The sequence below is a fragment of the Monodelphis domestica genome, chromosome 1 (genome assembly GCF_027887165.1).
Source record: "Monodelphis domestica isolate mMonDom1 chromosome 1, mMonDom1.pri, whole genome shotgun sequence".
Lineage (NCBI taxonomy): Eukaryota > Metazoa > Chordata > Mammalia > Didelphimorphia > Didelphidae > Monodelphis > Monodelphis domestica.
Genome location: NC_077227.1, coordinates 329,785,470 through 329,857,558, shown reverse-complemented (window position 1 = coordinate 329,857,558; position 72,089 = coordinate 329,785,470). Strand labels below are relative to the sequence as shown.

The 72,089-nt window shown below is 33.6% G+C and overlaps 1 long non-coding RNA gene across 1 annotated transcript; it reads right to left on the bottom strand.

The window, feature by feature from the left end:
- Positions 1 to 13,645: 13,645 nt before the first annotated feature.
- On the bottom strand, positions 13,646 to 53,895 carry LOC130456358 (uncharacterized). Its single transcript, XR_008915102.1, has 3 exons — positions 53,545 to 53,895; positions 47,197 to 47,267; positions 13,646 to 13,919 (listed from the first exon to the last, which is right to left on the bottom strand). It is a non-coding gene; the product is annotated as an uncharacterized LOC130456358 (long non-coding RNA).
- Positions 53,896 to 72,089: the final 18,194 nt, after the last annotated feature.

Below are 72,089 nucleotides of genomic sequence, written 5' to 3'. Positions count from 1 at the left end.
CCAAACTAGAAATCCTAAAAATTAAGGGAGAAATTAATAAAATCAAAAGTGATAGAACTATTGATTTAATAAACAATACAAGAAGCTGGTACTTTGAAAAAAAAACAAAATAGACAAAGTACTGGACAATCTAATTAAAAAAAGGGAAGAAGAAAAGCAAATTAACAGCATCAAAGATGAAAAGGGGGACATCACCTCCAATGAAGAGGAAATTAAGGCAATCATTAAAAATTACTTTGCCCAATTATATGGCAATAAATACACCACTTTAGTTGATATGGATGAATATATACAAAAATATAAACTGCCTAGACTAACAGAAGAAGAAATAGAATTCTTAAGGAATCACATATAAGAAAATGAAATCCAACAGGCCATCATAGAACTCCCTAAGAAAAAATCCCCGAGGCCCGATGGATTCACCAGTGAATTCTATCAAACATTCAGAGAACAGTTAATCCCAATGCTATACAAACTATTTGACATAATAAGCAAAGAGGGAGTTCTACCAAACTCCTTTTATGACACAAACATGCTACTGATTCCAAAACCAGGCAGGTCAAAAACAGAGAAAGAAAACTATAGACCAATCTCCCTAATGAATATAGATGAAAAAATCATAAATAGGATACTAGCAAAAAGACTACAGCAAGTGATCAGAAGGGTCATCCACCATGATCAAGTAGGATTTATACCAGGGATGCAGGGCTGGTTCAATATTAGGAAAACCATCCATATAATTGACCACATCAACAAACAAACAAACAAAAATCACATGATCATCTCAATAGACGCAGAGAAAGACTTTGATAAAATATAACATCTCTTCCTATTAAAAAAACTAGAAAGCATAGGAATAGAAGGATTGTTCCTAAAAATAATAAACAGTATATATCTAAAACCATCAGCTAATATGATCTGCAATGGGGATAAACTAGATGCATTCCCAATAAGATCAGGAGTGAAACAAGGATGCCCATTATCACCTCTACTATTTGACATTGTACTAGAAACACTAGGAATAGCAATTAGAGAAGAAAAAGAAATTGAAGGCATCAAAATAGGCAAGCAGGAGACCAAGTTATTGCTCTTTGCAGATGACATGATGGTCTACTTAAAGAATCCTAGAGATTCAACCAAAAAGCTAATTGAAATAATCAACAACTTTAGCAAAGTTGCAGGATACAAAATAAACCCGCATAAGTCATCAACATTTTTATATGTCCCCAACCCAGCTCAGCAGCAAAAACTAGAAAGAGAAATCCCATTCAAAATCACCTTAGACAAAATAAAATACCTAGGAACCTACCTCCCAAGACAAACACAGGAACTATATGAACACAACTACAAAACACTCGCCACACAACTAAAACTAGACTTGAGCAAATGGAAAAATATTAACTGCTCATGGATAGGACGAGTCAATATAATAAAAATGACCATCCTACCCAAACTTATTTATCTATTTAGTGCCATACCCACTGAACTACCAAAATACTTCTTCACTGATTTAGAAAAAACCATAACAAAGTTCATTTGGAAGAACAAAAGATCAAGGATATCCAGGGAAATAATGAAAAAAAAAAAAACACTTTGATGGGGGCCTTGCAGTCCCTGACCTAAAACTATATTACAAAGCAGCAGTCATCCAAACAATTTGGTACTGGCTAAGAAACAGAAGGAAGATCAGTGGAATAGACTGGGGGAAAGCGACCTCAGCAAGACAGTATACAATAAACCCAAAGATCCCAGCTTTTGGGACAAAAATCCACTATTCGATAAAAACTGCTGGGAAAATTGGAAGACAGTGTGGGAGAGACTAGGAATAGATCAACACCTCACACCCTACACCAAGATAAATTCAAAATGTGTGAGTGACTTAAACATAAAGAAGGAAACCATAAGTAAATTGGGTAAACACAGAATAGTATACATGTCAGACCTTTGGGAGGGGAAAGACTTTAAAACCAAGCAAGATATAGAAAGAATCACAAAATGTAAAATAAATAATTTTGACTACATCAAACTAAAAAGCTTTTATACAAACAAAACCAATGTAACTAAAATCAGAAGGGAAACAACAAATTGGGAAAAAAATCTTCATAGAAACCTCTGACAAAGGTTTAATTACTCATATTTATAAAGAGCTAAATCAATTGTACAAAAAATCAAGCCATTCTCCAATTGATAAATGGGCAAGGGAAATGGATAGGCAGTTCTCAGATAAAGAAATCAAAACTATTAACAAGCACATGAAGAAGTGTTCTAAATCTCTTATAATCAGAGAGATGCAAATCAAAACAACTCTGAGGTATCACCTCACACCTAGCAGATTGGCTAACATAACAGCAAAGGAAAGTAATGAATGCTGGATGGGATGTGGCGAAGTAGGGACATTAATTCATTGCTGGTGGAGTTGTGAACTGATCCAACTATTCTGGAGGGCAATTTGGAACTATGCCCAAAGGGCGACAAAAGAATATCTACCCTTTGACCCAGCCATAGCACTGCTGGGTCTGTACCCCAAAGAGATAATGGACAAAAAGACTTGTACAAAAATATTCATAGCTGCGCTCTTTGTGGTGGCCAAAAACTGGAAAACGACGGGATGCCCATCAATTGGGGAATGGCTGAGCAAATTGTGGTATATGTTGGTGATGGAATACTATTGTGCTAAAAGGAATAATAAAGTGGAGGAGTTCCATGGAGACTGGAACAACCTCCAGGAAGTGATGCAGAGCGAGAGGAGCAGAACCAGGAAAACATTGTACACAGGGACTAATACACTGTGGTATAATCGAACGTAATGGACTTCTCCATTAGTGGCGGTGTAATGTCCCTGAACAACTTGCAGGGATCCAGGAGAAAAAAACACCATTCATAAGCAAAGGATAAACTATGGGAGTGGAAACACCGAGGAAAAGCAACTGCCTGAATACAGAGGTTGAGGGGACATGACAGAGGAGAGACTCTAAATGAACACTCTAATGCAAATACTATCAACAAAGCAATGGGTTCAAATCAAGAAAACTTCTAATGCCCAGTGGACTTACGTGTCAGCTATGGGGGGTGGGGGAGGAAAAGAAAATGATCTATGTCTTTAACGAATAATGCTTGGAAATGATCAAATAAAATATATTTTTTTAAAAAAATCACCTTAGACAAAATAAAATACCTAGGAATCTATCTCCCGAGACAAACACAGGAACTATATGAACACAACTAAAAAACAAGCTCCACACAACTAAAACTAGACTTGAGCAATTGGAAAAACATTAACTGCTCATGAATGGGATGAGCCAATATAATAAAAATGAACATCCTACCCAAACTTATTTATCTATTTAGTGCCATACCCATTGAACTCCCAAAAAAGTTCTTTACTGATTTGGAAAAAACCATAACAAAGTTCATTTGGAATAACAAAGGATCAAAGATATACAGGGAAATAATGAAAAAAAAAACACAAATGATGGGGGCCTTGGAGTTCCAGACTATATATATATCAAACTATATTATAAAGCAGCAGTCATCAAAACAATTTGGTACTGGATAAGAAACAGAAAGGAGAATCAGTGGAATAGACTGGGGGAAAGCGACCTCAGCAAGATAGTATACGATAAACCCAAAGATCCCAGCTTTTGGGACAAAAATCCACTATTCGATAAAAACTGCTGGGAAAATTGGAAGACAGTGTGGGAGAGATTAGGAATTCATCAACACCTCACACCCTACACCAAGATAAATTCAAAATGGGTGAATGACTTAAACATAAAGAAGGAAACCATAAGTAAATTGGGTAAACACAGAATAGTATACATGTCAGACCTTTGGGAGGGGAAAGACTTTAAAACCAAGCAAAACATAGAAAGAATCACAAAATGTAAAATAAATAATTTCTACTACATCCAATTAAAAAGCTTTTGTACAAACCAAACAAATGTAACTAAAATCAGAAGGGAAGCAACAAATTGGGAAAAAATCTTCATAGAAACCACTGAAAATGGTTTAATTACTCAAATTTATAAAGAGCTAAATCAATTGTACAAAAATTCAAGCTATTCTCCAATTGATAAATTGGCAAGGGACATGGATAGGCAGTTCTCAGATAAAGAAATCAAAACTATTAATAAGCACATGAAGAAGTGTTTTAAATCTCTTATAATCAGAGAGATGCAAATCAAAACAACTCTGAGGTATCACCTCACACCTAGCAGATTGGCTAACATGATAGCAAAGGAAAGTAATGAATGCTGGAGGGGATGTGGCAAAGTAGGGACATTAATTCATTGCTGGTGGATGTCTACCCTTTGATCCAGCCATAGCACTGCTGGGTTTGTACCCCAAAGAGATAATGGGGAAAAAGACATGTACAAGAATATTCATAGCTGCGCTCTTTGTGGTAGCCAAAAATCGGAAAAAGAGGGGATGCTCATCAATTGGGGAATGGCTGAACAAAGTGTGGTATATGTTGGTGATGGAATACTATTGTGCTAAAAGGAATAATAAAGTGGAGGAATTCCATGGAGACTGGAATGACCTCCAGGAAGTGATGCAGAGCGAGAGGAGCAGAACGAGGAGAACATTGTACACAGAGACTAATACACTGTGGTATAATTGAACGTAATGGACTTCTCCATTGGTGGTGGTGTAATGTCCCTGAACAATCTGCAGGGATCTAGGAGAAAAAACACTATCCATAAGCAGAGGATAAACTGTGGAAGTAGAAACACAGAGGAAAAGCAACTGCCTGAATACAGAGGTTGAGGGGACATGACATAGGAGAGACTCTAAAGGAACACTCTAATGAAAATACTAACAACATGGCAAAGGGTTTGAGTCAAGAACACATGATACCCAGTGGAATCACGCGTCGGCTATGGGGGATGGGGGGGGGAAAGAAAATGATCTTTGCCTTTAATGAATAATGCTTGGAAATGATCAAATAAAATATTATTTTAAAAATTTTATTATGTAACCAATGAAAACATTCTTATACTACTTTATGAATTAGAAAACTAAGATTCAAAGAACTATGATGAATTACCCTGTGTCAGAAAGCAACTTCTATCAAGACTTAAGGCTTCCAGGCTAAATATCTTCTCTAGTATACTGGCCTGCAAAATAAACAATCTATAAGATGAGGATAAAAGCCTTTACATCCTATAGTCAGTGTGAGAAAAATCTTTTTAAATTACTTATCTTTTGATGGAATACTATTGTGCTGAAAGGAATAATGAACTGGAGAATAATGAACTTTCTATGTGAACTGGAACAACCAAGAATTGATGCAGAGTGAAAGGAGCAGAACAAGGAGAACATTACATATAGAGACTGATACATTTTGGCACAATTGAATGTAATAGACTTTTTTTACTAGCAACAATCCAATTATCCAGTACAATCCAGAGGAACTTATGAGAAAGAACACTCTCTGGATCCAGAGAAAGAACAAAAGAAAAACATAGAATTGATTACATGGTTCAATGTGGATATAATTAGAGTTTTAATGTTAAAAGATCACTCTATTTCAAACATGAATAACATGGAAATATGTTTTGAACCTGTATATATGTGTGCATACATGTATACACACACACACACACACACACACATATATATCTCCTACTGGAATTGTTTGTTGGCTCTGAGTATGGGTAAGGAAGAGGGATGGGAAAAATCAGGAATCATGTAACCATAGAAAAAATATTATAACTAATATTATTTTATTATTATATAATATATACTATTTATTATATATGCTGTATATTAAGTATATAGTATATTGTAATATAAATTTAAATTTTTTTAAAAATAATATCCTTACCTTTTGTGTGATAATCAACACTAAGTATTGGTTCCAAGGTAAAAGAACAGAAATGGAGAGACAAATTGGGTTACGTGATTTTCCCAGGATTAGACAGCTAGGAAGTTTCTAAGGTCAAATTTAAATGCAAGACCTCCTATCTCCAGGTCTGGTGCTCTATCTATTTTGTCACATAACTGCCCCAATTATTTTGAAAAAATGTAAATCACTTTGTGAAACTCAAAACAATACATTATAGTAATCTGTGTTATGTTTACTACTATCATTAATTATTAGTGGAATTTTTTGTGACATTCAAATGAGAGAAAAAATGTTTCACAGACTTTAGTGTAGAATACTCATTTTAGCTCTTATTATGTTATAATTATTTATGTATGTGCTTATATGCATGTGTGTATATTTTAATTAGGCCTGAAAAGCTGGAGTGAAGTTGCTCACCTACTTTGGTAAAAGGAAGTTCCTTCCTCATAGTCCCCTATTTTGATAAAATCATGAACCCAGTTCCCTCAGACTTCCTGAAAGTTCCTTGTCATTAGGAGCAGTGCTTATAGAATAATAGAATATCAGATCTAGAAGGGTCTCTCAAGATTATTTAATCAAAACCCCAATTTTATAGATAAGGAAAATCAGATATACATAAGGAAAGGAACTTTTCCAATATTGTATAGTCAATGACAGAGCCAAAACCTCTAGAACTGTGCTTTAAACATACTTGATGCTTAAATATTCTTTTCAAGATGCTAAATGATTATTCACTATTACTTGGAGTCGCTATTGACTAATAAGAGCAACAAAAATACTCATTATAATACTTTATTTAAGTTTACAAAGTCATTTAAAAAAAACCAACTCTATTAAGTAAAAAAAATGCAGATTTTAGCTCATTTCACTGGATTAGGACACTGAGACTGAAGGATTGGAAATCAATTATCCTGGATCATGTGCTTGATAAGCATAAAACCCAGCAAAATTACAACAAAAAGAATCTCAAATCCTATTAAATATCCTTAGTTTCGCCATGTGTCATGTTATGGCGAGATGTTTTTAAACAGAAATAGTTACTGAACTTCCTAACTTTGTGTTTTGCTTTAGATGTATAATTGCCACTTCACCTCCTACTTTTTGTTGGAAATTGGCTTCTAGTAAATTGAATATTAAAAAAATATTACAAGGAAAACACAGCACCTGACTGATTATTCTTTCCAAAATGTATTTGATTATAAGAAAACTCTCATTTACATAAACAATCAGCAGAAAGTCTCTACAGAATGTGAGCATTTATATTTGATGACTTAAGCATAAATAAAAATATTTTTTATGTTTGGGTAGTACAAATCATCACATGATTTGTCTTTGGTGAGTGGAGAGTTAGTATAAGATATTTTTCTGACATTACTTGATTTGATCTTCATAACAACCTAGTGAGTTTGTAAATTGAAAATATTATCCCTATTTTAAAGATGACTAATTTAAGATTCAGTGATGAATTGTGGCAGAATTTTCAATCTTGGAGGCACTTCAAAGTCATAATGATAAGAATGAGGAATAAGATAAGGAGGAGGCAGGAAAAAAGGAAAAGAGAATAATTATTATGGTAGGATGGATAAATTGCTGGTCATAGAGCCAGGAAGACCTTTGTTCTATTACTGATAAATCCAGGTACACTGATACATTTACTTGGTAACCCTGGCTAAGTCTCTTCTAACTGCTCAAGACAATTTACCAAGTCCATAATTTGAAGTTATCGTTCTTGAATTTATTGTATTCAATTCACTATACCAATGAAGCCACTGCCTCCCTACTAATAATAATATTAATAACAATCATAATTAAAGCACAATTTAATACCCTCTTCATGGTGGGGATATGGAAGAATCAAGTAATGTCACATTATAGGATTCTATTTGGGTAATATAAAGGGGAGATTATGATTGCGTTGAAATAACTTCAGTGTTTATGAAGAACTGTTTTTTGTCCAACTGAATTACATGATTGGGTTAGCATCCCAGAAGGTATAATAAAACTACTCCTGTGAAACTAAGAAATGTTTGGAGTAACATACAGTTAGAGGCTGTCCCTATTTTAAACCATCATGGTGATCAACTTGACCCAAAGGTCAGAAAAGTGAGTGGTGGTTTTCATGCTATTGTATGACAGGATGGTAAGATGCAACTGAACAAATTGAAAATGAAAATACTCCACTCACTGAAAATGCTTGAAAGCAAATTACATTGACCATTAAATCAGGCAAATCAAAAATGCAGATAAGATAGATTGAAGATATGAATATTTTCACTTTGCATAGTTATCAAATCATAACAAAACTGAAATCTGATTCAGCATTTATATGAAAGGGATCATATTCCTTTTTGTCAATGGTACCTTTTGTAGCAAGTCACAGAGTAATATACCAATGGCCAGTACAAAACAATCCTTAAAAAACAAAGTACCCACTTTTCCTAAGTAAAGATTAGGTAAACAAATTCTGAAGAGAAAGGCTCAAGACCCTGAATTGACTACAAATCTTCACTTAATGCAAATGGCAGAAATTCTACCTAATAAGAAAATAGATGACAAAAAAGACTCAATATCTCAAATTATTTTTAAAAGGAGTTGAACATACTTTGACTGGAAATTCAAAATGCTTCTTTTAAAAACAATTGAAAAAATCTAACCATCAAATCAAATATTGAGAAAAAATTTACTTAAAAATATCATTTACTAAAGTTATCACAAATGAACATACTTTACAATAGTATTTCACAATATCTTTCTGGAAAAAAATAAGAATATGCCAATAGCAGAATAAAAAATGACTATTGTCATGGTAAGACAGAAGAGATAGACCTATCACTAATACCATCTAAGGACTGACATCAAAAGGCAATGTGTCAGAAAGAATTTGAGATAGCTATTGGAAATCTATAGAAAATACTACAATGTTACATCAATACACTGTTACACCCAACGTGAACATCATATTTCATAAAGTTAAAAAAGAAAAATGTAAAAAGTTTCCAATAAAAGCATATGAGGATTTCCAGTTTTTTCCTAATGAACAATTAATTAAAAGCAAAAATGAATAGCTGAGACAATATAAAGAGTTAAAATGAAGTAAAGAAACAAGTAAGTCATGAATACTTGAGATATAAAAAATAAATTCAAAGATGAGGGAAATTTAATGAAGGAAATGTACTTTGAAAATTTCTGGCTAGCTCTATGGTTGTGAATAATCCAATGCAACAAAATGTCATTTAAGTGAAAAAAAAAAGTTTGCAAACCCTGAATATAGTAAGAACAGTTATATAAATGAAGGTAAATGAAACTTTAGCATCTATGCATAACTGGGAAGAAATGAGTGCAAATTAAATCAACAATAATTGACTAAAATACTTTATGGGAACCCCCACACTATTATCTACTTATTTTTATTAACTTTCCTCAGATTTAACCCACTTTTCTTAATCTATGAAAAGATGATGTTTAGGAAAAGATTAAGCTATGGGCTCACTGACCTACAGAATTCAGAGTTGGAAGATAACTTTTGGCTGAATCCTCACTCAATTCAGTAAGCTTCTCTATAATATTAATAGCTGATCATCCAGTCTATTTGGCAAGTTCTATTGACAGAAATGAATAATCTTCTGAGGAAATTGTTTCCCTTGTGAGACAGTTCGGGAGGATTGTTTTTTTTTCTCTTATATGAAGTCAGACTACTATTCTAGCAATATCCACATAATGATCTGTATCTGCAAAAAAATAACATGTCTTCTCCTTCTTCTGAGAAGCAACCTGTTAAATATTTGAGGACAAGGGTAATGGCTCCCCTTCTACCTGATTTCATAGTTTTTTTTTTGATAGTGGTACTGATGAGATTTGTTATCTCATGCAATGACATTATATCATAGCATCTCTTTTCCAAGAAAATAGAAGGATGGATAATATTTTGAGGGAAGAGAGAAAAAGAGAGAAAGATATAGATAGCTAGAAACAGATTGAGGATAGAGACACAGACGCAGAGAAAGAAACAGAGTGAGACATTGGGAAAAAATTATATGCTGCAATATGCTCAAATAATAGGTTGCATAAAATTTTGATTTCATAATTTACTGATTGGCAACTTTATCAGGTATGACAAATTTATTTCTCCCACATATATGTACATTTTCTCAAAAATAAGCAGTCATTTCAGCCTTTGGTGATTTTAATAACCCAAACTGACTGTCTTAAGAAGAGGACAAGAAGAGAGAGAAAGTTTGGGAGAGAATGAGATGAAATTGAATCAGAAGTATTGATGAAAATGGAATTCACTCAAGTCAGACTCCAGAGGAGAGATAATATAAATGATAGTCACCATGAATCTACATTGGAGAGTTGGAAGTATGCACCAAAAAGGCTGAAGAATAATACAAATGTACTTTTGAGCTATAAACAAATCCAGAGACTTTATGTGTAAATTGTTAAAAAAAATGATTCTCTGGAAAAGTTAAAAGTTATTTGCTGGAGGATGAGTAGGGTAGAAGAATTATCAAAGATAATGAAACAGAACTAGAAATGAAACAACCACTTGCAAGAACCTATAAAGTATTTCTGAAATAAGAGCTGAAGAAAACATCTGAAATATAAAACAGAGATGTTAGGTGCCAGGTGTTTGTAGATAAATGTAAGGAAACGATAGAGAACTGTCACAGGATGCAGCAACTATAAGAGATTGGTGATAATTATTGGAAAATGGGCAATTAAATAAACTAAAAAAAGAAATTTTAAAAAATGGTCAGAGGCATGCTCAAAGTGGACAGATGGGGGCAACAGAGGGGAACACTTATTTGGGAAAGCAAATCCTGAATGACTCTGCCTGGATGATTACCAATATAGTATTGTAAGTCATAAAAACTGCAAAAGTCTCTAAAGCGAGGGATCCTCTCCATAGGAAGCACATAAGGAAGAATTCAGATAAAGATCTTTTACTTTTATTTTAAACTGTAAAATTAAAATGCTATGTGTGTGTGTGTGTGTGTGTGTGTGTGTATGTGTGTGTAATAAGAATTCTCCTTGAAAAGTATCAGATGCTGCTATTCCCAGATGATGTCAATTGGGGAAATAATACAGAAAATCATTAGGTTTCTAAATTGTTCCAAAGACAGTTACTATTAGGAGGGAATTGCTAACATATAGGTTTACATTTGAATTGTGAGCAGGTCAAGTTTTTTTTTAATAAAGTGAGATTAGAGTGGCTGTTTTGACAATTTATTTCACCTGCCTGGATTACTCTTTTCTTATTTGTAAAATGAGGGAACTAGAATAGATTATCTTTACAGTCCCTACTAGATTTATTCTTTTCCAAACCCAGTTCTAAGGAACTATGATTCTAAAATTCTTCCCAGCACCATTAATTTATGGTTCTATTAGTCTGTCTCCTGGCCTCCATTTTATCTGTAGTGTTCAATGTTTTGTCTTGCTGTATTCAAATAATTCTGTCATCTCTAAATTCTGTATTTCTGTGTTATAATTTTAAGGTTCATTTCAGCTCTAATGTTTTATGGCTTATGATATAACACTTCATGTTCTAAGATCTCTTACACTTCCAACACTTCTTGGTTGTATCTAAGTGGTAGCATGTATTTTAAATAAGAAGAATTTGCCTGATGAAACAACAAAAAGGACACAGTATCAACTAATTTTATGAGATTGTGAAACTATTTTTAATTTCCCTAAAAATCTCTAAACAATTAAAGGAATCAGTAAGGAAAATTTAAGGAAATTAGATTACACATGGTAATGATGAAATACCATAAAATGGCTACAGAATGCAGGCAGATCAGGCACCTTTTATAGTAATAAAGAAAAAATTTTATAGAAAGAACTCAGAGTAGTAATCATAAAAGATAAAATAGGGAATTCCAACTGCATGAAATTGAAAGACTTAGATTACTAATATGAACAAAAGTAGGTTATGAAGAGAAGCAGTAAATATGGGAATATATCTTTCTGTCAAATATCTTTAAAAAGAATGAGAAATTCAGCATATGTAGAGAATTGAAGGAAATAATTAATATGTTTATTTTTAAATTTTTAATTTTAATAACAAATTTCCACATAAAATTTCCAAGGTTATATGACCTATATTGCCTCCTCTCTTCCTTCCCTTTTCCTGGATCTGACAAGCAATTCAATCTGGGTTATACATGTATTATCATGCATGTTTCTATATTATTTATTTTTGTAAGCAAATAATCTTATAGAACTAAAACCCCCAAACATATGTCCAAATAAACAAGTGATAAATCATATTTTCTCATCTCCATTTATACTTCTAGTAGTTCTTTCTCTGGAGGTGGATTTTTTTTCCCGTAAGTCCTCAGAATTGTCCAGGATCATTGTATTACTATTAGTAGCAAAGTCTATCTCATGGGGTGTATGGGGTGTTCAGGGAGGGGTAGTATCTCTGGTATGGAGGGCTTGTCGTGCCCTCCTAGGGCAGCTTTCCAGCCTCTGACCCTCACCTGACACCCAGCTCTCACCTGTGGCTCCCAGTAACTGCTAGCATGCGGCAGCAGCCACACCCCAGGCAACGGCTTTGACAGGCCAGCCAAACCTTGTGAGGGTAGCCATCGGGTCGTCGACCCCTGATGAACCAGGGCTTTGCTCACCCAGCATGTGAAGACTGCTTCCACAGAACAGGCAGAAGAAACCAATAAGAAGGTTCAACGGCTGAGAGGGCGATGCAGCAAAGCACTGTGGAGTGCTTGGGGCATGTTGGAGCAAAAAAGACAACACAGCCATCCAATGCAGCTGAGGAAGTCTCTGTGCATCGGCTTTTCCACTTAAATCTTCATTCACAGGTGTCTTTGTGCACAAAAATGCACAAAGACAATTGTCATCCTCGGTTACTGAGAGACTGCTACTATACTATGACTACTACTATCTCATTTTATCATTCCACAATATTGTAGTTACTGTGTATAATGTCCTAGTTCTGCTTATTTTACTCTACACCAGTTAATGCAGGTCTTTCCAGCTCTTTCTGAAATTATTCAGTTCATCATTCCTTATACCACAGTAGTATTCCTTCAACTTTCTATACCACAATTTGTTCCACAATTCCTCAATTGAGGGGCATCCATTTAGTTTCCAATTCTTTCCCACAACAAAAAGAGAAGCTATAAATATTTTTGTACAAGTAGGTCCTTTCCCTCTTTTTTAATCTCTTTGGGATACAGACTCAATGGTATTTCTGGATCAAAAGGTATGCATTCTCTTATGACCCCTTGGGCATAAATTCAAATTGCCCTCCAGAAAGGTTGGATCAGTTCACAACTCCACCAGCAATGCATTAGTGTTCCAATTTTAGCATATTCCCTCCAACATTTATCATTTTCCTTTACTGTCATATTGGTCAAAATGAAAGGTGCGAGGTGATACCTCAGAGCTATTTTAATTTCAATTTCTCTAATCAAGAGGGATTTAGAACATTTTTTCATATGATTATTAACCACTTTGATTTTTTCATCTGAAAACTGCCTATTCATATCCTTTGACCATTTATCAATTGGAAAATTACTTGAATTTTTAGAAATTTATCTTAGTTCTTTATATATTTAAGAAATAAGACCATTATCAGAGAAATTTGTTATTAAAAACAATGCAACCAAGAGTAGAAGGAAAATAACAATCTGGGGAAAATGTTATTTATATAAAGTCTATTTAATTTATTATAATCAAACATTTGAAGCAAATAAGTTAACTCAAAAATCATTCCCTTATCAATAAATCGTCATATCACATAAGTAGATTTCAAAAGAAAAATAAATCATTGTCATATGAAAAACTTAAACATATCACTAATTAATTGACTGATTGATTAATGTAAATTAAAATGATCCTAAGGGCTTATCTCATACCCTGAAGATTGCTAAGAAACAAATGTCAAAAATTAGAGCATAGTTGATTTTTGAAAGGTTGTGGAAAGGTAGGAAAACTTACCTACTCTTGGCTAGACATTGATCCAATCATTCTGGAAAGTAGCTGAAATTGTCCATAAAAATGTCCAAACCAAATGTTCATTTGACCCAGAGATTTAATCGACCCAGCTCTACAACCCAAATAGAAGAATTATAGAAATAAAGTCCAATATATGTCAAAATATTTATAACAGCACTTTTATAATAGCAAAGAAATATAAACAAAATAGAAACTTATTTATTGGGGAATAGATAAGCAAGTTGTGGATCATGAATGCAATATAATATAAATATGCTATAGGAAATGATGAATTTGAAAACTATAGGGAGGCACAAATCAACACTATACCTTGGGGAAAAAAAAGTAATGAAAATTGAACCTGAAAATTGTATAATTTTCATGCCCAATCTTGTTAGTGAGGAAGGAGATACAAGAATACATCTTTCTCCTTTTTTAAAGAGGTATAAGACTGTAGAGATGGGAAAGGTATATTTTGCAATTTAATTGATGTGTTGGTTATTTTTGATGAACTTATTTTATGTATTTCTTTTTTTTTATTCTTTGTTTCAAAACATAACCCTGACCAGGACTCTTTTCTTTTTCTTCTGTAAGTACACTACTCCATCTCATCTTCTCTAGCACATTGATTCCTCAATTATACCCATTCTTACCTCAATCTTTAATTCCTTCTTATTTACAGATTGCTTTAATGATACCCACAAACATAGTCATGCCTCCCCATCTTTAAAAAAAACTTTCACTTCATCCAATTACTTCTATTCCACTCCATGTGTCCAGACTTCTTGAGAAAGCTACCAAAACTAGGAGCCTTCATTTCTACTCCTCCCATTCAATTTTATACTTTCTGTAGTCTGACTTCTGAACCCATCAAGGAAGTGGAACCATTCTCTGCATAGTTATCCAGTAACCTTTTAAATGACCAAAAAATGGCTTTTTCCCTTGACTTTCATTTTTTTAAACTCTCTACATCTTTTCTTATCATTGATTTCTCTCTCTCTCTTGACTTAGTATTTCCTCTTTAAATTGCTTTCTAAGTATTTCTTTTCAGGTTTCTTTGCTGTATCTTCATTTAGGTAATATCCACTAAACTTGGGTTTCTTTCAGTGGTTTTTGTCCTTGGCTCTCTTCTCTGTCTGAATTCACTCACTTAGTAATTGCATAAGTTTTTATTATTTTAAGGATCATCTCTATGCAGATGATTTCAAGATTGATTTATACACCCCTAACTTGCTGCCTGATTTCCAGCCTCAAATCACCAATTGATTTTTGGACATATAAGACTGGATGGCACCTAGACATCTTAAATTGAACATATCCTTATTATCTTTTCTCTAAGCTGTCTGTCTTTTTAACTTCCCTATTATTATATACAGCACCATCATTCTCTCATCTTGGTTTACAACCTTGATGTCTTCTTTGACTCTACTTACTATGCATATTCAATCTGTTAGCAAGTACTAAGACATGTTATTTCTATTTCTACCTTCACGAAATTATATATACTCTATGTATACAAACACATATACACACATATATACCTATATATATATCCATATATATTTATATATTCACATATTTCTGAGGGTTTGCCTCACATTACTATGTAATACTTATATCATTATATATTACTAGAACACTTTGTTTATTCATTTTGCTAAAAGTGAAGAGTGTGTACACATAGTCACATATCCCACAAAGAGAGAGTTTTTATATCCATAGCTGTCACCCTGGTGTTAGCCCTCACCGCCTCATTATAGGATTATATTAAGAACTTTTTAAAATTAGTTTCTTTAATTGAAGACTTTCCTGACTCTTATCCATGCTCCATTAAGCTACTAAAATTATTTTCATTAAGCAAAAGCAGACTTTTGCTGAGAGACAGAGAGAGAGAGAGAGAGAGAGAGAGAGAGAGAGAGAGAGAGAGAAGAAGAAGCAAGAGCACAGACAAGATTGGGATAAACTGATACAAATTAAAGCAAGTAATGCCAGGAGGAGACTAAATAAAGCTACAATATTGTTCATAAAATATTAAAATATAGTCAAATTATCTATGCACAATGATCAATTTGAGGCCTAGAAAACAAATAAGGAAGGAGGGAGGAAGAGAGGGGGAGAAAGAATTTCAGTGGCTCCCTATTACCTTGGGAATAAGAAATAAAAACCTCTGGTATGGTCACTTTTACAACCAGAACATTTCCTACCTTCTCAGTCTCATATTGTACTCCCCTTCAGTTTCCCTATAAGTCAGTGATAATAGTTTTGTCTTTTCCCCTTAATATCTCTCATATCTTGGCATTTTTATTGACTCTCCACTATGTCTAAAATACTTTCCTTTTTGTTTACCTCTAGCTCCTGGATTTCCAAACTTCCCACATGTTGTTGCCTTCCCTCTAGAATTACTTTCTGTTTAGACTATAATTATCTTGTATGTCATATTGTTTGAATGTTCATTCCCTCACTAGAATATGAGCTCCCAAAAGCTCCAGGAATTGATGCAGAGTGAAATGAACAGAACCAGGAGAACATTGTACATAGAAACTGATACACTGTGGCACAATCGATTGTAATGCACTTTTCTACTAGTAGCAATGCAATGACCCAGAACAATGCAGAGGAACTTATGAGAAAGAATGTTATCCACATCCAGAGAAAGAACTTTGGGAGTAGAAACACAGAAGGAAAACACATGATCAATTACGTGATTCAATGGGGATATAATTGGGATTTGGGCATTAAAAGTTCACTCTATTGCAAAAATGAATAATAATGAAATAGGTTTGGAACCATGATCCATGTATAAACTAGTGGAATTTCTTGTCACCTCTGGGAGGGGAAAGGGAAGAGGAGTGGGAAAAATCATGAATCATGTAACCATGGAAAAAAATTCTAAATAAATAAATAAATTAGAATGTGAGCTCCCTGAAAATAAGGATTATGTTTTTGCTTTTCTTTTCACCCACCAAGTATAGTACCTAGAAGATATTAAACACTTTAACAAATTCTTGCTGATTCCCTGACATGCCAGAGTAGAGAGAGATATATTGAAAAATAAAAGTAATATAAAAGTTAAAAAAATAAATATTGTTTAAGATTGTATGATATAAAGATATTTCCAGAACAAAATAGTATTTCAAATAATGCTTGAGAAAAGACTAGAACCTTAAAAAAAGTTCATTACAGAATTACAAATACTTTGCTGTGTTCATGTAAAGAAATTTCAGAATATTCTAATGCTGAAATAAACACTTAGAGACTATTTTGCATTTTTATGTTATGTATTCATTTTTATAGTTCACCAAGCTATTATTTGGTTATGTCTGTTTTTCAGAAAGATGTGTTGATTTTGGATTATCTGCCCACCTTATTAGGGTCCTTAGTAGAAGCCTAATAGCTAGGGGATTGCATCTTGGCTGGGGGCATAGGGTGGTCTTAGTGTCACAATGGAACAACAAACTACAAAAGCAAAATGCTATTATCTGCTCCAGAAATGATGACAAAGACCTAATGGCCCAGAATGCATTGCAACTTAGAGTCACCACAGGAAGAATAAAGTGATTTGCTTCCCTAGAAACATATTTTATACAATTCTTTTCTTCAACAATGAAAAGTAATTCTGTACAATGTGATTATTTGGGAAATATCTCTCTTTTATTTTCTGCTTTGAGCCTCTTTTACCTGATTTTCCAGGACTCAAGCTATAAAAGTGAGTAAAATGCATGACAGAGAGTATGGTAATGATATAGCAGACTTTTCTGTAACATTGGAATTTCAATAAGGATAAAATTTGTCTACAAAAGCGGACAGTGATCTTTTCACAAATACTGTCCTTTGTCCTGAGGCACACAAAGTCCCTAATTCCCTAAAATATTTCATTTCAAGATAAGATAATTTTCCTCCTGCCTGGGCAGCAAAAGGGAACCATCTATCAGATATAGCTGGGAAAGTCCTGTTGCTCAGGGAGAAGATAAATTAAAGGTTTCTATCTTATCTGTATTTCAATTAAAATTTTATTTTTTCGGTCCCCAGCAGTGCAGACAGTTGAAGTCTTGCAAAGTGAAAACACCCTTACAGTAGGTATATAGAAAAGAAATCTTTAATAGTGATGGTGCATGTGATACGTTTGATGTACATTTCTTTTCATTTGGGGTTTATAAGACATTGCTAGGTTTTTTCCTTTAAATGACAGTGGACACAGCAGTGAGCACCACCATCTCAGCGAACTCTCTTTCATAGGGTCTTTTTCTTTTGACCTTATTTTAATCTTTGCGAATCTGACTGAAGGGATTCCATAATGAGATCAAAGAAAATATTGAAGTTAATAGGTAATTAACCAAGTAAACATTATTTTCTATATAAGAAAAGTGACTAGACTGTTTATACCCATTGACACAACAATCCAACTGAAACATATCTTAAGGAGGTTACTATAGCAGAAATAAAAGCAGCAACTATATTCCTTAAAGTAATTTTGTTGTAGCAAAACACTGGGAATAGAGTAGGTGACCAAATAGTAGGAAATGACAAAATTAATTTGACAAATTATAATCGCACTGTAAGAAAAGATGAATTTGAGGAATCTGGAGAAACATGGGAAGATTGGGATAAACTGATACAAATTAAAGCAAGTAATGCCAGGAGGAGACTAAATAAAGCTACAATATTGTTCATAAAATATTAAATGTAGTCAAATTATCTATGTACAATGATCAATTTGAGGCCTAGAAAACAAATAATGAAAGATGCTTTTGTCCTGTTCAAAAAGGATAGGGCACTGTGAGTGTAGTATATTGCAGAAGTCATCAGTTGATTTTGTATCACTATTTGACTTTGTGATAAGAGAAGCTTTACTGGCAGAATATACTGTGATATGACTAGAGTGAAAGAACAAATGTCATTGATGAACTTAAACAAATTTATAAAATGGTTAATAGGGAAAAGTTAGAAGAAGAATCTATTTCTTAAATTATTTATTTTGTGAAACACTATAGTCTTATGGAGAGTGTCGTAGTTTTGAAGTGAGAGATAACTGACTGAGTTACGCAAATGATTAATTGTATAATATAAATTGGACAAGCTACCTCAGCTCTTTGAAATTCATTAGTTTCATCTTTAAAATATGGTAGCAACATCTGGGCATATTTTCACTCATGGGATTGTTCTGAGGAACAAATGAAATGCTTATCAAGGAATGTATAAGTATCAGTCTTTACTGGGTATTAATATACATATGTACATATGTATGTGTAATCAAGAAGATCTATTTAATTAATAGCAAAATGAAATTAAAATGAAAAGCTTTCAAAACACAAAAACCTAGTAGAAGAATTAAAAATTATATAAGAACAGGATGTTGCAAATATTTTCCTAATCACCCACTGTATAATTGGGGCTATATTAGAAATGTTTCCAGTGAGCCTACAGAAGATGAATTTTCATCTTAGTACTTTTATTTGATCACAAAGAAAAATAGCTATTTTATCCAGATATAAGGACTGGCCTGCAGTCCCTATATATTTTTACCTGTGGGTAATAACCTGAGAAGGAGAAAGGAGACTGAAGGAAATAGGTGAATAATAAAGACTCAGAGACAAAATGTTAAACACATGGAGAGAGGCGCGATCTTGGTTAATATTTCCCATGGATAATTAACTAATAGGAAATATGAGGAATAAGAAAACACGTGGGGATTAAGAACTCCTTAATGCCTCCTATAGAATAGGAAGCATAGGAAAAAAAAAAAGAATAGGAAGCATGGGGGCAACAATGTCGCAAGGAAAGAGAGATCAGAAGGAAAAGATAGGACAGAACAATCAGACAATCCAGGGAAGTAAGAGAGAGATTTGAGCTTGTTCCCCAGTATTTATTGGAGGTTTTAGGAATGTGGATTGGGGGGTGATCAATAAATACGTAACATGGCTTAGGTTTTAACATTGGTTGAATTGACAATGATGAGATCAAAGAGGTGGAGATTAACCTGACATGCGCCTTGCAAAGGAATGTGGTCTGATAAGGTGTGAGCTAGGCCCCTGTGGCTGCTCAGGAATTCTCTTGCCCTTTGGACCGTAACTTCTATACAATGATCATTAACTGATCTGAACATGTATCTGGTAAATGAATATATATGATACAATATCAATACATCAACCATACTTCCTAGATGCTAAGATGCCTGGAATGCTACACCTATGTAAAAACTCCCAAGAATATTACTCATATAAGTATAATAGCAGGATAACCATTTGTCCCAGGAATATAGAAGTTAGCTCAGGTACTGGAAAATGAAAATAAAAGCATTGTTTGCCTCATTTCCTCATATGTAAAATTAATTGGAGAAGGAAATGCAAAAAAAAATCCCTATTATGATTGCCAAGAAAATCCCAAGTGGTGTAACAAAGTTACAGAACTGAAATGGTTCAACAACATAAATAGTCCTCTCAGAAAGATGACTTCAATTCTCAAACTCAAAATGAGCTTAGTTTGGTGAGGGATGTTAAGGAAAACCAAACGTACCATTTTTTACCTTTGGTAAGAAAAATTAGGAATACAGGAGGGATATGGTCATTGTTTAAAGTAATAGGGGGAAATGATAACTGAAATCAGAGAAAGCAGAACAACAATAGTAATTTTACTTCTCTTTTCTCTGTTAAGGAGAATATATTGCAACAAAAATGTCAGAACATCCCTTAGAAAAAAGCCCCATGGCCAGATTGATTCAAAAGTGAATTCTACTAAACATTTAAAGAACAATTAGTTCCAATACTACATAAACTTTTCAGAAAAATAGCTGAGGAAAGAACTATACCAAAGTCCTTTAACAACACAAATATGGTGCTGATCCTTTAATTAGGAAGAACAGAGAAATAAAACTATAGACAAATATTCCTAATGAAAATTGATGTAAAGGTTTTCAACAAAATACTATCAAGATGATTTGAGCAACAATATATCATAAAGATCATACATTGTGGCCAGTTAGTTTTACACCAGGAATGCAAGGATGGTTCAATATTAGGAAAACTATGAATGCAATCAACCATATCAATAACAAAATCAACAAAACTATATAATTATTTCAGTAGATACAGAAAAAGATTTTGAAAAAAATACAAAGACCATTTCTGTTAAAAAACACTGGAGAACACTGAAATAAATGGAACATTCTTCAAAATGATAAATAGTATCTGTCCAAAATCATCAATAAACATTATGTACAATGGGGAAAAAGTAGAAGTCTTCCTAATAAGATCAGGAATGAAACAAGGATGGTCATTATCACCACTTCAATATCATATTAGAAATAATAGCTTCAGAACTGAAAGAAGGAAAAAATGGAAGTAGAAAAGGCAATCAGGAAATAAAAGTTATCATTCTTTGTGGATGATATAATGATATACCTAAAAAATTATAGAGATTGGAACAAAAAAATTAGCTGAAACAATTAACAACATTAGCAAAGTTGCAGGATATAAAATAAGCCCACAATAATCATCAACATTTTTCTATACTATCAATAAATCCCAACAGCATGATAACGAAATCCCATTTCAAATAACTGTAGGCAATATAAAATACTTGCTAATAGATTCTATCTGCCCAAATTCTGGAACTATATGATGACAACTAGACAACACATTTCACAAAAATAGTCAGATTTAAACAATTGAAAAATCATTATTTGCTCATGGGAAGACCAAGCCAATATAATAAAACTGACAACTCTATCTAAATTAATTAATTATTCAGTGCTATGCCACTCAAACTACTCAAAAATTATCTCATAGAGCAGGAAAAAAAAACAAAATTCATCTGGAAGAACAAAAGACCTAGAATATCAAGAGAATTAATGAAAAAATTGAAGGAAGTTGGCTTAGCTATACAGGATCTCAAACATTATTGTAAAATGGCAACCATCAAAACAATCTGCTATTGGCTGAAGAAATAGAGTGGAGGACCAAAGGAACAGACTTGGCAGTCAACATGCAATTGTAATGACCATAATAATCAAGTGTTTGACAAATCCAGAAATCCATGCTTCTGGAAGAAAAGCTCACTATTTATCAAAAACTGCTGGGAAAACTGGAAAACAGTATGGCAGAAATTAGGCATAGACCAATACTTCATTCTATATGCAAAGGTAAACTCAAACTGGATACTTAATTTAGAAATAAAGGGTGATATATAAACAAATGAGGAGAGCACTGAATAATTTACTTGCCAGATCTATGGATAAGGAACACATTTAGGTCAAAACAAGACATCAAGAATATTATGAGATGTTATTGACTACATTAATTTTTTTTAAATTCTCATAAACTAAAGCAATGTAACCAAGGTGAAAAGAAACAAACTGTGGAGGAAATCTTTATAATAAGTATCTCTGACAGGGCTTCATTTCTGAAATACATAGAAAATGAGTCAAATTTATGAGAGTATGAAGCATTTCTTAATTGATAAATGGTCAAAGGATGTAAACAGGCAGTCCTTAGGTGAAGACATTTTAAAAGTATTTAGTAATTTGAAAAAATGCTCCAAATCACTATTGATTTGAGAAATGCAAATTAAAACAACTTTGAGATACTGTCTCACATCTATCAGTCTGGCTAACATGACAAGAAAGGAAAATTATAAATGTTGGAGGGGTTGTGGAAAATCTGAACACTAATACCCTACTGGTAGAGTTGCAAACTGATATAACCATTCTGTAGAGCAATCTGGAACCATGCCCAAAGGACCATTAAATTGTGCATACCATTTGACACAGAAATATCACTACTAGGTCTGTATGCCAAAGAGATTAAGGATGAGGGAAAAGAACTTACATCTACAAAAGCCTTTATAACAGTTCTTATTGTGGTGGCAAAGAACTAGAAAATTAAGGAATGTCCATCAATTGGAGAATGGCTGAACAAGTTGTGATATATGCTTGTAATAGAATGCTCTTCTGCATTAAACTATGTGTGCCACAAACAAGATGATGTAGTAGAGGCATGGAGAGAAACTGAGAGACTTATAAACCAAGATGCAAGAAAATGGAGACCTAGCTCTAGCTGTCAATCAAGAGAAGATTCCAACAGAATGTTCCCAGGACTGGCAGTTGGGGGGTTTCTGGCCACACTGAGGGGAAGAGGCAAAAAAAAAAAAAGGCTTTGGACTTTGTCTCTGATTTGGAGTTACTCTCTCTCTGAAGGTTGTAGAAGCTGGCTGTAAGACCCTGGTAGACTGATTTGTTTTGTTTTTTTTTGGGGGGGGTGGGGTTCTCTGGCTTTGGACAGTTGAAGTTGACAAGGAAAAACTTGGCATTTGAGTTGGTGGTCTATTTAAGAGTTGAGCTGATCAGGAGAAACTGAGAGACTGTGAACTTTGTTTCTCTCTGGTGTTGAAGCTGAGAAAGGAAAAAAGCCAGGCTGATTTTGTGAAGAAGAAGAAAGAAGATTTTGAACTGCTGTTGTCCTCCATCTCCCTAACTATCTAAGAGTCACACTTGTGACTCCCCAAACCCTCAATTTTACCTCATTTAGATTAGGGAAGTCCTCATCCCTCTTACCTCAGTTTCCCAAGGATGTGATGTGGAACTGTTAGACCTTTGGTAGACATTGAAGATATCATGGACTTCCATGATTCTTGAAGAGAGAGTGAAGCTGATGATTTTATGCACCTCTATTTCACTTAAATACATTTTTGATTCAAAAGACATGATCCGGTGATGTTACTTTAGTTCTCTTAGACTATGAAGAATAGCAACCAACAAATCACATTGATAGGTCAAGTCAGTTGACAACACTATTGTGGATGGAAAGAACTAGCAGAAGGGATTGGACTGTTGAGTGATTTTTCAATGACATTTGAAAGAGCATTAAAAATGGGAAAGATATAACAAAATTTAGGAAGAAATAATTTTATCTTACTGTCTTATTTTTTTTCAAAGACAAGAGAACAAACTCTGCAATTATGGATTGAAAAGTTTAACAAAGATTCCTCTAGAGTCTAGATAGCCCATATTTCATCATTATAAAGAAGGCTAATAATCATCTGGAAAGAAAAGCATGAACCCAATAAACTAGCATGACTTCATTAAACACTTGTCTTGTTGGACCCTTTTATTACAGAATTACTAAACTGGGAAATGTGAAAAAATCTTGTGATTTTATTAATTAGATAACACTTAGGTAATTCAGAACTGGATGCATGGCCAGATTCAACGAATAGTCATTAGTGCATTAAGATTAAAGTGGCAAGAGATCTGCAGCAGAAAACCCTATAAATCTATTCTTGGTGATGTTTAACATATTAGCAATGGCTTGGATGAAGGCGTAAGTAGCCTGCTCATAAAATTTGAAGATGGTACAGAACTAGAAGAAATAATAAAGCTTGAATGACTAGGTGAGAATACAAAAGAATCTAGACTGATTGAAATAAAATTATATCTATTAAAGATAAATGTAAAGTCTAACATTTGAATAGAAAACATCAACTTCACAAATATAGCATAGAAGAGAAATTATTAGACACACTTTTTGGAGAAAAAGAAAAATCAGGAATTTTTAATATACTGTAATATGAATTTGAGTCTTGGATTTCAGTAAGAGGGAGATAATCTCAATGAACAGGGAACTGATGAGACAAATGTAGTCTGAATTCATTAGACTTAATCTGGAGTTCTTTGCCTAGTTCTAGATGTTATGCTTAATAAAGACAATTAAACATTAATAAGCTGATGAATGACCATTGGAGGACAACTAGGCTTATACAGGGTTTGGAATACATGGACTGCAGTGTTCTGTTTTTATCTTTCAAATTCTCTTATTATGTGACTATTTCTATCCATATTCCATTAAATAAGATAAAAATATGACATTTATCATGAATATGAGAAGTAGGTGACAAAGTTGAGAATTAATTTTAAAATTATATTAACATACTCAGGTTACTTTTCATAGTGGGAAATGGACAGTCATATATGCCAAACAGGATGATGTATAGCAGACCTGTGACCTGAAACAATTACCATAGTTATGAAGGCCAGACAGTAACTTTGAAATGCTTACCAATTTTGTTTTCACAATACTAATTTTTCTTAATGATCCACTATTCTTTTTGTTGATTTTCTAGAGTTCTTTAAGTATACCATCATATCATCTGAAAAAAGTGAAAGTTTAGTTTCACCATTGCCTACTTAAATACCTTAAATTTCTTTTTCTTCTCTAATTGCTATAGCTAGCATTTCTAGAATAATATTTAATAATAGTGGTGATAATGGGCATCCTTGCTTCACTCCTGATCTTATGGGGATGGTTTCTAACTTGTCCCCATTGCAGACAATATTTACTGATGGTTTTAAGTATATACTGCTAATTATTTTGAGGAATGATTCTTCTATTCAAATACTTTCTAGTTTTTCAATAGGTATGGGTGTTGTGTTTTGTCAAAGGCTTTTTCTGCATCTTTGTGATAAGCATGTGATTTTTGTTGATTTGATTATTGATATGGACAATTATGTGGATGTTTTTCCTAATATTAAGCTATCCTTGCATTCCTGGTATAAATCCCATTTGGTCATTGTGAATAATCCTCATGTTAACTTGCTGTAGTCTTTTTGTTAGTATTCTATTTAAGATTTTTACATCTATGTTCACTAAGGAGATTGGTCTGTAGTTTTCTTTCTCTGTTTTTGATCTTCCTGGCTTTAGAATCAATACCATATTAGTGTCATAAAAAGAATTTTATAAGACTTCTTGAATAGAATTTTTGAGAGGTCTTGACTATTATTCTGAAGGAGCTGAATGATTAGTTGATTTTTCAGTTGTTTGTTTATATTTGGTTTTTGTTATGTTTCTAAACCAGAGTTAAAGAGAAGATAGTCATGATTTTCACTGTGATACAGTGTTCTGTATTTTATTACATTATTAACAAATTGCATTTTCAGTAATACTAATGATCTTTACCTAAGATTATAAGTCTGGTGAGGTTGATATGGAGAGGAAGAAAATTGAAGGAAAGTTTTTTAGAAACTTTTCTCCAGTATATCAAGAAATTAAGGTGGTAACTCAAAGCAAATAGAAAATTCAATAAAAGAGCTTGTGAATTTTTTAATTCATGAGAAAATGTTAAAAAATAATTTTTATTGTCTTAGAATTTGTGATAAAAATTAAAGAATTTAAAGTACTAGTAATGGGGAGAGAAAGTATATTTTCTGTTAAATATTGAATATCAGAGATTGTTAGTATTTTTTCTTTCCCAAGGACATTTTTTTGTATATAATATCTCAGCAATTGACTATCATAAATACAAATTTCTTGGCAGTTTAGTTAATGGTGAATTACTTTTAATTATATATATATATATTACATATTTAATTTTTATATTTTTAATTTCAAGGAAATCTTACCCCATATTAATGTGTACACAATCTGAAGATTAGTAGGGACTTTTCAAATTTCCTAAATAAATTTTTATACACCAATTGAAAGGGACTAAGGCTAACATGTTTAACATATTCTTATAAGTTAAAAGAAAAAAAAAGACATTTTTCTCTTAAGAATAAATCATGACTAAAAGAATAAATATATTACGTGTGTAAGGTCACGTGGTAATCAATTCAATTAATAACCCCAATCCTAACTTTCCTCTGATACTTATCTTATGAAAACACACCTTATTTGAATTACTGAGAGGTATAAATTTTGTATGAACAAAATCTGGATTTTTAGATTCATTCAAGGCATTTCAAATGGAAGTTTTTTTATTCATAGAATTGGTCAAGAACTTCTTCAACATGTAAACCCCCCCCAAAAAAAATCAGCTTAGAAACTAAGATTAAAGAGATTAAAAAGTGATGTAAACCTCTAGTCAAGCCTTTAAAAAGGATTTACTTGGGAGGAAAGGAGAAAGGAAGAAGAACCTCAAACTGGACTCAGTCAATATCACCCACCACCTTAACTTAAGGAATTGGTTTGTCAGTGTTAAGATTATTGAATATTTTAAGCTTCCTGTCAGTAAAATTGAAACATTCTAGGAATGACTGATTACAATGTCTATATTAAGTGGAAAGTACAGTTGGGACAAAATAAGGAAAGGAAATTCAATGCTCCACAATAATCTATACAATAACTAAGGATAGCATCTAGAGAACTCCAGAAAAATTACTTAATTCATTAAAATCCTTTCCCTTATGTGGTTTAAATTTGAGCCTACTTTTCACCAACCTTTAAAAATGGATTTCTAAGAGAACATGCTGAGTTATTGGTTTTTTCTGTTGATTTTTTTTTGTTGTTGTTTTTACTCAACTATAATGTTATTGTAAATGTAACTTTTCTAAAATTTAATTAAATATGAGAAACTAATCAATATCAACTAATAATCATGAGGGAAATCATTGTGGTAGAAAGCTTATGAGCTATAACATTAGAAATTCATCCCCACAGGCATACTACTATAGCCATAACAGCTAACCTAGGGAACCTAATTGGCTAATGCGAATGAAAGTTGAGTGCAGCCCCACAACCTCTGCATAATATTGATTTGTTGTTGTCATTTTAGAGGGGGAATAAAGGATAAATATGAAATGATGACTAGAAGAATAATACCAGAGGAATTATTGTCTGTTTTTTTCTCCTTTTGAATTGCCAGTGGGCACTCAAAATTTCTTAATTCTATGACAATAAAGTATTCTATCTGGAAACTGATCTATACTACTATTTTATTTTATTTTTTCCATTTTATTGTCATGCAAAACACACTTTCTCTTTGGTCATTTTTGTAAAAGCACACTGATACAAAACCAAAATCCCAACATAAAACCAGAGAAACAATGATGTAAAAGATGACATCAACCGTTCTTTCTCTGTTAGTGGACAGCATTCCCCATCCTAATTCTTTCAGGATTGTTTCAGATCATTACACTGCTGAGAGTAGCCAAGTTATCACAGATATTCATTATTCATTATTGCTTTTATTGTGTACAAAGTTCTCCCAGATCTACTTATTTCACTCTGCATCAGTTCCCAATCTTTCCAACACTTCTAAAAATAATTTTGCTTATCATTTATTATAGCACAATAGTATTCCATTACCCAATGTGTACCACAATTTGTTCAACCATTCCTCAATTGATGGACATCCCCTCAATTTCCAATTCTTTGCCACCCCCAAAGAGCAGTTATACATATTTTTATATGAGTAGATCCATTCCTCTTTTTTTATATTCTCTTTAGGATACAGATCTAGTAGTGGCATTACTGGGTAAAAGGGTAGGCACCTTTTTATAGCCCTTTGAATAGCCCTCTAGAATATTTGGATCAGTTTTCAACTTCAACAATAATGCATTAGTGACTCAATTTTGCCACATCTCCTCCAATATTTACCATTTTCTTTTATTGCCATATTAGCAAATCTGATAGGTTTGAGGTGGTACCTCAGCATAGTATTAATTAGCATATCTCTAATGAAGACTGGTCTATAACATTTTTTCATATGATTATTGATGGCTTTAATTTCTTCATCTGAAAATTGCTTGTTTATATCCTTTGACCATTTGTCAAATGGGGAATGACTTTTATTCTTATTACTTTGATTTAGTTTAGAATGTTCTAAATTGACTAAATAAATTAATTCAAATAAAGTCTTCTCCTCTCCAAATATCTGCCAGGTTAACTATTCTGTATTTCTGTATGTTATCACTCTTTATATCTGAATCAAATATCCATTTTGACTTAATCTTAGCATAGGGTGTGAGATATTGGTCTATACCTCACTTCTGCCATATTGTTTTCCTATTTTCTCAGCAGTTTTTGTTAGAGTGAGTTCTTATTCCAAAAGCTGGGATCTTTGGGTTTATTGAACACTAGTTTACTAAGCTCATTTACTTTTATAGACTATATATCTAATCTGCTCCATTGACCTACCATTCTATTCCTTGGCCAGTAACAGATTGTTCTGATGATTGTTGCTTTTTATTACAGTTTGAGATCTGGAACTGCTAGGCCTCATTCCTTCACTTTTTTTTTTCAATTAGTTCCCTTGATATTTCCTTAATATTAGCAATGAAAATCAAAAGGAATAAATATAATACTTTTAAAAATTAATAAAAAATAAATGGGTTTTGGAGGGAATCATTAATTAGGGAAATTAGGGTGAAAGTGAACAATTAAATTCTTCCAGGTGAATTCTATTATTTTTTCTGTACGTATAGAATAATTATTTGGTAGTTCGATTGGTCTGGCACTGAATAAATAAATTAATTTAAGTAGAATTTCATTTTTATTATATTAGCACAGCCTACCTTAGAGTAATTAATATTTTTTTAAATTGTTTAGATCAAAATATTATTTTTAAAAATTAACTTAATTAAAGGTGCCATAACAATGTCATAACAATCAGTTTGTTTAATTAATTTAACTGTTAAAACTGAAAAATAAACTTATATTCAGAAAAAGTTAATCAATGGAGAGAAAAAAAAGAAACAAAAGAGAGAAGAAAAACTCATTTAACATGTATATATCTATATATTTTGATCCTACATTACAAAATTATCGTAGGCCCACATTGGGAATTCATTAGAGCATCTGCATTCTCCTGGAAATGAATAAATGGAGGTTTGAGTTGGCCATGCTCTACAAGTATTTTGAGGCTGCAGGCATATGAATATGCAAAGTATTTTATTTACTGGAAAATATTCAGGGATAACTTTTGAATTTTTATAGTTTTTGAGAGAAAAAAACTAAAATTATCTATCATCAGTACTTATAAACTCTTCTTAAATTTTTTAAGTTGCAATCCCAATTCATTGATCTCTTCCCTCTTGATTTTGTTGCTATAGGCACTCAGAGATATTAATTTTCCCATGTGTACTGCTTTGGTTATATCCTATAGGTTTTGATATAATGTCTCCTCGTTGACATTCTCTTTAATGAAGTCCATAATTGTTTTTATCATTTCTTTTTTGACACTCAAGTTTTGAAGAATTAAATTTGCTTTTCCATTGACCCCTTTTTTTGCAGAGAATTTAAAGTTTTTAATAATGAAAAAATAGACCTATATTGATTATTTGACAATTTTTATATTAAATGTTATGATAATTTTGATATATCTTCTGTAGTTTCAATAACTGGGGTTTGTTTACTGTGTGAATTGTCCATGTGTGGCATGTAGAAAACATCTGTGATTCAGTGAAATAAAACACTACCCCTGTCTTCAAGAAGCATGTAATGAAGTAGAGATTAACAAATTAATTTCTAGTGAGAGCTTTACAATTTCCAATATATTCTTTCCTGCTTCAATTCCAAGTGAGCCAGTCCTTAGAATAAAAACATAAAATAGAGGTAGAGACAGTTTAGCAGAAATAAATAACCCTCTGATAAAATCTGACATTCATATCCATATGGTTCTACCTCTGCAAAACAAGAAAGTTCTTTGGAGCAGGGGAACACAGGGATTAATGCAATAGTTATTATTAATGATACCACACTTAAACATAAACCAACAAAAGGAAATGTATTTAAAGTGAAAGGAGAGCTGAGTTTTCTAGTAGAAATAGTTGGCCTTGATCTAGGTGACCAAGGTAGATTTTGACTTTAGGAGAGTTGTCTTGAATGAAAATATCAGAGAACCATATAACAGTTGTATCAATATGCAATCTTGAAAAAAATAATTTAACAAACCATAAAAAATGATACTTATCTTTTTTTAAAATTAATTTATTTAGTCAACTTAGAATATTATTCCTTGGTTACAAGAATCATATTATTTCCCTTCCTCCCCTACCCCCCCACAATTCCCATAGCCAATGCACAATTTAATTTAGAATTACATGTGTCCTTGATCAGAACCTATTTCCCTATTGTTGGTGTTTGCATTAGGACATTCATTTAGAGTCTACATCCCCAGGCATATACCCTCTACCAATGTATTCAAGCAGTTGTTTTTTCTTCTGTGTTTCTACTTCCACAGTTTTTCCTCTGAATGTGGATATTTTTTCTCCCAGATTCCTCCAAGTTGTTCTCCGTTGATCACTGCATTGCCACTAATGAAGAAGTTCATTACATTCGATTGTACCACATTGTATGAGTCTCTGTGTACAATGTTCTCCTGGTTCTGACTCTCTCACTCTGCATCAATTCCTGTAGGTTGTTCCAGTTCCCATGGAATTACTGCCCTTTATTATTCCTTTGAGCACAACAGCATTCCATCACCAACATATACCACAAATTGTTCAGCTATTCCCCAATTGAAGGGCATCCTCTAATTTCCCAATTTTTTTCCACCACAAAGAGCGCAGCTATGATTTTTTTTTTTTAGTTTTTAAACATTATTTTATTTGGTCATTTTCATACATTATTCATTGGAAACAGAGATCATTTTCTTTTCCTACCCCCTCCTGCCACTCCTCCCCTAGCAGACTTGCAATTCCACTGCATATCACATGTGACCTTGCTCCGAACTCATTTCCTTGTTGCTGGTATTTGCATTAGGGTGCTCATTTAGTGTCTCTCCTCAATCATTTCCTCTCAGACCTTATAGTCAAGCAGTTGCCTTTCTTCGGTGTTTTTACTCCCACATTTTGTCCCCTGCTTAAGGATAGTGTTTTTTCTCATAGATTCCTGCAGATTGAAAAGGGACATTGCATTGCCATTAATGGAGAAGTCCATTACATTTGATTATACCACAGGGTCTCAGTCTCTGTGTACAATGTTCTCCTGGTTCTGCTCCTTTCACTCTGCATCACTTCCTGGAGGTTGTTCCAGTCTCCATGGAATTCCTCTACTTTATTATTCCTTTTAGCACAATAGTATCATATCACCAAAATATAACTTCATTTGTTCAGCCATTCCCCAATTGAAGGGCATCCCCTCATTTTCCAATTTTTGGCCACCACAAAGAGCGCAGCTATAAATGTTCTTGTACATGTCTTTTTCTTTATTATCTGTTTGGGGTACAATCCCAGCAGTGCTATGGCTGGATCAAAGGGCAGACAGACTTTTATCTCCCTTTCGGAATAGTTCCAAATTGCCCTCCATAATGGTTGATCAATTCACAACTCCACCAGCAATGAATTAGTGTCCCCACTTTGCCACATTCTCTCCAGCATTCATTACTTTCCTTTACTGTCATGTTGGCCAACCTGCTAGGTGTGAGATGATACCTCAGAGTTGTTTTGATTTGCATCTCTCTGATTATAAGAGATTGAGAACACTTTTTCATGGGCTTATTAATAGTTTTGATTTCTTTAACTGAAAATTGCCTATTCATGTCCCTTGCCCATTTTTCAAATGGAAAATGACTTGATTTTTTGTAGAATTGGTTTAGCTCTTTATAAATTTGAGTAATTAGACCTTTGTCAGAGGTTTTTGTTATAAAGATTGTTTCCTAATTTGTTGCTTCCCTTCTAATTTTAGTTACACTGGTTTTCTTTCTACAAAAACTTTTTAATTTGATGTAGTCAAAATTATTTATTTTACATTTTGTGACTTTCTATGTCTTGCTTGGTTTTAAAGTCTTTCCCTTCCCAAAGTTCTGACATGTATAATATTCTGTGTTCACCTAATTTACTTATAGTTTCCTTCTTTATATTCAAGTCATTCACCCATTCTGAGTTTATCTTGGTGTAGGGTGTGAGATGTTGCTCCAAACCTAATCTCTCTCACACTGTCATCCAATTTTCCCAGCAGTTTTTATCAAATACTGGATTTTTGTCCCCAAAGCTGGGTTCTTTGGGTTTGTTATACACAGTCTTGCTGAGGTCATTTAACCCAAGTCTATTCCACTAATCCTCTTTTCTGTCACTTAGCCAGTACCAAATTGTTTTGATAACAACTGCTTTGTAATATAGTTTGAGATCTGGGACTGCAAGGTCACCTTCCTTTCTAATTTTTTTTCACTATTTCCCTGGATATCCTTGATCCTTTCTCCTTCCAAATGAACTTTGTTATGGTTTTCTCTAATTCAGTAAAACTTTTTTTGGAAGTTCAATGGGTATGGCTCTAAATAGATAGATAAGTTTGGGTAGGATGGTCATTTTTATTATGTTAGCTCGTCCCACCGATGAGCAATCAATTTTTTTCCAATTGTTTAGATCTAGTTTTAATTGTGTGGAAAGTGTTTTGTAGTTGTGTTCATATAGTTCCTGTGTTTGTCTCAGCAGATAAATTCCTAAGTATTTTATATTGTCTAGGGTGACTTTAAATGGAATTTCTCTAATTCTTGCTGCTGAACTAGGTTGGGGATATATAGAAATGCTGATGACTTATGTGGGTTTATTTTGTATCCTGCAACTTTGCTAAAGTTGTTGATTATTTTGACTAGCTTTTTGGTTGATTCTCTAGGATTCTTTAAGTAAATAATCATATCATCTGCAAAGAGTGACAGCTTGGTCTCCTCATTGCCAATTTTAATAACTTCAATTTCTTTTTCTTCTCTAATTGCTACTGCTAGTGTTTCTAATACAATGTCAAATAATAGAGGTGATAATGAGCATCCCTGTTTTATTCCTTATCTCATTGGGAAGTCTTCTAGTTTATGCCCATTACAGATGATGTTAGTTGATGGTTTTAGATATATATTGTATATTATTTCTAAGAAAGGCCTTTCTATTAGTATACTTTCTACTGTTTTCAATAGGAATGGGTGTTGTATTTTATCAAAGGCTTTTTCTGCATCTATTGAGATAATCATGTGATTTTTGTCAGTTTGCTTGTTTATATGGTCAATTATGTGGATGGTTTTCCTAATATTGAACCAACCTTGCATTCCCGGCATAAACCCGACCTGATCATAATCAATAACCATTGGGATCACTTGCTGTATTTCTTTGCTAGTACAATATTTAAGATTTTTGCATCTATATTTATTAGGGCAATTGGACTATAGTTTCCTTTCTCTGTTTTTGACCTGCCTGGCTTTGGGATCAGTAACATGTTTGTGTCGTAAAAAGAATTTGGTAGAACCCCTTCTTGACTTATTCTGTCAAATAGTTTGTATAATATTGGGACTAGTTGTTCTTTGAATGTTTGATAGAATTCATTTGTGAATCCATCTGGACCTGGGGATTTTTTCTTAGGGAGTTCTTTGATGGCTTGTTTAATTTCTGTTTCTGATATGGAGTTGTTTCGATAATTTATTTCTTCCTCTTTTAGTCTAGGCAATTTATATTTTTGTAAGTATTCATCCATATCACCTAGATTTCCATATTTGTTGCCATATAATTGGGCATAGTAGTTTTAAATGATTGCCTTAATTTCCTCTTCATTAGAGGTGAGGCCTCACATTTCATCGTGGATACTGTGAATTTGTTTTTTTCTTTCCTTTTTTGTAAATAGACTGACTAATACTTTGTCTATTTTATTTGTTTTTTTTTTCAAAGTACCAGCTTCTAGTCTTATTTATTAAATCAATAGTTCTTTGACTTTCACTTTTATTGATTTCTCCTTTGATTTTTAAGACCTCTAATTTATTCTCCATTTGAGGATTTTTAATTTGTTCACTTTCTAGTTTTTTAATTTGCATGCCCAATTCATTGACCTCTGCTCTTATTAACTTGTTAATATATGAACTCAAGGATATAAATTTCCCCCTGAGTACTGCTTTGGCTGCATCCCATAAGTTTTGAAAGAATGTTTCACCATTGTCATTTTCTTCAATGAAGTTATTAATTGTTTCTACGATTTGTTCTTTAACTAGCCGGTTTTGGAGAATGATATTATTTAATTTCCAATTAATTTTTAATTTATCTCTCCATGTACACTTACTACTTATTATTTTCATTACATTGTGATCCAAATGGTTACATTTATTATTTCTGCCTTTTTGCACTTGTTTGCAATATTTTTGTGCTCTAATACATGGACAATTTTTGTGAATGTGCCATGTGCTGCTGAAAAGAAGGTATATTTCTTTTTGTCCCTCTTTATTTTTCTCCACATGTCTACTAACTCTAATTTTTCTAAGATTTCATTCACTTCTCTCACTTCTTTCTTTTTTATTTTTCGGTTTGATTTATCTAGTTCAGATAGAGGAAGGTTCAGATCTCCAACTAGATTAGTTATTCTATCTATTTCATCCTTGAGCTCCTCTAGTTTCTCCTTTAGAAATTTGGATGCTATTCCATTTGGTGCATACATACTGAGTACAGATATTTCCTCGTTGTCTATACTGCCTTTTATAAGGATGTAATTACCTTCCCTATTTCTTTTAACTAGATTTATTTTTGCTTTGGCTTTGTCAGATATCATGATTGCAACTCCTGCCCTCTTTTTATCAGTTGATGACCGATAGATTTGGCTCTATCCTCTTACTTTCACCTATGCGTATCTACCTTCCTCATGTGTGTTTCTTGCAGACAGGATATGGTAGGGTTTTGGATTCTAATCCACTCTGCTATTCACTTGAGTTTTATGGGTGAGTTCATTCCATTCACATTCAGAGTTATAATTACTAGCTGTGTATTTCCCACCATTTTGATTTCTACTCCTGGTCCTGCCTTTTCTTCTTTCACTATTTCCTTCTATACCAGTGTTTATTTTGAGTCAGTCCTCCTAGTTCCCACCCTTATTTTACTTCCTTTTCTACCCCCCTCCATTCTGATTACCCCCCCTTATTTTCCCTGTAGTCTTCCTAAAATTACCACCCTACCCTCTACCTCCATTGTACTGCTTCCCTCCCCATCAGTCCATTTGTTACCCTTCTACTACCCTATAGGGCGCAAGTCTGTTCTCTGCCACAATGGATTGGATTGTTCTTCCCTCTTTGGGTAAAGTTCAAAGCTGGTAAAAGTTGAATATTTCGTATCTCCGACCTCTTTATCCTTCCAGTGTATTGATGTCCTTCCCCCTCCCGCCATTAGCTTCTTTGTGATGTATAAATTTACTCCCATTTCTTTTCCCATTTCTTTTAGTATTAACCTCTTTTTTTTCTCTTGTGTGTGTGTATATATATATATATATATATATATATATATATATATATACCTATTTGTGCCTTGTCCTTTCATCCTATACAGTTTGTCACTCTTCCCTCTAATGTAATTCTTCTAGCTAAACAGGTGATAATGACAGTTTTTTAGAGTTACCAATAACTTTTCTTAGAGGGATACATATCATTTTAACTGATTGAATCTCTTAAAATTTTTTTTTGTATTGCTTCCTTTTGATTTTCTTTTTTCCCTCTTTTTAAACTACCTTTTGATGATTCTCTTGAGTGCTGTGCTTGGACATCAAATTTTCTGTTCATGTCTGGTCTTTTCTTTACAAATTCTTGGAATTCTTCTATTGTGTTGAATGACCATACTTTCCCCTGTAAGAATAGAATCACTTGCACTTCCCAGTTAACATGGCTCCAATCTAGATGCGAATCGCTTCCTCTCCCCAGCACCGAATGAAATAGACTACCTCAAAAGAGCATAAAAATCACCTTTAGAAGAATAGAGGGACTCTCCAGTCCCCCACAGAAATGAAGGTACGTGGGGCTTGAACATTTACACACTATAAGCAGGAGGAAAATCTTCCACAAAAACTTGAACTGAGCTGCCCCTCCCCCACCCACCCCACCAAACCAGAGTAAGGTATCAGAGCGCTAACTCGGACAGCGAGTGAGTGAGGAGCATCTCTGTCTGGGGGGGCACACAAGGGTCCTTGGGATCTAAAAACTGCAAGGAAACAACCTCTCAGGGTGGTTTCAAGGGAAAATCCTGTGCTAAGCAAAGGGGCAGCCACCCTGAGAGGCTGCACTGAGCAAAGGGGCCTGCACTCTAAGAAACTTCGGAGGCTGGGAAGAACTAGTCTGAGGCAACCTACATCCACAGAAAACCAGCCCATATCACCCAGACCCTAGACCAAAAAGGAAAGGGGAATAAAACCACCAAAGGGATGGCTCACATGGCCCAAAATCAAGCCTCCAGGAATAAAGGGAAAAAGGTGACTACTAAAAACTTTTATGGAGGGAGTACCCAAGGAAAAGAAGAGAAAGAGGATGAAACCCAAACAAAATCAAAACATGCCTCATAAAATGGAAATTATCCACAAGCTCTGGAAGAACTCAAATTGGAGCTTACCCAAAAGATGGGAACCTTCTGGAAAGAAAAATAGGACAAAGAAATCAGCAGTCTGATAGACAAGACTTCACAATTGGAGAAAGAGCTAGAAACATCTAATAGAAGGGTAGACAAAGCTGAAAGCGAAACCAGTCCCTAATGACCAGAATTAAGCAACTGGAAGACAGTGAGCATGCAAAACAGAAAGAATTAATAAAGCAAAGCCAAAAAAATAATGAATTAGAAGAAAACACAAAATAACTCACTGAAAAGGTCACAGACCTGGAAAAAGGAGGAAGAAGAGATGTGAGAATTATTGGTCTGCCCGAAAAACAAGAGATAAACAAAAAATGTTGATGCTATACTACAGGAGATTATAGAAGAAAATTGCCCACATGTTCTGGAGCAAGGGGACAAAATAAAAATAGAAACGGTTCATAGAATACCCTCTATACTAAATCATCAAAAGACAACCCCCAGGAATGTAATCGCCAAATTCAAGAGCTTCCAAAAAAAGGGGAAAATCCTACAAGAAGCCAAGAAGAGGAGCTTCAGATATAGGGGGCCTCCCATAAGGATCACACATGACTTAGCGGCTAACACACTAAGAGACCACAAAGCATGGAACACGATATTTAGAAAGGCAAGAGAGCTGGGTCTCCAACCAAGAATCAACTACCCAACAAAACTGACTATATACTTCCAGGGGAAAGTATGGGCATACAACAAAATAGAAGATTTCCAAGCATTTGCTAAGAAAAGACCAGAACTTAGTGGAAAATGTGATATCCAATCACAGAAAGCAAGAGAAACATGAAAAGGTAAATATGAAAGAAAGGGAAAAGGAGATAAATCTCATCTTTTTCTTTAAGTCAAACTCTCTTCTATAAGGACTACATTTACATCAAATTATATATACTAATATGTGCGGAAAATGTATTGTGTAAAGCTCAAAAATTGTATGCACCATAAGAGTAGTTAGAAGAATCATGCATAGAGAAAGATTGGGGCATCAAGACGATTTGGTGAAAGGGGGAGAAAAGAAAGGATAAGGGAGGGGGGGGAAGCATCGACAATAGTAAGGCTTACTTCAAGAAATTGGGTGGGGGACTAAATAGAATAATCTTTCCCATACAAAGATACACATGGGAAGGGGAAGGGAAGATCTTTCATATGAGAAGGAGAGGAAGAGAGCGTGAAGTGGTATTACTTAAACCTTACTCTCAGTGAAATCAACTCTGAGAGGGAAGAACATATAGATCCAGTGGGATCCTGAATTCTATCTGATACAACAGGGTAAGAAAGAAAGGGAAATTAAGGAGGGGGAAGAGGGAGGCAGTATAACAAGGGAGGGAAGAAGAGGGATGAGGGGAAGGGAGCATAAAAAGGGAGGGGCTAGAAAGGGAAGCATACCAATGGAGGGGACTAATCACTGATTCAAAAGGATATAGCTAGGGAAGAAAGGTTAGAACTAGGGGAAGATATCAAAATGCCAGGGAATCCACAAATGACAATCATAACTTTGAATGTGAATGGGATGAACTCATCCATAAAAGGTAGACAAATAGCAAATTGGATTAGAACCCCAAACCCTACCACATGTTGTCTTCAAGAAACACATATGAGACGGGTTGATATTCACAAGGCTAGAATTAAAGGATGGAGTAAGACCGTTTGGGCCTCAACTGATAGAAAGAAGGCAGGAGTTTCAATCATGATACCTGACAAAGCCCAAGCACAAATAGACCTGATCAAAAGGGATAGGGCAGGTAAATATATTCTGTTAAAAGGGAATATAGACAATGAGGAAATATCACTAATCAACATGTATGCAGCAAATGGAATAGCATCCAAATTTCTAATGGAGAAACTAGGAGAATTGAAGGAGGAGATAGACAGTAAAACAATATTAGTGGGAGACTTGAACCAACCACTATCAAATTTAGATGAATTAAACCAAAAAATAAATAAGAAAGAGGTAAAAGAAGTGAATTAAATCTTAGAAAAATTAGAGTTAATAGACATATGGAGAAAAATAAATAGGGACAAAAAGAAATACACCTTTTTCTCAGCACCACATGGCACAATGCCACATTCACAAAAATAGATCATACACTAGGTCACAGAAACATGGCACTCAAATGCAGAGAAGCAGAAATAATAAATGCAACCTTTTCAGATCATAAAGCAATAAAAATATTGATCAGTATGGGTCCATGGAGAGCCAAATCAAAAATTAATTGGAAATTAAATAATATGATACTCCAAAAGGGGTCCTTGCAGTCCCAGATCCTAGACTATATTATAAAGCAGTGGTCATCAAAACAATTTGGTACTGGCTAAGAGACAGAAAGGAGGATCTGTGGAATAGACTCAGGGTAAGTGACCTCAGCAGGACAGTATACAAAAAACCCAGAGAACCCAGCTTTTGGGATAAAAATACACTATTTCATAAAAACTGCTGGGAAAGTCGGAGGACAGTGTGGGAAAGATTAGGTTTAGATCAACACCTCACACCCTACACCAAGATAAATTCAAAATGGGTGAATGACTTGAACATAAAGAAGGAAACTATAAGAAAATTAGGAGAACACAGAATAGTATACATGTCAGACCTTTGGGAAGGGAAAGACTTCAAAACCAAGCAAGAATTAGAAAGAGTTACAAAATGCAAAATAAATAATCTGGAATACATCAAATTAAAAAGTTTTTGTACAAATAAAACCAATGTAACCAAAATCAGAAGGGTAGCAACAAATTGGGAAACAATCTTCATAAAAACCTCTGACAAAGGTTTAATTACTCAAATTTACAAAGAACTAAATCAATTGTACAAAAAATCAAGCCATTCTCCAATTGACAAACGGGCAAAGGACATGAACAGGCAGTTCTCAGCCAAAGAAATCAAAACTATTAATAAGCACATGAAAAAGTGCTCTACATCTCTTATAATCAGAGAGATGCAAATCAAAACAACTCTGAGGTATCACCTCACACCTAGCAGATTGGCTAACATGACAGCTATGGAAAGGAATGAATGCTGGAGGGGATGTAGCAAAGTGGGGACACTAATTCATTACTGGTGGAGTTGTGAATTGATCCAGCCATTCTGGAGGGCAATTTGGAACTATGCCCAAAGAGTGATAAAAGACTGTCTGCCCTTTGATCCAGCTATAGCACTGCTGGGTTTGTACCCCAAAGAGATAATAAGGAAAAAGACTTGTACAAGAATATTCATAGCTGCGCTCTTTGTGGTGGCCAAAAATTGGAAAATGAGGGGATGCCCTTCAATTGGGGAATGGCTGAACAAATTGTGGTATATGTTGGTGATGGAATACTATTATGCTTAAAGGAATAATAAAGTGGAGGAATTCCATGGAGTCTGGAATAACCTCCAGGAAGTGATGCAGAGCGAAAGGAGCAAAACCTGGAAATCATTATACACAGCAACTGATACACTGTGGTTCAATCGAAGGTAATGGACTTCTCCATTAGGTACAATGCAATGTCCCTGAACAATGTGCAGGGATCTAAAAAACACTATCCACAAGCAGAGGATATACTGTGAGAGTAAAAACACCAAAGAAAAGCAACTGCATGACTACAGGGGTGGAGGGGATATGACTGAGTAGAGACTCTAAATGAACACTCTAGAGCATATATCAACAACATGGAAATGTGTTCGAGTCAAGAACACATATGATACCCAGTGGAATCATGCACCGACTATGGGAGAGGTGGGGGGGAGGAAGAAAATGATTTTTGTTTCCAATGAATAATGTTTGAAAATGACCAAATAAAATAATGTTTTAAAAAAAAAGAATAGAGTCAATTTTGCTGGGTAGTCAACTAGTTCCCTTGATTTCCAGAATATCATATTCCATGCCTTTCTGTCCTTCAGTATGGATGCAGCCAGATCCTGTGTTATCCTCACAGTGGTTCCATGGTATCTGAATGACTTCTTCTTGGCATCTTGTAATATCTTTTCTTTGGTCTGATAATTCTTGAATTTGGCTATAACATTCCTGGGTATTGTCAGTTGGGGATTAAGTACAGGAGGTGATCTGTGGATTCTTTCAATCTCCACTTTTCCTTCCTGTTCTAGGATATTAGGGCCCTTTTCTTGAATAATTTCCTGTAGTATTATGTCCAGACTTTTTTCTTTTTTCATGGTCTTCCGTTAGAACAATGATTCTTAAATTGTCTCTCCTCAAACGATTTTCTAAATCCTCTGCTTTGTGGATGAGATGCTTCACATTTTCCTCAATTTTTTCATTCTTTTGGTATTGTTTTATTGTGCCCTGCTGCCTTGTGAGGTCACTTAATTCCACTTATTGTATTCTGGTTCTTAAAGACTGGATTTCATCCCTGGCTTTTTGGTCATCCTTTTCCTTCTGGTCTGATTTTCTTTGGAGGTCATCTTTCATCCTCTTTACCTCATCTTTAAACTCTTTTTTCTCATGTTGCATCTTCTTTTCTTCATCTTTCAACTCTTTTGCCTCATTTTCCATCTGGTTGATTTTGACTTTCAAGACCCTATTTTCTCATTTTAGTTCAAGTGCGTCTGTTTCCAGGTGACTTATATTAGTTTTTAAGTTCTTTTCCCAATTGTCTTCCGCCTCTCTTAATTGCGTTTTGAGTTCTTCCAAAGCCTGTATCCAATTTGCTGGGGTTTGCTGATCTCTCCCCCTCTGTTCTGTTGGCTGTGTAGAAGGTGTCTATTGTAATTTCTTTCTTCTTTTTCTGCTGCTTGCTCATATTTGCCCCTTCTTTTCTCCTCATATTTGTCTGTGCTCTTGTTCCTCTCATTTTTTTTTTGGTTTTGGGGCTTTATGCCAGTCTCCCCACTTGGAGCTTTGTCAGACCTCTCAGTGCAGTCTCTGAGGGAGGAGTTTGAACTTCCCTGTCCTCTGGAGGCTTTTGATGGGATTAAGTTCAGCTGTGTTGGACCCTAAGTGCTCTGGGTTAAAAACTTCTGGAATGCTGGAGCCAAATGAAAGGTCTCAGCCACCCAGGCTCTCTCTCCATTTCTCTCCAGCCACTTCCCCACAGCCTGTGTTCGATGCTCTGAGCCTTGCACAGCTCTGCCTGCACAGTACACTCTCTAGTCCAGTTCCTTTGACTAACCAGAGGTTCCTGTCGTTGCTGGAGTCTGAGCACTCTGGGGGGGTGGGGGGGAGAGTGGTCCTGGCCTCCCTGAGCTCTGAGAACTCCTTACCATATTAAGTTCAACTGGTTTGGGCTATATGTGTCCTGAGGCAAAAACCTCCAGTATGGGTGGAGCCAAATGGAAGGACCCAGCCGCCCAGGCTCCCAGGTCTTGAATCTCTCTCTGGCTGCCTCCCTGTTGCCTGTGTTGGATGCTCTGAGCTTGGCACAGCCCTGCCCACAAGGCACACCCTCTAGACCAGCACCTTTGCCTGCTCAGAGGTTCCTGCTGGTGCTGAGGGCTCAGCACTCTGGGTGTGGGTGGAGGGGTCCTGTGACCTTCCCTCTGCCTTTCTCTTAAACCTGAGTATTCTCAGATTCCAGCTTTTGGGGGGAATCATACCTTTTGGATTGAGTCCACAGGAGGGTTCTTTGCATCTGTTTTGTTGTTGGGTTTGATTTTCAGGCCCTTAGGAGTGTTCAGTTTGTGATCGGTAAGGAAGGATATTCAAAGGTCTGAACTATTGCTGCTCCTAAGCTGCCATCTTGACTCTGCCTCCTCATCAGATCAATTTCTACTTTAGCTTTGTCTGGCATTGTTATTGCTACTCCTGCTTTTTTAAATTTAGATGATGCATAATAATTTCTGCTCCAGCCTTTTATTTTGAATTTGTCAGTGTCACCTTGCCTCAAATGTGTTTATTGTAAACAAGATGGAGTAGAATTCTCTTTTTAAATCCACTATGTTATCAGCTTCCTTTTAATGGGTAATTTCATCCCATTCACATTCAGCATTATGGTTACTGTGCATTTCCCTCCATCATATTATCCCCTTTAAATCCTGCTCTATTCTCTTTATGTTTCTCATCAGTATTTTGCTTTTTGTCTTATTCTCCTCTACTTCTTTGTGGGGTAAGATATACCTAACTGAGTAGAGTAAGAAAGAATTCTATGCCCTACTGAGTATACTCATTTTAACCTCTGAGTCCTTTACAATAATAGTAAACTTTAAGCATTGCCTTTCACCACTCATCCCCTCTCTATAATAATTTTCATGTCTCTTTATGTTATATAATTTACTACATTCTTTCTCTTCCTTCCCTTTTCTCTCAGTGCAGCCCTTTCAGTTCTTCATTAAAATTTTACATATCATTCATATGTAGACATCATATCATTCATATATATTATTCCATGTCATATTTACATATATCTAATATCTTCATAATTAGCTTACTTCTCTACCCTCTTTCTGAACACATTCCTTCTATCTTCCCTACTACTGAAATTAGTTTTTGAGAATTACAGAAATCCTCTTTCCATGTAGGCTTATAAATATTTTGACCTTAATGAGTCCCTTAAATTTTCTCTTTCTTATTTACCTTTTTGTGCTTCTTTTGGACTTTATTTTTTTGTTTGTTTAGGTCTGACTTATTCTTCAGGAATGCTTGGTAATCTTCTATCTTATTGAATATTGATTTTTGCCCCGAAAGAATATACTTAGTTTTGCTGGATAGGTGACTCCGAGTTGTAAACCCAAATCTTTTGCCTTCTTGAATATCATATTCCATACCTTTCAATCCTTTAATATAGAAGCCACTAGGTACTCAGTGATCCTGACTGAAGTTCCATGGTATTTGAATGGTTTCTTCTGTCTGTTGGAAGTATTTTTACCTTGGCTTGGTGGCTCTTGAATTTAGCTATTACATTCCTGGAAGTTGTCATTTGAGGATTTCTTTCTGAAGTTGAACTGTGAATTTTTTTTTCAACTTCAATTTTATTTTCTTGTTTGAGGTTCTCTGAGCAATTATCTTTGATAATTTCTTTAATATAAGGTTCAATGTTTCTTTCTTGATTATGGCTTTTGTTGTTTCTTGAATTCTGATGAAATCATTAGTTTATAGATGATTAATTCTGGTTTTTATGACCCAATTTTTCTGTCAATTTTTTATCTCCTCCTTTTTCAATTGACCCATTTCTTCTTGCATTACTTTCATTTCTCTTTCCCACTTTTCCTCTGCCTCTCTTAATTGGTTTTTGAAGTCATTTTTTGAGTTCATCCAGAATCTGTGTCCAATCCATATTTTTCTTTTGGACTTTAGGGATGTTTCCTTTGCTTTCACTGTCCCCTTTTGTGTCTGTACCTTGCTCTTTTTCTTAATAAAAATGTTGTAGAGCTAGGTGCTTTTGATGTTGTTTGCTCATTTTTCCTATGTAATTATAGATAGGCTTAGGGTGTGGGGATGACTGCTGATTAAGTTGACTCTTGAGATGCTGGTGGCTTAAAGACTTGCCTCAGGGTCAAGTTTAAGCTTTTGATATGAATGATCTAGATCAGGTCAGGGTTTGGTCAAATTCGAGCCTCAAGCTCAGGCTCAAGTTTTTGGTTTCACTGTGTTCTTGATCCAATCAGGCACATCCTTCATTGTCCTGTCTTGGAGCTCTGCCCTGAGCTTTAGGCAAAAAGATCAGTACTTAGTATTAAGTATTAGTACTACCATCCACCCCAAAGTGTGAATTAAGTCCTTGTCCCAAGCCCAAACTTGAATCCTCTGGGATGGGGCTCCAGACTTCTGCACAAGTTTAAAATTTCAAGGGGTTTGAGTTGGCTTGTACTTCTATTTGCTCAGGCAGGGTCTCAGTATCTGGATGTTGGCTTGGGCATAGGTTACTGAACCTTGGATGGGAGATATAGGGTGTTGGGTGTGGCTTGCTCTTAACTTGCTCTTCCTTCCTTGCTATAAATTCTTGGTGGGTCTACCCTCCTATCACCCCAGAGCCTCAGATGTTTGTTGCCTACCTTTGGGGTTTTTCCTTTCTTAAAAGTTCTTTCATCTTGTCTACTTGTTGGTTCTTTCACTCCTGTATTCATTTTGTGGTGATATTTTCATCTTGGTCAGACAAAATTCTCATGGTGGCACAGAGCTGCTGAGGATTACTCCTCTATCTTGGCTCCACCCCCAGAACTCTCAGTGGTTATAAACTCTAATGTGGCCCTATCAACTAGGCCTGGACACTTTGATTATAATTTCAGTATTCAGTAATGGCTTTTGGCAAAATAAAAGAAAGAATTGTTATCCAAATCTATGATTCAAGTGGATGAGATCTACTGCCATTCATGTCTAGTAAAAAAAAATGAAAAAAATAATATCACTAAGAGGATAACATAATTAAAATGACCAATTTGGTATGGTCAGGGTAGAAAAAAAATTTAACAAATGCTGTTTTTAACGTTCTTTGAGGAAAAATAGTCACTATATACAAAAACTTAATAAATTTACCTAGGACTTAGGTAGGTCCATGTTCAGATGGATGGACATGGGGGTTGAGGTTGAGGTAATATTTCTTCTGAAAAATAAAATCCCAATTGTAGAACTCCCTATGATAAAATAATAATAATAACTTATGGGGTTTAGATACACTTGTAGTTATCCTATATCATTAACCAAATTTTTAAAGATGCAGAAATATTAATGCATCAAAAAATAATAGCCCAAAGTATAAGTAGAAAAAAATTAAAGGAATAAATAGTTGCTATGCAAAAGAATATTTCTTCATTGAATTATATAGCTTTCTTTGTATTTGAAGTGTACACACAATGTTTTACATATATTACTAGTACACATATACAGGACTTTTACATATCATAAACAAATATATTCTATACATTTGTACACAGTATATACAATTATACATAATATGTACGTTATATATATGTGTGTATATATATGTATATTATATATATATTTATATATTTACAAAAAACACCATTCCAAATGTTTGTGTATTTTTATGAGAAGGAATTTAATACCAGTGCAAGTAGCCTCTTCCAGAGTGACTCTGATACTATTCTTGTATTTTTATGATGGGGGTATGATTTCAGGACCCAAATTTTAACATCACAATGAGAAATTTTTGAGATGACAGAGTTTGGTGCTTAATCTGGAGAATAGTTAACTGTTGGTCAGAGAAAGAGGTTTTGAGGAAAGAGATAAATAACAAAAAGAACTTAATTTCTGAAAGGCATAATTTAACATCTTATGGAGAAAACATATTATGTAGAAAATATCTTGAAAAGAACACTAAAGAGATTTTTGCCAATGTGAAAGAGTTAACTAGTTTTTCAAATTTTAAAAGTTAACAATTACAGATTAGGGTAGAGGTTATTCTAGCCATGATATGTTAAACTGAAATATATTGATATACTTTAATATTGTTTGCTTTCTTTACTAAATATCAAAACATCTTTCTAAATTTTTGGAGTAAACTATTAAATATTTTTAAAAGACTTTAGATTATTAAATCATTATCTACCTTGTATGCATGGGCAATAGTAAAACTATAGCTTATGTCCAAAAGATTAGAACCATGATGTCCTCTGTAATTATAGGCCAATATATATTTATATACATATATATATCCATTATATAAAGCATTCAAAGTTTATAATCCTGTAAAAACCCATATTTTCCAATTAATCCTTTGTTTCCACCAATATCTTGGCAGAGGCAGGAAATAGGTGTAATAAGAAGTCCCAGAAGTATGAAGAATAATTTATTATCCAGATAGTGTCTGATGAATAAGCTATCCAAACCTCCATAATATTTAAAAGTCATTTACTTTTAGATTTTAGTTTAGTTTCAGTTCTGATTTAGGTTTAGATTTAGATTTAGAATTTAGATTCAGTTCTGAACCTATGTCAGGATCTTTATATATGTAATCTAGATACAAGTGTAGTGTGTATTCAGGAATAATCATTTGCTATTTTTGTAAGAAAACTATTTTCTTTTAAAAACCTGCCACAAACATAATAGTGTCAATAGAATAATGGATCTAGAAAAAAAGCATTTTCCAGGTAGAAAGTTTCTGTCCTATCATTCTGTCTGACCTTAAACCTATTACTCTAATTCCTTAATACAAATCTATATGACTTTCAATTCAAGATGTAGTCAAATCAAATCATCTTATTAATAGCTAGATGTGCATGGATGATATGAAATAATACAATTATACTGAAGAGCACATGACTAGCTATTTCATATCATGGAAATTTTCTCTACAAATATGAAAATATCATTTGGACTAAAGATAAAATTCTCAATATATGAAAGATCAGAAATTAATATGTGTAAGTACATGTATTTTCTTAAGGAAAGCCAAATTTAGCACAGGGGTAGCCTGGACTGATATAATAAAAATGACAATTCTACATAAGTTAATTTACCTATTCAGTGCCATACCAATCAAATTATCCAAAAATTATCTGATTAATGTAGAAAAAATAATGAAATTCATCTAGAAGAAAAAAGACAATATTAAGAGATCAATTTAAAAATATTAAGTAAGGTTGTACTGGATCTCAAACTGTGGAATTAAATGGTAACCATTAAAACAAGCTGATATTAGCTATAAAAGGGAGTATTGGATCAATGAAATAGATTAGGTACTCAACACATTGTTGTAATTGACTATTGTAACCTTGTGCTTGAAAAACCCAAAGATCCATGTTTTTGGAAAAAGAAAAAATACTGGGAAAACTATGTCATATGCCATATGTCAAGGTAAACTCAAAATGGAATCATGTTTTAGAAATGAAGGGTAACTACATAAACAAACAAGGAAAGTATAACATCTTTATCTGTAAGATCTATGGATAAGAGAAGAATTTATGTCCAAACAAGACATATAAAACATTATGAGATGTAAAAATAGATAAATTTGACCTCATTAAAGTCAACAAATTTTGCACAAACAAAACTATCAAGATTAGAAGGACAAGAAACAAGGGGGAAAAAATTAGAGCAAGTATCTCTGACAAAGGTTTCATTTCTCAAATATATAGAGAATTGTGTCAAATTTATAAGAATTCAAGGCATTCTCAACCGACAAATTTCAGTCAGCAAAATCAAAACTGTCTTTAGTCATATGAAAAATGCTCCAAATTACTTTTAATGAGGGAAATACAAATAAAAACAATTGTAAGATACCATCTTATACCTATCAGGCTGGCTAACATGACAAAAAAGGGAAAATGATAAATGTTTTAGGGAATGTGGTAAAACACAGATACTAATATATTGCTGGTGGAGCTAAGAACTGGTTCAACCATTCTGGAGGATAATCTGGAAACATATTCAAAGGGTCATAAAACTATAAATGCCCCTTGACCTAGCAATATAACTACTAGGTCTCTATCCCCAAAAGATCAAATACAGGGCAGACCTACTTGTACAAAAATATTCATAGTAGCCCTTTTTTTGGTAGCAAAGACCTGGAAACTGAAGGGATATCCATCATTTGGGGAATAACTGGCCAAAATAGTTATTCAACATCACAGAAAGAATTGTTGGGGTCTGAATATAGATTGAAGTATACCATTCTTCACTTTATTTCCTGTATGAATTTTTCTCTTGTGTAAACAATGTATGTCTTGTTTCACAACATGATAAACATATAAATATGCATTATATGATAACAAATTACCTGCCATCTCAGAGAGGAAGAAAATGGATTGAAAAATGTCAGAAAATATTAAAAATTATATTGCCATGTAAAAAGGATAAAATTTAATTAAAAACAAAAGCAGAAGCTATTCATGTTTAATGAGTGGCCATCATGCAGAAATCAAAACTTAATGGAAAGAATACACTTAAAATAATTAACATCTATGCAATACCGGTCTTAATGAATAATCACACAAAAAGAAACTTGATTTTGGATCTAAGTACTCCTCATATGTTGCCAGTGAAAACTGGGCTCTTAGCTACAAGGACTTATCTAAACAGAAATAAAATAAAACAGAAAAAAATGCTCTTCATTGTTTATTAAACACTGAGATCTCTGGTTATTGCAGAACCTTGCACAGTGCCTGACACACAGCAAGCACTTACTAAATTTTCTATTGAAGTTCTGATTGATTTGAGATGGAGAAACTATGTTGTATCTTTCAGATATTAATTTTAATTTATTCTGAATATGTTTATTTTGCATATGCAAGCATTCATTCGTGCTGGTATACACATACATATATACATACAGGCATTTTCTTCTTTTCTAAAATTAATGTAAATTTTTAGGATTAGAGATGCTTATTTTTTAACTTTTGTAACAAACCTGGCACATAATTTAATAAATGTTTGTTAATTGATTGATTAATAGAAATATTAACAGTTTCTTGTCAAAGAGGAAGAGGATTGATAGATGTTCTTAGAGCACAAGAAAAGTAGGTCCACTCTTTTAGAACATATAGACCTTCTTTCATACCACAAGAATGACAGATGTCAAATATATGGCACTAAAATTTCCTTAAGTGACCAAAAATGATTTATGTCTGGTGGAAAGTGGAGGATCAAGATCCCACTGGCTTCAGCTCCTCTTTGTGCTTGCGTGAACACCATAGGTTTTTGGCCATTTTCCTGTGCAATACTGAACTCAAGCTTTCTGATCATTGCTTCATTTAGTGCCATTTTTATAATCTTTTCTTGGAAACTTGTTAGCAGTTTTAGACTTGGTTGAAATATTTCCCAGCAGCTAGGTAGTGCATTTGTTAAAGTGCTAGGCTAGAATATAAGAAGAATCATCTTCATGAGTTCAAGTATGTCCTGAGACACTAGCTTTGTAACTCTGCTCAAGCCATTTAACTCTGTTTGTCTCAGTTTCCTCATTTGCAAAATGGGCTACGAGGAGGAAATGGCAAACTACTCCAGTATCTTTGCCAAGAAAATGGCAAATGGTGACACAAAGAGTCAGATATGCCTGAAAACAACTCAACAGAACTCTTCCCCACTATCATATTTAGTGAGAGTCCCTCCAGTACACTTTCCACTGGGCAGCAATGACTCGTGTGTGAATCCACAAACATCATGAAAATCACACATTTGAATCTCCATTGAGAGGTTTCTTTGGGTGATCTATCACAACGGTCTAGATACAATAGTTTATTTTTTTCCCAAAATATATATTTTCTGTGAAAGTGACAGTGCTTTTCAGAATACCATTGAAGAAAGTTATTGTCTTCTCTAGTATTTAAAAGTTTCCTTAATAATACTTTATGGAAGAGTAACATGCTCTACCAATTTCTAGCCATTGTCAGTCTGGCTTAGACACCTTAGCTCCTTAACTCCTGGTCTCACCTATCAAATGAGGAGGAAAATACTTTCCAATCAAGTTTAAAGTTTTGAATGTCAAATGGCCCAAGGGATTTGAAAGTTCTTTTTTGGTTTTATTTATTCTTTTTTAATTTAATTTTTAAATATTTTTCCATGTTTACATAATTCATTTTCTTTCCCTCCCCTCTTCCGTCCCTCCTCCCAGAGCCTACAAGTAATTCCACTGGGTTGTTCAAATGTTATCACTTGATAACTATGAAAATGCTTTTGTAACAACTGAATGCTATATAATTTTGAGGGAAAAGCATTGTTATCATTACTAGGATTATTTTATAGCTATCATTTTTTCCTAAGCCTTTTTGAATATACATTTGTCTAACTAACTTTGGATATAATGGGTTTCCAAGTTTCCTACCTATGACTTTGGATACTGCATTTTCCTTTGATTAATTCTAAAGTTAACTTTTTTTATCATTGTGAGGTAAACTTGTTTCTTCTATATAAGTTTTACCTCAATCTCTTTGGAAAATTCATGATTTTATCTTCAATTATGTCTTATAACTGAAAAAAAAAACCTAAATTGGTTAGACACACCCAGGGAATCTCCCAAAAGTTTCACATAATTCAGGTTCCATTTAATTGGAAAGTACAAACAATAAATAATCTTCCTTAGAGTATTCAAAGCCATTGAACTTGTAGGGACTTGGAGGTAGAATCTAGTCCCATCCCCACCTTTAGGGAATGACTATTTCTAAATTGAAGGATTCAATTATCTGGGGGTATTTCTGGTCCCATACATTTTTTTCAAAATTAAGGAAAATCCATAGCATTAGCTTAACTTAATTCAATCAGATTTTTATGGGCATTATCCTAATTTTTCACAAATAAAAGGCATATCAGAGATGTAGAGATTCTGACTTTTTTTTTTGGTATGTAAAACATAATGGGGTATTGTGGGAAAAGATTTCAGGCTGGAATTAAGAGACCTGGGTTTAATATCAGCTTCAATTTTCATTAGCTGTGTGACCACTGTAAGTTACATTCTTAACTTTAGGTTCTCTATGCATCAAATGTGGGAAATAATAATTGCTCTGACAATCTCACAGGACATCTATGAGTGCTGTGAGTGAGAAAAGGCCTTTATAATCCATAAAGTGCTAGGGAAATGTGATTTGTTATCATTCCTTCAGATCCTATTGTGAGTTCAGTCAAATGTCCAGCAGTAGAAAGAGTAACACAAACCAAGGCTAGTCAAAGCAACTGGACAGAATTTCCACTGTTCTTACTTCTTTCATCCATCCTTGGAATTGATAATTATTTATGAAAGCCTCTGAATGACCTCATCATAAATATACTACAATATTTTCTATTCTATCTATGTTAGTGGACTGTTAGAAAAGCCAATTAGATAAAAAATATGAAAAAATAATTTAAACTTAAGTACTATGAAAATATGAGGTGGAGTGGTGATTTAATAGAAAGAGTACAAGATCAAGGGTCAGAGAACCCAAGTTCAAATTGTGTGGTTTTTGGTAAGCCACTAATTCTACTTCTCAGTTTCTTCTTCCATAAAATAAAGAGGTTGGATTAGATACCTCTTGAGAGAACTTCTGTCCATTTATCATTGATCCTAGTCATACTGCTTACAGTCTCTGGGAACAATCTCAGGGTTTTTTCCCTATAAATTTCAGTTCAGAGAGACAAATCTTTCTTTTAAACAAAAGACAGCAATATAAAATCTACAATTTATCACTTCCAATATAGATGACAACTTTTTGACTCTGCTGTTTCATTTTCTATTACTTTGGGTATATCAATGGAAAACCATTAGTAAATACACAAGAATGGTCATGATTCATAGATATACAGAGCTATTTCTGTGCTTGTATCTACCCAATATTTTGGGGTTTGGTGATGTCCTACAGAAGATGGGCAGAAAAGCAACAGGGATGCAGTGATGAATGATTTTTTTTATTTTATAGCAATTGAAAAGTAGCAAAAAGCTGTCTAATAGCTCTTTTCCTGTTTAGTGAACAGGACTGGCATTAGGTAATGGCAGAAGAAAACATTAGAGACAATTGTACTTGATGTAAGGTTCAGTTAGATTCATTCATAGTGTATAGTCATTTCCAAATGGCAGTGACTGCCCTGTGTTCTGTAGCAATGTCTAATATTTCTAAACATATTTCGGCTCTGTGACACCTTAATGGTATACAATAACAATATGCATCCCTCTCAGAAAAATGGATACTCTCATTTTTCTAAACATTGTGCCTTTACCTCTAACCACTTCCATTTAAATGCAAATTTCAATCATGTCCACCTTCCTATATTGCAACATGTGCATGAGAAAAAAGATACCTTAAATCCCAATTTTTTCCATGATAAAGGAGATTGCTTACAGGGTTACCAGGCCATGCTTAGCTCCTCCATGTTTTCTTTTTTTCCTCCAAACATTTCTCTGAGCAATTTTAAAGGGTATATTTTGTCAGGAAAATGTCATCCTGGTCTTTTATTTTCCTTTTTGAGAAATATTTTGTTTTGTTCCCCTTGACCAAAAGACATTCACCTTCCATTTAGTTTTGAAAGTGTACCCAACATAATTTTCATGAACTTACCTTACACAAGCATCTGAGGAGTTATTAGCTCCAATCACAATTACATTTGCATTTCACTAAACCTTACTTACCAAGGTGAAACAGTTTAATCTCCTAGAGGAATCTCACATGCTGTAAAATTTCAGCCAGACCTACAGACTGTTTGAAAATTATACATCCATTTCCTTTTGAGCTGATTTTGAGTAGTCTAAGAATATTGAGTGATTATGTAATTATGATCCAATTTAAAGAAAATCACCAAATTTTGTTATTGAAGGTGTACAGGTTAAAATTAGGAATTTTGATAAAATAAGAAATCAGCTTTTAATAATTTAAGTTTTAACAAGGATATAGAAGAGTTGTAAATTAATATTATCCCTTTAAGCCATAGTAAAGAAAACTACTATCAGCTTTTAACAATTAATAATTTAGTTTAATTAAAGTAGAGATAGTGAAAGAATATAGTAAAATGAATATAGTAAAGGAGAGAAATATAGGAAAGAGGTAGAGATTTCCTAATGTCTATACTAGTTATCCTATAACTACCTATAATTATTACCTAAAGCTACCTATTTCTATCTATAAGTACCACTAATAACAACCACCCCAAAAACTTCCAATCCAATCCAGCCCAATCAAAACTAACCTCAATCAGTGTTTAACACAATCCCAATTAGGTCTATCAACAAAGACCAGCCACCTCCCAAAAAGCTTAAGAAAATTAAAAAAAAAAAAACCTAGCAGCCCAAACCAAAAGCATAAAACCCCAAAGCCAAAAAATCCTCTCAGTAAGTTCAGGCCCACCTTTTATATTACAGTTACTAAACACCAACTACCAACCTAACACAGTTCCAGCAGCCAACTTACTCACAACTCCCAGTCCTATCAGCAACTGACAGACTGACCAACTGAGGCCAGCTGCTTTATCCCCTTTTCCTACCTCACTTCCTGTCTCTATGGTTTCTCCTTCCTATCTCTATGGTGTCTCCTTCCTATCTCTATGGTTTCTCCTTCCTTTTTCTATGGTTTCTACTTCCTTTCACTGTGGGCTGGTTAATCCCTACACATCTCTATGGTAAGAGGATCTCCAGGTCTCCAGATAAATTAAAAAAGGAATGAAGAATTCCTTTTTATAAAGGTATTAAAAAAAAGATGGCATAAGGCTGAAAACTCTCTTTTTTTCTTTATTGCCTACTTTTGGCTTATGATGGATTAACCCAAACTTCTAAAGCATTATGGTAGGGTTGTTTGTTTTTGTTTGTTTGTTTGTTTTTTAGTCACTTCAGATGAAAAATTTCTAAATCCTGGCAACTTCTTGGTATATGGAAATAAATAACTCCTTTCTCTAAGTCTGGTCATTCTTGGTTTACTTTTAGACAAGACAGGGCAGTATGAAAAAGCTTTAAACAATGGACTTAAATTGTAAATATTTTTCTTAGACAGAGGAGAAGCTACCCTTTATACTGATTAAACTTTATTACAAGAACTTCAGAGATTTTCTGACTTTAATCATTTTATATTTTACCTGCAATAGACCTACTAGCCTAGAAGGACTTTGAATATTTTTTCCTAGTAAGGAGTCACAACTTGGAGCTTGAGTAGACATCTGTGTGTATGTGTATATATATATATTTATGCATACACATACAAATATATATATATATTTGTATGTGTATGCATAAAGTATACACATGCACATATATACACACATCTGTAGATATATATGTATATATATGTATAATATGCTTAACTACAAACTTTGATATACTGACATATATATACAAATGCTCACCTCCTCTAGGAAATTGTAGGTCTTGATTTTCTGAATTCTGCTGTTCCTCTCAAACTAAATTATGAAACTTTTGAGGTTTGCCCATTGCGATAGTATTAACAAATGTTAGAGAATGTGAGAGTTAAAGGGAGGCTTGAAATCATATAACATATCAGAGATAGAAGGTTACTTATGAAACAATAGAAGATAAGAGTTGGAATCTGCCCTTTAATTCATTTAATTAATCTGCCCTATTTTAAAAGGGAGGAAACTGAGTTCCAAAGAAAGCAATTTATGTCCTAACATAGCTAGATAGTGGTAGAAGAAGGATTCACTGGATTCCCACACCAATGTTCTTTCAACTACATTATATAATTTCTGTCTTTTAAAACATCTGGGCATGGTAATTGAGGCAGAATGTGAAGTTGTTTTAATTAATGCTGATTGCTCTGACATTTTTATTCAAAATATATTTTATTCCTAAATGAGGATTTATCTTTTCCCTCTATGCTATGATGCAACATAAATAAATAACAAAATAGAAGGCACAACTAAAATATGAAGCAAGTTCTCATATTCAGTTGTTTTATGTGGAAACATACATTTTGTTCTCATATAATAACAAATTTCTAAGTTCACTCAGTTGTAGTTTACTCACTTGGTAATGGTGAATTTTTATATTCATCCTTTTATAATACTTCAGAGTTTATAAAGTGGCATCACATTTTCACTCTTATTTGAGCTTCACAACTCCTCTATGATGTAAGTTGTATAAATATTAACCTCCCTATTTGACAGATAAAGAAGTTAAGATCCAGGGTTGTTAAATGACATATCTGAAAAACACAAATATGAGACTTCATAGATGGAAGAGTTGGAATTTAGATGCTTACCTGCTGACAAAAATCCTGGTGCACTTTCCATGGAGAGTATTACATATGACTATTATAGATAACTTGTTTTTAAATATATATTAAATATAATATTTAGTTAGTCGAAAAAGGAAATTTCATTGCTTGTCTTATTCCCCTTCTCAGTTTCCTTTACTCTTCTACTCTCTTGTATTTTGTTGATACTCTTTTGCTTTGTTTCTTCTTTTTCTTTGCATAATTATCACTACCCTTCCATTCTACTCCCACAACTACCAACAACATTTGAAATTTACTTTTCCTTTAATCTTAAAATCTGTTTTGTTCCAACTGCAAGAACAAGATTTCCTCCTCAGAATAAGCTTATCGATCATTTCTCATTTCATCTTCATCGAAATACCTCAGGCTGGCTATTTAGACACTTTCCTACTTTCTTCATTCTAATCTTCCCTATGATTGGTGGACTAAAAAGGGGGAAAAATAAAAAGCCTTCCTTTAATGAGGTAAGAAATTAGAGTTCCATCTTATTCTACTCTCCATCTAAAGTGCTACTTGGCTTCAACTCTAAAGAAGATGCTATACTGGGTTAACCCTGGTATCTTTGACCTTCACCCCCCTTCATTTTCTAGCTTCATTTTTTTTGTGTTGTGTTCTCACCTTAAATTATAAGCCCCTTGAGGTCAGAGATTATATTTTTTTCTTATTTGCATCCACAGAGATTGGCATAGTTTTCTTGGAATATATTAGGTACTTAATAAATATTTATTTAATTGATTTGAATTATTCAGCAAGTACAATTTAATAAAATGAAATAAATTTCTATTTTATCTTTATTCTTTGTATTTATAACTTCCCTTTATCTGTAGTTGTGATATATGTTCTTCCCTTCACCAATTAGTTTATAGCATGACTTTTACTATCTATGCCATGTTATACATTTGGGTCTAATTGTTTCATTTTCTCCATAAATTTATAGATGATGAATTGAGAATGCCATCCATGAAAACCTTCTTTTTACCTTTTCATATTTTCATTAAGTGTATGTGAGGTAAATGCATACTCCCTTCTCTGGAAATGTTTTCAAAGATGAGAATGTGGTTCAGTATATGTTATTGTCTTCTCAGACACTATTTTTTGGTAATGATGCCATTTGTACTCTTCAATTCTTTTTTTAAAAATTATCTTTAAGGCATCTTAAAAAGATATTCGTGAATACCTCTAAAATTGTATCACCTCTGAACATATTTCTTTTGTACATGTTTGGTGAGGTCTGGTAATCTTTTCCAAATTTATCTCCTGTGAGTCATGGTAACTTCCTTACAGAGCACAGCATGTACTGAAGTAGGTTCCTAATTGAATAATTCTGCTATGATTTCTGATAAGAATAGATGAGAGCTTTCTTATATCTCCTGGTTTCATTTGTAAGGGAAAAGGTAACATTTCTTCTATTTCTTTTTTATAGTATCATGCCCAGTTTTTGGCCATGAGACAATTTTCATATTAAGAATGCTAACTTTTAAAATTAACATAGATGGTATAACATTTAGATAATTCTCAGCACCTTCTGCCCTATTTTTTCCACTCAGCTGCTGTCACTGCAGAAATGAAAATCATTTTGTAGTTTTTTTTTTATTTTAGTAGTTGTTGTACCCAGTGGTCAAACTATTAGACCATCCTCTTGCCTCATTTCAGCCAGAATTGTCAAGTGAAAGGCAACATGAATTTTTGATGGAACTTCATTCAAAGACTTTCCAACAAGGCTTTTATTTATTTATATGTTTGTTTCTTTGTTTTGCAACCTGTGTTGCATTGGTATAGCCTTTAAGTTGAACCAGTTTGGAATCTACTCTAATTGTACCATCATAGAATTTTTGTTGATGCAATCATAATAGTCGCTTATATTTATAGATTTCATCTCCCCTAAGTCTCACCAAACCCTCATAAGGCAGCTAAGTGATGACTGAGAAGCTATTTCAGTCATTTAATCTCCGAGTCTCGTTTTTTTTTTCATATGTCAAATGGGGATGATGATACCTGTAATACCTATAGTGATATGTAAATTACTTGGTACAAACAATAATGCTTAGGGTGATAGAAATAAAGGCTGGACTTGTGATTCCATAGTGTAATTAATTCCTGGAGAAGCAAGTACCCTCACCAACTCAGGTTAACATATTCTATGAAATAAAAAGTTTTAGAAATTATAATTGCATTTTACTATGTTTAATAGAATTGAGTATTGTATTTTGTAAAAAAAATTTCTATATTAATATAAGGATTATTTTAATTACATTTTATTTGTATATCTTTATGTATTAAAAAGTTTATTATTTAATTATTATTATAGTCTGTTATGTATGTAATATTCCCCATAGTGAGGCAACATTGCATTACTGGTATAAATCCAATCAGATCATAGTATATGATATGTGAAATGTATTTTAATAACTTCTTTATTTGTTATTTTCCTATTGGTATTCATCATTAATAATGGCACATAGTCTTTCTTTGCTTTGCCTTTCCTCAATAAAGAAATGGGAAAATTTTGTGTATGGAAATAATTTGGTCGGATATCTACTTCTATTTTAGCAAACAAATTAAGTAATATACCTAATCATTGTCTTGAATGTTTGTTAAAACTAACTTCTAGATCTCTTCATTTCTACTTCTATGCACCTCTGTTCATCTCAGAAGTTAATTTGTACCTTCACAAATATATTTTAACACTATATTTCTTATTTCTTTTCTTGTCAAACCTGTTATTTTATGTATTTGTAAATACTTATCCATTTAATTTAAAACATTCATTTTTCTGAATATAGTTGGGAAAACTAGTTTCTAATAAATTACATTATTTACTTATTTACAATTGCCAGAGATCGATCATAGCTATTTTTTCTAAATTTATGCGTAGATCCTTAAAACCTTAAGTATTTATCTTTATGTTGTTAAATTCAGTACTCAACTCTTATAGTTTTGCCTTTAATTAAAAAAAATATTCCTTTAAAATTATAGCAGGTATGCCATTTGTTGCATATATTAAGCATGTCACATTATTGTCTTGTTTAAATAGAGTTATTTTTAATTTTGCCTTTTCTGGCATCAAAATTGCTACTCTGCTATTTTAAGTTTTCCTGAAGCATAATAAAATCTACTCTGTGCTCTCATTTTAACTCTGTGAATATTTAATTTTTTGTGTTTCAACTGTTTTTCTTGTAAACAACATATTGTTGGATTATGTTTTCTATATCACTCTACCATGCCTCTCTATTTTATGGGTGGGTTCCTCCTGTTCATGTGTATGGTTAAAATTCTTAATCCTATATTTTCTTTTCTCATATCTTTGCAAACTTTTGCCCTCTTTTTACTACTTGCCTCTGCTTTACAAAGAAGAGGAGTCCGATTATCAAGGTAATCTACAAGTCATCTACTCCTATTTTATTACCCTTTATTTTGTTCTTCTATCATATTCTTTTTTAGGCCTAATTTTCATTTTTAATTACAACTGTAGAATAGATCATTTATCCTTGCATCTTCTCAACAGTTTCTTCTTTATATCTGCTCTTCTCCTTTCCAATTTGCCGAGATTTGATTTTTTGCTCAGGAAGTCGCATCAGGACCTCCCACCTGTCCTCACTGCACCAGGCGCCAGTTGCAGTGGGAATCTGGTCAGGGGAGGAGCAGCGGGTGGGGGTGAAGGGAAGAGTGAAGAGGGGGAGGGGCAGTTCCCTGGTAGTAAACTAACCTTTTATCATATTCTTATAATTAGCTGTTATACTTTTTTAGTTTCTGATTACCATTTCATAACTTAACCTCCCAACATATTTGTTTTGTTTTGTTTGTGATTATAGTATTCCACCTGTTTCTATATTGTTTAATATATTTTACATCAAATTTATTGGGCATATAAATCTGTGTTTAAATTTGCTTTGTCTACTTCAAGTAAGAGCAAATTTTATATGATTCTCATTCCCTATCTCTTCTTCCATATTTGTGTACTTTTCTTTACTCTCACCCCAATTATTAAAAAAAAAAAAGTAGGGGGCAGCTGGGTAACTCAGAGGATTGAGAGTCAGGCCCAGAGATGGGAGGTCCTGGGTTCAAATTTGGCCTCAGACACTTCCCAGCTGTGTGACCCTGGGCAAGTCCCATTGCCTAGCCCTTACCACTCTTCTGCCTTTAAAAAAAAAAAAAGAGTAAGTACCATCCAATTATATTCTCCCCCCTCCCCCCCCCCTTTCTTTCTCTCTCCCTTTGTTTTTCTCTCTTCCAACTAATTAAAACAGAAGAAAATGAGTGCCTACGGAACAATATGGATTGCAAATTGTCACAAAATATATTATAATTATATAACTATTCAATCTGAAATGATAAAAAATAAAAACAAAATGCTTAAGAACATTAATACAATTTTTGAAAAGTTATATAAGTGTGGCCAATGCTGATTATTAGATAGAAATAATAAAAGTATACATATTGATAGCTTTTCAAATACCTTTACAAAAATTGACAATGTGTTATATAATAAAACATAATACATAAATTTAGAAAAGCAAAAATATTACATATTTTCCATTTAAACTCAAATAAGTTAAACTTAACCTAAACAAATGAATGTTAAAGATATAAACCTAATGGCTATATAATCATGTATGACAATCAAATCATATAAGTTATTTTATATAAAAACATAATAAAATAGCATTAATTTTTTTTAAATCCTACAAAAATTTAATTTAAAAATATCTCAATTAAAAAAATCTCAATCTGGAAAGAAAGATATCAATGACACCCACAGTCAAACTTAAAAAACAAGACAAAACTAGAACAGCAATCCCTCTTAAATAAAAGGGCCTTGAATATATAAACATGACAAAATGACAAAAAATTAATTGATAAAGTAGCAAGCTGTCTTTTAAAGCTAATATAATAATAATAATAAACTATCACCTCAGAAGCCCATCCACAAAAATAAAAACAATTTGTCAAATTAAAATTATTATGAAGAAATCACAGTGTATGATAGGAAATTAAAGAAACCATTTCCCAGAAATAATTAAGGGCAAATAACACCATTGATTTGGCAGGGCAAAAATTCAGGAGTTAATGGTAGGGAAAAAGTAGGAAGGAAGGGAGCGCTATCAGTCTCAGATTTTAAACATTTTTATTCTGAAGTAATCATCAAATCTATTTGCTTTTAAAAATAGAAAAGTCAGTCAGAACAGTTTAGGGAAACTGAAAAGCAATCAGCATAATATTCAAAAAATCTACAGAGAAGAACTACTTGGATAAAGATACTCTATTCAATAAAAAAAATAGTACTAGGAAAACTAGAAAGCAGTTTGACAGATATTAAGAATGATATCTCAAACCATATGCAATAATGATTTACAAATAGACATAAGACAAATAAAAATGAAAAATATTATTTTATACACTAATTAGAAGAGAAGGCCATTGAGAAATTTCTTAATTATACATTGCAAAAAGGTATTTAAAGAACAGAAAGTGGATGACTTGGATTACATAAAATTGTCACCCTTTTGCATCTACAAAAATCTATGCACTTAGAATTGAAAAAGAATCAGGTAATATGAGAAAAATATTGGTATCGAAGTTCTTAAATGCATGATATTTAATACATGTAGGACATTGACACAAATGTTAAACAACCAGTTGACAATAGAAAAGTGATTAAAAGGTATGAGAAAGCAACTCTAAAATGAAGAAACTCTAGCTATCAGTCACTATAAGAAAAAAATGTTCCAAATCATTAATAATTTTTAAGAAACCCTTTAGGGTACTACTTCAAACATATCAGACTGACAAACCTGATAGAAGAGTAAAGTGGTCATTGATATAGAAGCTGTGAGAAAATATATAATATATAATGGTATGGTGGTCAAGTTTGAGTTGCTCCAAACACTTTGGGAAACAATATCCATGTATATGCAACAAGACAACAGATTCTGCATATTATTTGACCAAGATTTACCACTACTAAACATTTAATTCTGAGGAAATTAAAAAAAAAAACCCAAGAGAAAGAAATTGATTGTGCCTTTAGAAAAATCTTAGATTGTGTAAGTAATAGGAAGTGAAGTGATTAGACTCAAATAATTCATACAATGTCTACAATTATATAAAATTTTTTTGATATACACAGGAAGCCGCCTGAAGGCAATGTATAATCATGACTCCCCAAAAGGGCATGCATTCTCATATTTACTCAATATGTTGATTTTTTTCTCTTGACTATATTAATTTGTTACATGTGATCTGTTTGTTAGGGGTGAGAAGTACTGATGGCTAGTCATAAGGATGTGAAAAATGAAATAACATCAGTGAAAACTTAAAATATATTAAAAGAGAAAAGAAGAAAGTTCAGAACAAGACATAGATAATCTGAATAGTTTTGTTGCTATCATGTTAAATTGAATATACATTTAAAAAATAAAGTACATAATAAAAGTTGACAGTTTCATATATATGGAACAATTTTTTCATGCTATTTTCCTGTTTAGTGCTGTTTCTTATGTTCATAGTAAATAATAAAATAATTAGTGTTAACAGTAATTTTTTGTAGATTTTAATAGCTCTATAAGCACTTTGTTAATTGTTGATTTCAGGATTCCACCAGTGTCTCAACATCCACAAACCAAGATTTCTCCCACTTTCTGCCCATATATTTGGAAGTATTGCCTTTTTAATTGATTTTCTATGCTTTATTGTATTTTTATTCATTTTATTAAATATTTCCCAATTTTATTTTAATCTATGAGGCAACAATGCTCCTTGCGGGTCTTATTTTGATAATCCTGATACTTCAGAAGTGGTAAAATAACTTTTTGTGTATGCTCTCTTTGCTCTGTAAGAGTATTCTCAGATAAATTCAGTAGCATAAAGGACAACAGAAATGATATAAATCTTGTCCCATTCTCAGATGATTTTGATTTCCTTTAATAGGTTTCCACAGTTTGAAAGCATTTGATTCCCTTTAACAATCAGAGAATGAGTATTTTTATGGCAACATTTAATGAGAATATTGTTCAATACCTTTATAAATCAATGCTATATCTGGGCACTGTGAGCAACTTTTTTTTTTTTTGTGGAGATAGTTAAGGTCTAGTAGATTCTATTTATAATTTTTTCATTATATTTAGAATTTTATATCTGTAGGTTGGAGATATATCAATCTCTCTCATTTTAGAAACAATAGCAGGTTTTCAATGTATTTTTCTAGTTACTTGGTTATTCATTGCTATGTATTCAATAGGTATTAATTTTGAGTTCTTGTGTACTTAAATGTGATACACATTTGCTACCACCTTTTTATATAATATGCACTGATATCTGTCTGGGTTCCTTTAAGATAACCATCTTATACAGTTTTTAGTAGCAATGACTTGATCTGGAATTACCATCATAAATCCGTCCATTTCTAACAATTGAAATCTACATGACTCAACCATATGTTTAATGCTTCTTTGTCTACATATTGTTGTCTGAGTTCATGTAGATGTTGCTTCTGGAGAGTTTTTATTCCATTCTTGGCTCATAGCCATTTCATCAGCTCCATCTGGAAGTAAATCACTTTTCAGTTATAGTTGGCCCATTTAATGGAATATACCTGTTTATCAGCACTTTTATGGTCATTATTGTCACTATTTCTCACTAAAGGATTGTCCACTCAAGGAGTAGTTCTCTAAGTTTTCTAACTTTTTTTATTATGTGCTGTGAGAAATTTGACCAAACTTCCTCTTCTTTTTTGATGAAAAAATATTTCTTTCTATATCAGCTTACAATGATAGAACACATGTTCTGTTAATATTGCATGGGTTTTTGAAAGGATACAGTTCCAAATTGATTATGTTCCACTTTACCTTTCAGAAAGTATATAATTCTCTATGACTTTTGATTTAAGATTCCAATGTCTTTCATTTTTATCCCCATTTGACAGATGAGGAAACTGAGGCCCATTATAAGGAATACAGAAGTAATAAATGACCAATTAAAAATAAAACCTAGTTCTGTGATTCCAAGCCCAATTTTCTCCATGCTATAGGTCAAGCAGCTGGAACTCAGATGTACTTTCTCAACTCAAGTCCTAATTTCCATTCTGAATATATTCCATTCAGAATATATTCTGAATACAACCCTTTCTTATTCCTAAAATGAAAATTGATAAAGTCCATAGCTTATGCTAATACTGAAAGGTTCTCTGGACTGGTGATCTTGGAATGAGAGGGCAGGGAATATTATAGTCAGTCAGCTTGAACAGGCTCTGGAAGGCCTTTTGTTAAATATTCAGAGAGCATTCCTTTCAAATGATCAAAAGCAATCATTTAAGTATTTATTTTTTGTTGATTATATAGATTTAGGAAAGAGATGGGAATATGTTGATTATATATAATATATATCCAACTTAAAAGTGTGTTGAGGCAATTTTTTTTTCCCTGGAGAGCCAGTTATTAAACATTTTATAACCTTGGGGGTGATTCTCATGCACAATGTTTAAATATCAGTACTATATGCTTCTTAAATTTTCCTTGTACCCCATTGTAATTTGTCTAGAGTGCTTAATAATTACTAGGACCTCCTTCAAAACAATCTATCCCAGTTAGTGCTCCTCCAGGAAGCATGGAAGAAATTCAAGTTTGAATTTACATTTTCTTCAAACTCATACAAAAATGATTCATTTGACTGGACTTAAAATTGAAGCAAATCTCATTGGCCAAGATTCAAACAGAAGAGTCTCTTACCAAACAGCTTTTAAAATCTAATAAGCTTAGGCAACACCACAGGAAGACGGTCATCTCCACAAGTGTGTAAAAGGCACAGAGACCCCAAATAACTCAGATAGATATAATGGAGTCACTGCCTAAAGACTCCTAAGGGGAAGAGGGATAACTCATGGTTTAAGGATAATTCCAGGTTGAATAAAGTCAGAGCAGTTCTTTAAATAACAGAATAAGGTGAAGGTAAGGAAAGACTAAGATAGATGCCACACACACACACACACACACACACACACACACACATACAAAATCTGTTGAATGATAGTACCTTCAAATAATTTTGTTATAAAGTATAGAAAGATAATAGGAGGTTTTTAATTGTGTGACAGAAGATCAGGAATGTGTGTATGTGGACATAGGTAAGTAGACATGGTGGGGATATGGGAAGGGGTTCCAGTTAATGACAAGATAAAGTTCAAATTTCTTTGTTCAAAATACTGTCAAATTGATAACATTGCTGCTCAGCCAGATAACGTCGTTGAGATAAAAAGCAGGCTTGTAAGGAAAAAGTAATAGGAGAAAAATAAACGGTTAAAAAATAAACTTTTTAGTGATAATGTATTTTCAATACTTTCCATTGATCTGCATCATAACATTGTAAAGTTGGAAATGAAAATATTATTTCTCACATTTTACAGATGATGATTATTTCCCATATTTTTCAGGAGGCTTAAAGAAATTTCTTTGGTTTGGCCACTGGATTTGTGTCTCATCACCTGAATTCAGGCGGTTTCCTCTACCACATCCCTTCTTAGTATAAATAACGCCTTGGGTGTAGATTACTAACCTAGGGTGATAAACTCTCCAGATGAAAAGGACCTCAGAGATCATTTAACCCAGTCTTCTTATTTCCCAGATTAGGACCTGAGGTCTAGAGGGGGAAGTGACTTGCTTAAGGTTACCCAAGCAGTCAGGTCCTTATCTCTGTGTCCTGGGAGAAATCTGTATCCTCCTGTATTAGAGGCAAATGGAGTCTTTGTGCTTTGCTCTTGAATCCTAAGCTTTAATACTTCACTCAAATTGATGTAGTGCTATCATGCTTTTCAGCCAGTCACAGGCAAAGCTAAAGTGTGCAGCTGAGGAAGTTAATGAGTTCATAGAGTGACAAGTCCCTGACCTTTATAAGGAGGAGGGGAGGAGGGGAAGAGGTCTGTGGTAAGGGCGCAGGGGTTCTAAGCAAATCTTTCTTGAACTGTTCTGACACCACTAAGGTGTGAGCACTTCAAAACAATTTCCTCACACAGTCAGCCAAAGAGCTTAACAACTGTCATAAAATGAAATGCGTAATACAGATCTCCAGCTGGAGACTTTGATGTGAGAAGGACACCCTACAAGTGAGGATCAATCCTAACTGGATTCAGATGTTTCATCTCTAGTAGACAGGGCACTGTATATTTGGGAAAACTTAAAAGAAAAATCTAGAAAGATCCATAAATCTTGAACTGGAGCCTTTTATCAGACTCTAATTTTTCATGGTATTTTAATGAGTTGGACTGGAGAAAGCTTAATGCATATGTATTGAAATTTTGGGCTGTTGTTGCCTGTTTTTCATAATGCAGGCAGGCCTCAATTTACAGTGCTTTAAATTAAGAATGATTTGCATTTGTGGCATCCTGCCATTCATACCAATGCTGCTACGCAGGGCACTTATGGCAGCCAGCACACAAATAATCATATGGTCCTGGCTAGCTTGGAGGAAATGGATCTCTGTCTCCAGTATAGTAGAAAGGCCAACAACTTGATATCTTATGCCTCTACTACACGAAAGGAAATATGGTGTAATGGAAAGAGGATAGAATTCAGAGTTGAGAGAACAAGTTTCCTATATATCCTATATTTGGCTGAGCTAGAAATTAGCTATATAACCTTGAAGAAAGTTACTTCCCCTTTCTGGAATTCTTTTTTCTTCTTTCTTCACCTAGAAAATGGGATTGGGGGTGAGGATTGGGATCTATATGGTTCTTTTTCCATTCTATTTTTTTTCTTTTTTCTTTTTTTTTTAATATATTTTATTTGGTCATTTCCAAGCATTATTCGTTAAAGACATAGATCATTTTCTTTTCCTCCCCCCCACCCCCCATAGCCAACGCGTAAGTCCACTGGGCATTAGATGTTTTCTTGATTTGAACCCATTGCTTTGTTGATAGTGTTTGCATTAGAGTGTTCATTTAGAGTCTCTCCTCTGCCATGTCCCCTCAACCTCTGTATTCAGGCAGTTGCTTTTTCTCGGTGTTTCCACTTCCATAGTTTATCCTTTGCTTATGAATGGTGTTTTTTTCTCCTGGATCCCTGCAAGTTGTTCAGGGACATTACACTGCCACTAATGGAGAAGTCCATTACGTTCGATTATACCACAGTGTATTAGTCTCTGTGTACAATGTTCTCCTGGTTCTGCTCCTCTCGCTCTGCATCACTTCCTGGAGGTTGTTCCAGTCTCCATGGAACTTCTCCACTTTATTATTCCTTTTAGCACAATAGTATTCCATCACCAACATATACCACAGTTTGTTCAGCCATTCCCCAATTGATGGGCATCCCCTCGTTTTCCAGTTTTGTCTATTTTTTTCTTAACTGTATTATTGTTGTTTTAGAGAAGTTTATTTTAAAAAATATATTTCTAAACATCTGGACAAGTTTCTTCCAGAATCAATTGACCCTACACAATTCTTCAAAGATATCTAATAAAAATGTTCACAAGGACTCTATATTTAATTTCATTTCTTCTTTACTGTATTTTTCCATTTAATTTGTATATGTTTCAGAAAGATTTATACCAAGCACAAAGGCATATTATAATTACTTGATTAAATAGTTAATAAAATATAACATATGGTCATTTCTGTGAATCTACTAGTATTAGGACTTTGTTCAGGAATCCAATCATTGTCATGGCACTGTTTTAGGGGGAGTTGAGAGAGTCAGTTTTAACCTATACTATGCTGCCTAGGAAAATGACTCACATTAGAATTATGTTCGAATTTCTTCTTTCCTGAATTTTCTTCAAATACCTATCTACATATTTAAGATTCTTTCCTAGACTAGGCAAGCTACTTTAGGTAGTTTTTCATTAACCAGCCTGTGCTAGTCCCCCATTATCAGTTCACTTTCTAGATTGAAGTAAATGTTGAAAGGCAGATAAAATACAATTGTATTAGCACACCAGGGTAAACAGAGCTAGGAAGGATATATTTGATGTTTTCATATTTAAAGTAAACTCATTTGGAAATTGATGTATCCTTTATAGACCTCCATGTCATTTGTCTGAACATGGAGTTCTTTCAAGATACTTATTCTGTGAAATGAGTTTAGGCTCCAGTTTGTGGATTTCTGTGGTTTAGAAAGAAGCAATGTTCAACAATAGGAGTATCTGAGAGAAGACCTAAGCTTTAACCTTTCTGTTTTCTATCCCATTTTTCTTCTTTTTAACCTATGATCTCCTCTGAGTAGACTGAGCACAGCACATCAGAGGAGCATAAATGTAGCGCTGGAAGAGAAGTCAGCAATTATTTAGTTCAATTTCTTGTTTTATTATGAGGAAACTGAGAACCACAATCACCTGGGTAGTGACTAGCTGGGCTAGGATTCTAATCCAGATTCTCTTATTCCATATCTGTGACACTATTCAAGTGCTTTTATTTGGAAATTATCTAAAAGTTAAATATCTAGATATTAAAACCTTATTTATTGAACCAAGCCTTGGGAATTTTACTCAGTCAGGATAGCCACCACAAAATGTTATGAATGAATAAAATGAAGAGTGCTTCATTTAACTTTTAAACAGGGTAGTACCAATGCTCTGTGAATAATATTTGAAGCCTCACGTGAGATTTTGGTTATTTTTTGAGTGGAAGAAATGTAGACACAAAGAATACCAAGGTGCTCAAGTAAATAACACTTGGTCAAAGGTAGGTAAAGAGAGGCCTTTGTATCATCTGGTAATATAGTATATGAAAAAAAAACAGACCAAAAATTTATAGTTATCATAAATCAATCTTTGCCATAGGCAAAATGAATGAAGGAAGCAGCTATAAAACAGCATCAGTTTCATTGGCACTGGTAATGATTTTAGACTGATTATTGTTTTAGCTTTATATTTGGTGTCCAAGCTTCCATTCTCTCCTCTTTTCAAGACATTCCTCATAAAGCTATCAAATTGTTATTTCTCACGTCATTCCTTTTCTCAAGAAGTTCTAATGTCTGCCTCTTGCATATAAAATAGAATATACTTTTAATCTTTGGCATTTAAAGTTATCAAAATTCTATCTTGTTCTTTTTCAGGATTATCACTATTCTTCTTAACAAATTTCATGTTCCAAATGCAGTGGTTTTCTTGTTGTTTAACATAAACCATATTTATTTTCCTTCTCTATGCCTTTGCACAAGTTGTTCTCTCATGATTGTAACCTCAGCACCATGGAATCCTTACCTTCTTTCAGTGTTCTATTATTATATTGTACCTGTGTAGACAACTGGTAGTGAAGTGCTTGACTTGGATTCAGCAAGACCTGAACTCAAATCCCACCCCAGACACTTATAAGTTGTGTGTCTGTAAAAAAAAAAAAAAAACATGACTAATAACAATATATAGGTTTGTCTTGAGGATGACATGAGATAATATTTATGTCTTCCTAGCACAGTACCTAGAACACTATATAAATGAATATCCCCTTCCCCCTCTCTACTCAGCTCAGTTACCAGCTCCTATATGACTTCTAGCTTCACCTTTACAGCTTAGAGTTGATACTATATTCCTTCTTCTTTTTCTTTTTCTCTTCAAAAAATATAAAATATTGTCTGAGGTTTTTTTTCTTAACTTGGTTACATTGGTTTTCTTTGCATAAATAATTTATACAATTAATGTAGTTACTATCACACTCTTTTCCAGTTTTCCCATCAGTTTTTGTCAAATAGGAAGGTCTTACCCCCAAAGCTGGAATCTTTCTATTTATCAAACACTCAATTGCTGAGGTCATTTACCTCTACCCCTATTCCATTGATCTACCATTCTATTTCTTAGCCAGTACAAAATTGTTTTGATGACTACTTCTTTATAGTACAGTTTAAAATACAGTACTACTAGGCTATCATTCTTCATAATGATTTTTATTAGTTTCTTTGATATTCTTGATGCTTTATTCTTCCAGATGAAATTTGTTATTCTTTTTCCTGGTTCTATAAAAAAATTGGTGGGTAGTATGATTGTTATGGCATGAATAAGTAAATTAATTTAAGTAGAATTATCATTTTTATTATATAAGCTTTTCTTACTCATAAACAAATAACACTTTCCTAATTGATTAGATATAACCCTGTGTGAAACATGTTCTGTAATTATTTTAATATAATTCTGGTATTTCTTTTGACAGATTGACTTAATATTATTTTGTCTACAGTTATTTCAAATATATTTTGTTTCTCTCTAGCTGCTGAATTTTTTAGTAATATTTAGAAATGCTGATGGTTTCTGTAGGTTTATTTTGTAGCCTACAACTTTACTACAGTTATTAATTATTTCAGCTAGATTTTTATTGGATTTTCCAGGATTCTCTAAATATAACACAATATCATCTGCAAAGAGTGAGAATTTAGTAACTTTGTTGTCTGTTTTTTCTTCTCTTGTTGGTAAGTCTAGCTTTTCTACTAAACACTGAAGAGTAATGGTAATAATGGCACCTTTCCATTACCATTGGCCTTATTAGGAAGGCTTCTATATTATCCACTCCTGCAAATAACACTTACTGCTAGTTTTAGATAGACACTACCTATCGTTTTAAATAAGGGCCAAGTAGGCAGAGATGAGATGATGACTGAGTAGCAGGGTTTTAAATAAGGGCCAAGTAGGCAGAGATAAGATGATGACTGAGTAGCAGGAACTTTAACGACAATGCATCTCAAAAGGACAAAAATCAGAATTGGATGAGTAAAAGGACTCTCCCACAGGATACAGACTTAAAGATAGGCAGTGTCAAGGGACTTTCATCCTATAAGAGGGCAAAAATACACTTATCAAAGCTTAAGCTGATCACTATCTCTCCAGAGTCAGAGTGAGGGCCAGTCAATCTCAAAATTCCTGGGGAGCTGGCTGAGGACACCACAGACTTAGCCCAGAGGGCACTGCAAGGCCTTCACAGTAAGACCTGGAACCCAAGGCTAAAGAACATGGAGCTTAGGCAAAAGAAAGGATAGCCATGGCAGCTGTGACTGGAAAATAGCCTCAGGGCAAACCAACATACAGGAAACACAATCTACAAGTAGCAAAAGAAAAAAAAAAGCAGCAAAAAAAAAAAGCATTTTAGCCTGTATAATTTCTATGGAGAAAAAAGAGCAAAATACAGAAGCAACAGGAGAGAATGACAAACAAGCAAACATAGCCAAATGTTCAAAAAAAAAAAAAAACAAAAGGAAATTAGTCCAAACCTCTTCAGGAACTCCAAAAGGAATCCAAGCAACAAATAAGAAAGATGGAAGAAAATGGGAAGAAAAGTGGTGGAAATAAATGAAATTAATACAAAAAGAAAATAACAGTTTAAAGACAAAATCATCCACATGAGAAAAAGAAGCACAGAAATCAAATGAAATAATAAGCTAACTGGAAACTGGAATTGACCTGTTAGAAGCCATGAAAAGTAGAATAGACTAAACTTAAAAAGAACAATCAGAAGGTGATAGGTGAAAATCATTATTTAAGGCTAGAATTGGGCAAGTAGAAAACAAAGATCTAATAAGACAGCAAGAATTAATAAAGCAAAATTAAAAGAATGAAAAAATAGAAGGAAACATGAAATATCTTATTGAAAAGACAGGTGACCTGGAAAACAGGTCCAGAAGAGACAATTTGATAATTATTGGTCTACCTGAAAGCCTAGAACAAAAATCTTGACATTATATTATAAGAAATTATCCAAGAAAACTCCCCTGACATTCTTGAACAAGAGGGCCAAATAGACATTGAAAGAGTCCACAGATCACCATCTACATTAAATTCTCAAAAGAAAACCCCTAGGAATGTAATAGCCAAATCCAAGAGCATATCAAGGAACCCAGTCAGGTTTAAACAGGAACTGGAAGCCTCCTCACTAAAGGACCACAAGACTTAGAATATGATATTCAGAAAGTCAAGAGAATTGTGTCTACAACCAAGAATCACCTACCATCAAGCATTACACTTTAAGGGGAAAATTTGGGCATTTAATAAAACAGAAGATTTTGAAACATTCCTAAAGAAAAGACCAGAACAAAATGGAAATTTGATGTCCAAATTCAAAAATCAAGAGATCCATAAAAAGGTAAACAAGAAAGATGGAAAAAAAATTTAAGGGTTCCAGTAAGGATAAATTGGTTATATTTTTAATATGAAAAATGATATCTGTACTACTATTAAAAGGGGTGGAATAGAGTGTTAATAGGTAATATTTAAACCTTATTCTCAGTGGAACTATTTCTGAGAGGAAAGAGTAGCTTTATCTATTAGGGTATTGAATTCTATCTTACCTTACAGAGAAGTTAAGAGGGAATAATGAATGAGGGAGTGAAGAGGGAAGTATTAAAAGGAAGGGAAAGGTAAGGGGGGAATCAAATAATAGACCTTGAAGAAAAATAAGAGGGGTATAAAAAGGGAAGAGGTGGAAAGGAAAGTAAAATAAGGATGGGGAAAAGGGGGGCTGATTAAAAGTGAAACACTTTTAGAAGGGAATAGTGAAAGAAGAAAGGGCAGGATTAAAAAAGTAAATAAAAATGATGTGGAATAAACAGGTGGTAATCATAACTCTGTAAATGGGATGAACTCATCCATAAAATGGAAGCATATAAGATAGTGGATTAGAAACCAAAATCCTACCATATGATGTCTACAAGAAACAAACATGAGGCAGGTAGACACACACAGGGTAAAAGTAAGAGGCTGGAGCAAAATTTATTGGGCATCAACTGAAAAAAGAGGCAAGAGTTGCAATCATGATATCTGAAAAAGCCAAA